This window comes from Sardina pilchardus, chromosome 24, assembly GCF_963854185.1.
Source record: "Sardina pilchardus chromosome 24, fSarPil1.1, whole genome shotgun sequence".
Lineage (NCBI taxonomy): Eukaryota > Metazoa > Chordata > Actinopteri > Clupeiformes > Clupeidae > Sardina > Sardina pilchardus.
Window position 1 is genome coordinate 10,914,495 of NC_085017.1, and position 69,489 is coordinate 10,983,983.

At 40.3% G+C, this 69,489-nt stretch overlaps 2 protein-coding genes and 3 long non-coding RNA genes across 9 annotated transcripts; 3 read left to right on the top strand and 2 right to left on the bottom strand.

Annotated features, from left to right (window-relative positions):
• Positions 1–3,382: 3,382 nt before the first annotated feature.
• On the bottom strand, positions 3,383–7,041 carry LOC134072698 (uncharacterized). Its single transcript, XR_009937193.1, has 3 exons — positions 6,856–7,041; positions 4,301–4,449; positions 3,383–3,672 (listed from the first exon to the last, which is right to left on the bottom strand). It is a non-coding gene; the product is annotated as an uncharacterized LOC134072698 (long non-coding RNA).
• Positions 7,042–10,133: 3,092 nt separating this feature from the next.
• Positions 10,134–12,756, top strand: LOC134072817 (uncharacterized). Its single transcript, XR_009937207.1, has 4 exons — positions 10,134–10,436; positions 11,010–11,254; positions 11,441–11,531; positions 12,219–12,756. It is a non-coding gene; the product is annotated as an uncharacterized LOC134072817 (long non-coding RNA).
• Positions 12,757–49,178: 36,422 nt separating this feature from the next.
• LOC134072795 (class I histocompatibility antigen, F10 alpha chain-like) lies at positions 49,179–55,926 on the top strand. Of its 2 annotated transcripts, none has more exons than XM_062529646.1 (8): positions 49,179–49,326; positions 51,995–52,285; positions 52,379–52,669; positions 52,785–53,066; positions 53,216–53,332; positions 53,632–53,664; positions 54,042–54,113; positions 55,207–55,926. In XM_062529646.1, the coding sequence occupies exons 1-8, from the start codon at positions 49,275–49,277 to the stop codon at positions 55,227–55,229; spliced, it is 1,161 nt and encodes a 386-aa protein (XP_062385630.1). In that variant the 5' UTR covers positions 49,179–49,274; the 3' UTR covers positions 55,230–55,926. The 2 variants fall into 2 exon arrangements, with proteins under 2 accessions (XP_062385630.1, XP_062385628.1); XM_062529644.1 differs by lacking the exon at positions 55,207–55,926 and adding an exon at positions 54,772–55,180.
• A 1,056-nt stretch (positions 55,927–56,982) lies between these two features.
• LOC134072791 (uncharacterized) lies at positions 56,983–60,058 on the bottom strand. 2 transcript variants are annotated; one of them, XR_009937205.1, is made up of 6 exons: positions 59,294–60,058; positions 59,046–59,109; positions 58,696–58,808; positions 58,417–58,486; positions 58,260–58,319; positions 56,983–57,276 (listed from the first exon to the last, which is right to left on the bottom strand). It is a non-coding gene; the product is annotated as an uncharacterized LOC134072791 (long non-coding RNA). The 2 variants fall into 2 exon arrangements; XR_009937204.1 differs by having other exon boundaries at positions 59,046–59,098; positions 59,294–60,055.
• A 2,079-nt stretch (positions 60,059–62,137) lies between these two features.
• LOC134072794 (H-2 class I histocompatibility antigen, Q10 alpha chain-like) lies at positions 62,138–67,758 on the top strand. 3 transcript variants are annotated; one of them, XM_062529641.1, is made up of 7 exons: positions 62,138–62,285; positions 62,646–62,936; positions 63,042–63,341; positions 63,443–63,724; positions 66,234–66,509; positions 66,792–66,919; positions 67,623–67,758. In XM_062529641.1, the coding sequence occupies exons 1-7, from the start codon at positions 62,231–62,233 to the stop codon at positions 67,635–67,637; spliced, it is 1,347 nt and encodes a 448-aa protein (XP_062385625.1). In that variant the 5' UTR covers positions 62,138–62,230; the 3' UTR covers positions 67,638–67,758. The 3 variants fall into 3 exon arrangements, with proteins under 3 accessions (XP_062385625.1, XP_062385626.1, XP_062385627.1); XM_062529642.1 differs by having other exon boundaries at positions 66,264–66,509; XM_062529643.1 differs by having other exon boundaries at positions 66,267–66,509.
• Positions 67,759–69,489: the final 1,731 nt, after the last annotated feature.

A 69,489-nucleotide genomic window follows, 5' to 3' on the forward strand; every position in this document is an offset into this window, starting at 1 on the left:
GTTTCTGTTTGTATTATTTTACAAAGGAATATAATTCACTTCAACAGTGAAAGACTGGGTTACAGTTGGGTTATATCTAACCCAACATTTTTTAGAGTGCATGGCTATAGTTTCTGTGTCATTTGTTTGCTCTCTGACTTTCTGTTTCACATTCTTAGAGTTTCCAATAATGTGGCCAAGGAAGTGAACAGCTGAAAAAGTCCCCGCTCTGTCAGTGGGTTGCTTTGAAAAACCCTAGCATTACCCCATGCTCATTTTCCAAACATGAAACATGCGCCTTGGCTGACAACCAGCGCAGAGCGGCATCTGATTGGCCTGCAGGCGTGATCACGCGGCCCCTGATTGGTCCAGCCAGTGTTCCAATGAGAGCTCCCATTCATCCGCCGCGTGCACACTGCTCCCATTCACTCGCCTTTCCTCTAGTTGGAACGTTTTCCCTCCGTCTCTCTCTTCCTCTTTCTCTCTCTCTCATGCCATATGCTGTACTACATGCCCTTAAAGAGAGAAAAGGAGTGTGCCATAGAAGGGCATTTTGTCACAAAGTATATACTTTCAGTGGAAAGAGTTTGGTTTGGTCTAAGATATACGAGTCTCTCTTTGTGAATTAATTTTCACAATTTGTGTGAATGTGAATGAAGAAATATAGTGATATACTGTATTACAGATTCTCTCCATAAGAATGTACTTATGTGAAGTGACTATAAAAAGAAAATCAATCATCAGACATAATGCTGATATCTTGATTGATAATATGCCTTTAATCTGATGGGAAAGTGGAGCGAGAGAGACAGGAAGTGAGTGGGAGAGAGCGATGGGGTGGGATCAGGAAATGACCGGGGTCGCACTTGAACCCCGATCCCCACGGACACGCGGACTTGAATATGGTACAGGCACTGGAACCAGCTGCGCCACAGCATCTGCCATATTTGTCAAATCTCTTTTGCACCATCTCTCTTACTGTATAATAGATACAGCTATATCTGTGTGCATCATCACAGATAGGCTTCTGCTAATGATTGGCAGTGTTATTTTATGGCTTTCGCTGAGTCTGACCCACTCTGTAAGATACTGGGTGGGGCACAGGTGTATCGTCTAAATCATTAAATTGCACTAACATGACATCACTGTGTCACACCAGTGCCTGACCTTGATCAAATAAGATAACGCTACTCGAAGAGAACCAACTGACAACATGTCAGACTGTTGTGGCTCCAAGGCAACCTGTCTGTCAGGTGTGGGAGATTGCCGACTAATTTCTGGGGTTGAGCAAGTTACCCTGAGGGAGTTGAAGTGTTTTCTCTCTTACCCTGACAAATCTTGACTGATCAGTTGGTAACCATGAGGCAGGCAGTCATTTGTAACAACTAATTTGATACAGGCCTTAGCAATAAGCTTTGACAATAAATAAGTGTTTGTGTATAGCTGGAGTTGAATATTATCAGTGAGAATAGTCATTCTTTATTAATTTATTTGCCACCATCAGCGCTCTCCTTTAACAGAGCTGAGATTTGAGGGATTGGGCTGTCCGCTTTAATTCCACAGGCTGAATTATGTCAAGGGCATCGGCAAATAAAAAAAGAACACTTCAGCTGTATATAGAGGCTATTTAATTGAGGCTATTTATAGAGAACCTCAAGGGAGACTTTTCATGAATAAACAATTTCTTATATTACGTCAAGTCAGGAAAGGTCCCCTGCCCCTGAAGCTCATGCAGGAGCCCTTCAGGGTTCCAAGGGGCCCCGGAGGTCCAGTCTCGTCCTGGATGACTCATCCTGCCGTTTTCCTCTCGTGCGTTTTCTGAGAACGCCGGAACATTCCTCCCCATCCATCCCACGTAAGAGCACGGCCAGCGCCAGCCTCCACTTCTTTTCCCTCTCATATCTGAACATCCTGTCTCCACAGCACCGCCATCTGATAGGCCGTAAGCGAAGCAGCTTGGCGCCCGATTGGCTGGCTGGGCCTGTGCATGAGGTGAGCACTCACTGGATGCATGAACAAGTCTGGCTCACACACACACACTCCTCGGGCTGGTCTGGGACTTGCTGTGACTTACTTGAGAGGAGTGTTTCAGGGTGTTTCTGAGGACAAGTGCTCTCGGCTGCTTTTCCTCCTTCACCATGTGTAGCCCTCAGTAGATGCTAACATTAAGCTAGACTGCCTTCAGAGGTCACACATTGTCCTAATTGATACATACTTTATACAGAATATCTAACCACTTTCAGAAGAGTCTGTAGAAATGGTTAGCCTAGCTCTAACTCTTACTTTAATCCTGAAAATTGTAAGGGCCAGTTTCACTTATGTGGATTAAAACTAATACTAGGCTAAGACTAGATTTAATCCATGTACAGGGAAAACCGCCTTTTAATGTCAAGAAGTGTAAATCTAAAAAAAATGTTTAGAGTCAGGGATCCAGTGTCCAGTGTCCAGGTGTAGTGCTTGGTTAGTCTAGACCCATTTCCCCTCAAGTTGTCCCCTCACCCCACACCATATAACATATAAGTCCGCGTGTCCATGGGGATCTGGGTTCAAGTGCGACCCCCGTCATTTCCTGATCCCACCCCATCGCTCTCTCCCACTCCCTGTTGTGAAACGGAGGTCTGCCTAGATCTTTCTGAGCCATTACAACACCGAGCCCCCCCCCCCCAACCTCCCAGTCTATAGGACTGTGTCTCTGACCCATATCTGACATGAAACTTACTTGGCAACATAGCTGACAGATCATGTCTCATTGCCCTATATAGTGGCTACATATAACCCTGTCATGCAAGCGTGTTTCATAATGCTCAACATGACACTCAGGACAGTGGCCGTTTGCACAGGAAGTGACTTAATTTACATGAGACAGACCATGTGTGAGAGAACGTTGCATAAATGTCTCGGGTTTTGTAAGAATTTAATTTTTCTCACTCATTGCCCCACGTTGCTCTATGATATCAAAGCACCCAGCCTGCGAAAGCACACCATATAGGCAAGGTTATATGTCATCTAAATAAAGTACTCTTGAGGAGACTATTCAGACCAGATATTTTGTGACAAATAAATAAATGATGGCTAAAGCATAAACTATGTACAATGTAAATGGAGCAAAATATGGTAATGGTCTTTTGATGCAGGACACAGTAAATCTAAGAACCTCGAATGGAAATTTCCTGCTGTGTGAGTTGAGAAAAACATGTTTTCTTTCGTATACTCCTGCCTGAAGTCACATGCACGACGCGCAACCACACACAACCACTTCAATCTGGAGTCAATAAACATTTTTTAATGACATTGTAAGACCATGCCCCTCTTATCAAAATCAAAAGGATCTGTTTCCATTGGATGCCCTTATCGTGTGTGTATTGCTTATACGATTGCTTCATGCTTTGTTATTCTCCCACAGTAAAAGGTCACCACCTTCAGTTCACTTGACTCTCCCATGCGCCCAGGAAGAAAGAACCACAACAACCTGAAGCGGTGCACAACGTGCAGGAATGCGCAGCGCGAGCGAGAGAGGAAGGCCAGTGGCCTGGGTGTAGAGCGGGAGCTTTCTGTGTGTCTCCACCCACCTTCTCCTATAGCGCGATCGAGTGGAGTCTTGCACAGGCTGCTGGGTAAACAAGGGCCCTAATACTCCACCTCCTCGCCGGCGTGGTGCTCGAGATCAGAATGTGCCGTACCCTCTCGCTGCTTCTGCAAAAACAGAGGAAGTGTGTAAACACTTCCATTTGACTACCTCCTACTTCTGACCTGCTTACACTGTAACCAGTCCCTGGCCTGTGCAAAACAATTGGCAGTGATTGACAGGTCTGTGTCTACAACCTTGTTAGACCACAGCAGAATACTGTATGTCTGATCTCGGGCATTGTGAAGCCACCCATTTTGTAACAAATGACAGATCAGTGGTGCAAATAATATGGGCATAAGTCATTTCTTAATCAATACACATGCACAACAGGGTCTGTATGAATGCCATTACACTCTGAGCCACCTGACATCAACATTAAGACTTAAGTCATGATGATCCAGGTTTATCTTTACCGCAGGAGTATATGATGAGGCAACTGATACGCCACAGGAATCAACCTTCATTTGGCTTACTGTCACACAACAGGTAAACAAAACAAACCTGCCCCGTCAAACTGCCATGTTCTGAGTGCGCTTTAAAGTGAGCAGTGGCAGGTTCAAACCAATTTGCCTGCAAGCGCTGTGTTGGCAGCAGATATAGCTGATACGTTCTCTCTTCATTCACAATGTGCTATACTGAGTAATGCTCGGGGTATACGGTTAGCGTATAGCGCTCTAGCCTGTAAGTTATGACCTGCTGAGGTGAGCTGGCACTGCCCCCCGTCTCTCGCTCTCTTCCTCTTGCTCTCCTTCACATTCCGGGCACTGACAGGACGTCCCACTGATGGCCTGCTGACAGGACGCTGGCTGAGGCGCAGTATCGGTCCATGGCACCTTTCCATCCTGGAGGAACCCCATGGGAAACGGTGTCAGAGGTTACAGAGGGTGGGAAGCTATATATAATGTCTATACAGTAGAGATAGATAGATAGATAGATAGATAGATAGATAGATACACAGAAGAGATTTTCAGGTTTTAATATCAAACTTTCAATATGAAGTTTTTATGCAACTGAAAGATTCTAGAGATAGGGATAGTGTATTGTGCGAATGCACAGAATTTGCATATCATAGCACTATGATTGCAATAAAATTAAACAATCTGACAACTAGAGTCCACAATCAAGGATTTGAAAATAACATGTCCCACTCTGGCAATCATCTTAGGCCAGGTGAATTAATATTATGCAGGCTAGACTTCACAGAGATCCATGAGGATCAATACAGCCCAAACCAGGAGCAGCAGTCTCGGGGGACTGCAGGAGGAGTATTTTGGGCAACTCATAATAAAGACCATTACGTCACCAAGGTCATCAACACAAACAAGCCCATCTGCCAAGCCCTGGCCTTGGGGTGTCCTCTCTCTCTCTCTGTCTACCCTCACTGGAGCCTGCAGAGCCCAGCTATCTGCTGCAGGGAAGTGCCTACACCTCAGACGTTCCCAAGACTAAATCTCACAAAACACAACTTAAGACAGCTTATGGACTTTAATGTGCCTTTTACTACCACTATCTTTTCTTGTTTCTAATTTGTGTGCTGATTATTATTGTTTCATTATTCACTGTGTTTACTTTGTAAAGCGATCTTTGGGTGTTTTGAAAGGTGCTTAACAAATAAACTGATTATTATTATTATTATTATTATTATTATTATTATTATTAAGACTGGCTTTCACAGTGCTGAGGGTAACACGGTGGATAAGAGACAGTCAAGGATCTTGTGTTGGACTGGAATCAGAACAGTGTTGCAGACAATGAACTGTATATGAGCGGGATTTACTCGATCTTGGCTACTTGTTGAAGCTTCAGTAACCTGTTTACAGCCTGCAGGACTTTCCTTTTTTTCAGGGCCTCATGCAGCTGCATGTTTGCGCTGATTTAAAAACAGACCACTCCTTTGACTCCGATCATATTACTAAGTCTACAAGGAGCAACACACACAATACCGAAACATTGCGAAATCTGAGAGGACATGAGAGGGAGAAAACATCCACCCACTCACACACACACATGCACACTCACACAAAGACACACACAAATACAAACAGAAATACACACAAAAGCATACGCACACACACACACACACACACACTCACTCACTCACACTAACTCACTCATACTCACACACACACACACACACACACACACACACACACACACACACACACACACACACACACACACACACACACACACACACACACACACACACACACACACACACACACACACACACAGGGTCTAAAGCACAACACTGTAATAAAACTGAACAAACTCCCCCAGTTATGGAGAAATATGTAGCGTTTGACTCATAGCCCTTTGTATCTGTCCGTGAGTTTGTAGACAAAAATCTCTGCAGGGTCATAAACAACTGAATAGACACAGAGGATCTCAAACAAACAGCCAGAAAAACAAACTAATTCTCAATTTGTGCCATGGTTTGTCTTACAGAGTATAATACAGAAAACAAAACAGCTTATAGAAAACAAACAGAAAAACAAACGCCATTTCTAATGGAAAACAGACGATGGAATAAACAAATAAAGCCCTTTTACTGTAATGAACTGATACCATCTAGAGTAAGCCTCTCAAAGGCACAGTCGATTTAACAAAAGCACACTGGATATCACATCCCTGTTTGTTGATGAAGGGAAACAGAATTTTGGATTGGTGTAATAGAGCGCCCCTGGGTGTTTACTGAGACAATACAGCTACGCAGGCCCTCGGCTTAAGACTGGGGAGTCGGCAGGAAGTGAAAGCTGTAAAGTGGAACAAACAGAGGATGCACAGTGTGGACTCCTCCCACAGGTCGAGAGCCTCTTTGCGGAGGAAGCTGCGCTGAACACAGAGCGCTCTTCTCAGCCAGCTGTGAGAGAGGAAGCGGTCCGTCTCGTGGGTGTCACGCTGGAAAGTGGTTAGTGCCTAATCAGCATGGAGCGCTTTGAGAATTCTAGCCAGCAGAGGATTTTAGAGGCTAAAAATAAAAATAAATAAGACAAACGGATTGGGGTGGCCAACATTGTTTTGTTTTGTGTTTTTGTTCTCTTGTGGGTTTTCATCGCCCCACTGATAATCAGTGATGGTTTGCGGTTATAACGGTGTGAAGCATGAGGCATACTGGGAGATAATCAGAGTTGACTGTGCCAAAGGCCTCCGCTGTGTCTAGTCAACAAGGCCACATCCAACTAATGTCTGAGACAGCATACCGATTACACCGCCAGTAGTATGGAGCTAATTGCAGGCTCAATTACCTTTCATACATCTTCAATTCAGAAGTCATCAAATGACATGCGTCAATGCCTTGTTGACCTCAGGAAAGTAGTTTTGCAAGAGCAGCAGTGTTTTCAGTAAAGGCACCTCATCCACCTCCTCCTCTTCGTGTTGCCAAATCTAACCACAGTTATGGCATTCTGAGGCTCTTAGTCACTGGGCCCACATCTTCAACTCCTGTCAGACCAATAAGAAAAGACAGATATGAAAACAAACATGTGACACCTACTAATTCCTAACAACGTTCCTGAGATTTCATTCCCCTGGTTTCACACAAATCAAACCTTTTTAAACCATTCAGGTCACTTCTGCTCAAGGCTGGCGTGCTCAAAATGGCTGAGCTGCCCTTTTCCTGCAATGGTGTCTGACTCAGGACAGTCAGTCCATAGCTGTGTCAGTCCATAGCTGTGTAGGGTGCGCTGCCTCCTGCCTCCCTCCCAAAGGTCAGAGCACTGAGAATGCTGACTGAATGAATAGTCCCCACATGCAGTCAGTGCTGTGAAAAGCATATAGGAGTCACAGCCTAAAGGTTTTAAGGGGATTATATATAGAGTTTGCTGTGTCACTCTTCCAGCCTTTATAGCCAGCATGTCCTGAGAGGAAACACTTATGACCACCAAATATGAAATATCTACATATTGTTGCAAATCATATTATTCTGATTGAACTTATGTGGATCTTGAATGCACATGACGAATCACGACTGATTAGCGATTAGCGTTGTGGCAGTGAATGTGACGGCAGGTTGCAGCTGGATAACCAGGAGATTAGCATAGGGCCATACATCTGACAGATGCACTGACTTAGATCTGTTATCAACAAACCCAACTGTTCTGCCTCTTCAGCATTAGCGCCCACGGATTATGAACCAGCAAGTTTCTCTCTCCTCCTCTGCTCTCTCTGTCCATCGCCACCTGTAGTGTCACAAAGCTGTCAGTTGCTCTCCAGCGGATTACGCTCTTCCTCTCTTATTCTCTTTATCCTTGGATGACTGTCTCTCTCTCTCTTTCACTCCCTCTCTCTCACATCCTCTCTCTCTCTCTCTCTCTCTGATCTTTAACCTGGCTGGCGCACCATACTGCATGTGACACTTTGGTCTCACCTAAAAACTTTCCTTAGCTCCATGTGGGCAGAAATCCTCTGTCTGGATCAAACACACACACACACACACACTTTAAATTTCATTTAGATTGACAATTTGGATATATATGCCATGGCAAGATTTGTAACGCAAGATCTGTAGCAAAGAAACTATAACATACATCTTGCATCTTAAAGGTTGTACACACTGCAAAAACTCCTTATCTAAACAAATCTAACCAAGTGTTAATAATCTTATATCAAGAGTTATTATTTTCAGTAAAGAGACTTAGTGCTTTCTTGCAAAATCATTTGACTTAATTTAAGTGCATTTCATCTTACATCTCATCTTCCTAAAAACAAGCAAATTAGTCTGCCAGAACGTTATAAAATTGTCCCAAAAATTCGTCCCTTAAAATAATTCAAAGTCTTCTTCAATGAAGCCAAAATGATCTTTAACAATACCAAATAGATGTTATGATCTTAATATAAGATTACAGTTTTTGCCCGTTGCTTGAACACTATAGACCCATGCTTAGACTAAAGTAACACAACTTGAAGTTTTGTTGCCATATCTCAAACACATGTACCTATACCTTAAACAAAAGTGCTGCTTTGCACTCTAGTTGCAATTCTGTAACACACTTACTCCTTTATGCAACACACTTGGTCCTGCATACTACTCTCTATGTCATACATAGACACTTCGTTCAAAAATGAAATCTCATAGTACCATTTGTTAAACATATGTATCCAAAATACAAAACACATCGGGTAATTGCAACCACTCAAATACACACCTGAACGCACTTACTTGCAAAACTGAACACCAATCAGCCATCTACAAAAAGCCCATTCGTTTAGCCATTGGAAATGGTGATGTGAACGGTATATTTCCCAGTGTTGTGTCATTGTTTCCTTGTGTGTAGAGTTTTGGCACAATGAGTGAAGTTTTTCCAAATGTATTCAAGCAAATATGTTTTATATAAAGTAGACTAGTGTATTCCTCCTGATTTGCAAGTGTATGCATATGATGCAAGTGTGTTTCATTTTGTCACCAGAGTTACATTTTGACAAAGGATTGTTGGGTTTTGATTGCAGAGTTTAGGTACTGATGGAAGAGTTTCAATTTGGCATACATGTGAAAGGTTTATTTCCTAGTGTTGTGTTATGTTCGCTAGTGTGTAGAGTTTTGGTATGGTGAGCGAAGTTTTGCAAAATGTGTTCAAGCAACGGGCAAAAACTGTAATTGATTAGATTGACTTTTTTGCACACACACACACACACACACACACACACACACACAAGAGCTATCCCTCTCTCATCCTCTTCCCTGGCTCTTTATACGTCCGTGTGCTCGTTCTGGCGTGCGGCCGGAAACCTGTGCGGCACGGTGGGTGTGAGCTCAGGCCGCCGGCTGCTCGGAATATGCTGACTTCAGGTAGGCAGGAGCGGCGTGACCCGACTAATTTCCGACACGCTTATCCCTCCCTCCACCCACACACACTCTTTCCAGGCTGTAGTGATTAACCTCCAATGGCCGCCTCAAGAGATTGGGTGCACAGTCACTGACAGGAGAAACGTGATTGGCTGAGTGCAGGTGATGACGTCAGCACACAGGGCGCCCAGTTAGGCGGACACCATAGCCAGGTCGTCACAGCAAATCCATCACAACTCTGTTGTGGTGGAAATGATGTGTGACCTTTAACCTTGGTATTAATCTGACCTTTAACCTTGGCATGTTCGTGCTTATTCTACTCTCTCTCCTTTAACTATAACTATTATCTCTACTTTACTCTGTCCTCCCTTTCTCTGCTATCGTTTCTATTCTGCTCTCGCTATTCCTCTCTACTTTACTTCCTGTATTGTCTCTAATATCTCTATTCTTACTCTATCCTCTTTACTTTACTTCCTCTCTATTGTCTCTACTATCTCTATTCTTACTCTATCCTCTTTACTTTACTTCCTCTCTATTGTCTGTACTATCTCTATTCTTACTCTATCGTCTTTACTTTACATCCTATTGTGTCTACACTGTAAAAAGTTTCTGTGAATTTACAGCCAGATTCCAACATTATTCACCTGTTATTTTGAATAAACATGACTTTCCTGTCATTGGTAAAATGAGTGGGTTAAATCTCACTAAAATACTGTTATTTAACATAGGCTAATGTTTTCCCCGGAACACAGACACTTCCTGTTATCCTACAACCGGACCTGTGTCACACCAGTGTCACACAGACACCACGCCACTTTTGGAGGATCGCTGGCATGTTTGAATAACGTTATTCTGAAAGATAGCATAGCACACAATGTCTATCTTTAAATTCACTGTTGTTTCAAATTGTCGGGTTATATGTTAATTGTCGGGTTCACATCTGACGACATTAGCCTACGTCGTCGGATGTCTCTGGAGTGAAGCCAGTGAAGTCCCCGGAGAACAATGGCTGCCTGTCAACGGTTGTCTGACTTCGGCAAAAAGGTAAGATTGACAATGTAAGATGTAGTTTGTCCGAATAGTTAATAGAGTAACTTAATCATTCCTGTCGTCTATGTCTAAACTTAACGTTTGTGCTGAGGATATACTGGGTTAACGAGGTGTCGGGGCAGCTAGCTGGTAACGTTATCGTTAGCACACTAGCAGCTAGCTAGCAACTTTTAGCATGCCATATCAAAGCTGGCCAAACTCTTTTTTCTGTTAAATGTTGGGATTCGCCGGTCATGATTGAATTAGGAAATATAAGCGTTGGACATGTTTTACTTTTCTGTAAGAGACTGGGTTGATGAAGAAGCTAGCCTACTGTGAAGTTTCTGATAGCACGCTAGCATAACGTCAATGGTTAGCAATCTCGTTTAAAAGTCAACGAACTTTTCTGTTCAAAGTTAGCGTTCGCCCCTACCATCACTACGTTAATTTGAACGTCAAATTTCGAAGGTTGTGTTGCCAATACAGGTGAATATATCCGCTGATCAGGTTTTAGCTTGCCGTTTGCAGGAATGTTTCATTGTTGTTGTTGTTTTTTATGTGTTAACGTCCTTATTTTTTTCCAATAAGGTTATCAAGGAACGTAGTGGTGTACTGGATGGAGCTGCAAAGCCTAGCACTACCTTACACTGACAGACTTTGACTAGATTTGGGAAAGATTCTTGACAAGATTGTAGTCTTTTAACTAATATAATATAATGCCCCTCATTCAAGTTTTAGGCTACTCAAAAGACTACAATCTTTCAAGAATCTTTCCCAAATCTTGTCAAAGTTTGTCAGTGTAAGGTAGGCTTAATCAGGATTTCTGGAGCAAGGTAAGGTCCTAAATTATATGAATATCTACAATTAAAATTTGATATAGTTTTATTTTTCCCAGTCAAAGAATCAAGAATTCCAAGAGGTGAAACAATGCATTTTCTACAGCAGCCAGTAATGTAGACTTGTAGGCTATATTAGAAAATTTTAAACGATTCAATGATCTATAAAACCTTTTCTTGCAGGAAGCTGAAAGAAACATTCCATGACAAATTGATTGATTGGTGCCAGGGACAGGGGTGGCAATTGCCTCTCAAGGCAGACACCACGTTTGAGGTAAGTGTCAAGTACATGTAGCACCACAGTCAAAGGTTTGGAGACGCATAGATTTTTTTTATTCCACTCCATTATAGACAGAATACCAACTGATATCATTTGCATTGCTTTTTTACCCAGGGCAGCAGTTTTCAGATTACATTCTGTGCTTACATAATTGCAAAAGGGTTTTTCAATGTTTTCTCAGTTAGCCTTTTAAAGTGATGTTAGAGTAGTAAACAGAATGTGCTTTTGCAGCATTGGATGAATAGTTGTTAATAGTGGGCCACTTCTTTCTGCAACAGCCGAACACTTTTGCAAGTATGTAAGCACACAATGTAGTCTGAATCTGCTGTCCAGAACTATTTTTTGAGGTGGAGGATGAACGAACAGAAATAAACACTTAACAGTGAAAAATACTATTTTGTGTCTTAAAAGTATGTAAGTTGGCAATAGGACTGTTGTATAAAAGGAATATAGCGTAGCGTATTTTGCAAGGCTGTGGTTACTTATCCGCTATCAAGGCCGCGACCATGAGTGTTAAGAACACACCTCCAAGATGACAACTGCCTTCCTTAGGAAGCTGACATTTTTCCCTGCTTGAATCCTAATATACTCCATCAGTCTTAGTAACTCTCTCTCTCCCCCCCCCCCTCTCTCTCTCTCCCTCTCTCTCTCTCTCTCTCTCGCTCGCTCTCTCTCATGCAGAAAAAAGGCCCAGAAGAGATGTACAATCAGAAAGTACAGTAAAGTGAATGTTACTTGATGGGTTCTTCTTTAGGATTGCATACAGAACCACATAGCACACAATAGCCACAAGCCTAATGCAATGTTTTTGTTTTCTGTAATTATTCTTTTTCTAATAATACATACTGTACGTACACATACATTCTGTACATACACTATATTGCCAAAAGTATTTGGTCACCTGCCTTGACCCCCATATGAACTTCAGTCACATCCTATTCTTAATTCATAGGGTTTGATATGACGCCAGTCCACTCTTTGTACCTATAACAGCTTCAACTCTTCAGGGAAGGCTTTCCACAAGGTTTAGGAGTGTGTTTTTGGGCATTTTTGACCATTCTTTCAGAAGTGCATTTGTGAGGTCACACACTGATGTTGGACAGGCTCTCAGTCTGTGCTCTAATTCATTCGTAAACACACTTCTAAACCTTGTGGAAAGCCTTCCCTGAAGAGTTGAAGATGTTATAGCTGCAAAGGGTGGACCAATGTCATATTAAGCCCTATGGATTAAGAATAGGATGTGACTGAAGTTCATATGGGGGTCAAAGCAGGTGACAAAATACTTTTGGCAATATAGTGTATATGAGCCTAAGCGATGTTTTCTATAATAATAATAATTATTATTATTTTATACACATACATACTGTTCATTCATACATGAGCCTAATGCAATGTTTTTGTTTTTAATTACCTACCTCTGTGCTTTATTCACTGATACTAAAAATATCATTATAGTAAATCTACATTTGCTTTAATCACTATGTACTACTACATTTGCTGTTTGTGATGTGAAATAAAATACTTGTTAAATTTGTTATTCAGTTAAATAACAAATAAACAATTAAACAACAAACAATGATAACTGATGTGGAAAAATGGATTTGTATCTTTGACATGTAATAAAATGAGTTAAATGTTTAATTAGTTATGCTTTGTCTATTATTCTTGGCATATGCTTCAGATATTCGATTTTTTCCCTTAACATTTCTTTACTATTTTCAGCTTTGGCACCGTTGTGCAAGAGCACAATTATGCAAGAGCTGGACCTTTATTTTAGGCTATAATGTCAGGTTGATGTTTCTAAATCCAGCTTTATTGTGAACATAGTCTAATATTGCTAAACCAACTTGTATTCTTCAAGGTTACAATAGTAAAGACACCTTTTAATATGCTGATTTGACAGTAGTCAAATGGCACTTATTTCCTGTAATTTTACAAATTCCGCAAGAAAGTTGTTAAATAACAGGAAGCTCCTGGAAATCTTAACAGTTGTTTCCTGATAATTTACATTAAGTTAATGTTGTTATTTTACAGGAACTTAATGTTATACCAGGCCACCGTTAAATAACAGGAATTGCCTGGAAACCCTGCTGCCAGTTGATTCCTGTTTTTTAACGGGATTTTTTTTTACAGTGTACTCTCTCTAATCTTACTCTATCCTCTCTACTTTACCTCTTCTCTGTTGTCTCTACTCTACTCGCTCTACTCTTACTCTGTCCTCTCTACTTTCTCTACTATTGTCTCTACTTTCTCCTCTCTAGTTGATTGTCTCTGCTGTTACAGTATGTATGCCATGGCATGCAAACTGAGTCATCACTTCACCTCATTCCATTCCACTGTATAGTGAGTGATTGCAACATGCATTTGGCATGAGAGGCATCTTAGAGAGAAGAGGCTGACAGGTAGGCCGCACCACATAGGAAACTGATGATGCACAGAGTGTGTGTTGCAACAATTGTGTGTTCCTCTATCATCAATAGATGTGGCTTCACCACATGTGAAAGCAGTGTACATTCGAGAAAAGAAATAGACTACTGGCCTAAAACTATCTTTACACTCAGCTAATAGAATAGTTGTGCAACTGAAGTCACCTACAAATACCAAGCATTACCATTCCTATTGTTGGCCTGTACAATTTACACTCAGCTACAATAGACATAACTCTACAATCAGAACTGATTTGAAAACAGATTGTTGGCAAACATATAATTGTTTCTGAGACACATGTTGAGTCAATACGAGAACAGCAGTGTATTGTAAGCTCAGGAAAAGCTATCAGAGTTTGGCATGCACAGCAGTATTTGAAAAAAAGATTTGGATGTTAACAACTATAGGCTCTATATAACTATAGGTCTCTTGTGTGAAGACCAGTCCACATTTTAGAGTCTGTATAGTTTCTGGAATCGAGACAGCTGTGGAGTTGATGCAATATGATAAAGAAAGACTAATTGTTGTTGAATAAAAGCATTCATAATATTCTGTTGCTTCCTTCAGATCTCTGTTAGTGTATGCTATTAGGGAAACTGCAGCGCACGCAGCCATAACACATTTCAAAGTTGGTGCAAGACAAAAAAGCGGAAGCACCAAGACGGTTACGTAATGCTCTTCAGAGAGGGAAAGAGGTAAACAAGCCCAAAAACTGTTTCCAGACTTCATATCTCCATCTCCATCTGGAATTTTGCGATGCGCACTGCCACCCTATGGCCAATCACTGCATTACAGCTTGTCTAAAGATTCATCATATCTTTTACACAGGCTTTTGTAAATATTGTCTCACTGAAGAATGTGCTGTGATTTACTCAAAACCTCTCATTGTGTGAGAACATGTTGGAAGTGTACATGAAATGGTATCTACTCCATTACAGGCTTGCACACATGACTAACATAATGGTTTGTCAAACACTTCAGTTCACTGACCCAACATTTTTGTTTTGTGTTGACAATCTGGCATCCATTACAGGAGCGTTCACAACACGACAGTGTGTGAGTCGGACGTTAGGAGAGTCGTCCACAATAGCCTATCTATAGCCATAGGTGACACTTCTCCATTCACAATAACATACACACAGCCTACATTCCCATACCATAGCCTACGTGTTCCTCCACATGCGTTTGCCGTTTGTTTTTGTCACCTTCATTCAACTTTCCCTTGGCGGCACTCAGCTGTTGTGTAACCTGTTTTCTCACTAGAGGCGGAAATGTACCATGCTGCCTGCATTCCGCCTGCTGCAGCACACACACACACACACACACATATATTATGGCACAAACAGTAGAGAGTTAACACTCCATTCACCATCTAAGCGTCTTTATACTGTAGTCAACAGTTATTTTCCACTTGCAGTATGTCACTAGCTACTCATGTGTACATACACACATGCCTGAAGTAGCTTACATGAATCATGTTTAATGTGGGACAGATTTAATATGCCATAGTTATTGCTTATGTGGTAAACATTAAGATTAGTTAAGCAATGTGTAATGCACAACTAAGCTCAGGTTTGACACACCAAGAGTTTTGTCCTCTATAAATAGTGTGAGGTAAGGTACTTTTCTAATACACACTGATATGGTTTGCAGAGTAACTAGTTTCAATTCATTAAGTGTGTTGGTTCCTTGGGTGGGGATGCAGGTTGCAAGTATTTGAGTAACAGTAGAATATCCTCTTTTATTTATTATTTATTTTAATTCCACTCTTTCCATTCTAGAATTCGGCAAGCATAGCTACTTGGGTGGATGCAAGTGCAGCTTGCGATACAAAAGTAGGACTTGTGGGCAAGCTTCTCACGCCGGTATGTCAAAGCTGTGAGTGAACACTGTGGGAACTGTGTGGCGTACCTGCACATCCTGTGGTGAGGAAGATGTAGCTGAAGCAGTTTACGTAAGTTGTTTTGACATTCATGTGTTAAGATGTCAAGCTGGTCTGGCAAACCACTGGAGAAAGCACTCCCTATCAAACATTGAGAAGCATTGCTGGAATGCTCTACACAGTCCTTAACAGGCACATACACACACACATACACACTGAAGGTAAGCAAACATCCCAAGTCTACCAGGTTTTGCAGCTCCTGCAAATTAGATGCAATATCTCATAATCTGGAGCGAACAACCAAGAGCTCATGCACGAGAGAGAGAGAGAGAGAGGGAGAGAGAGAGAGAGAGAGAGAGCATGACTTATAGGCCCTTTCCGAAACGTGTCCCTAAACCCTCCCCCTACACACTTCCACTTTGTTTGCGCGTTCACGTGAGGGTCCGCCACATTGAGGATCATCCGAAACAAAATTTGAGTCGAGTGAAGTGCCTAGGGAGAGGGAGTAACTACATTCAGGTCATAGCCAGGTCACTATCATATCCACCTGTCAGTAGAACAAAGTCAGCATTAGACAAAGCACTAGACGAAACACTGCCCTGGACACAGACGAATGGAGATTTGAGCTGTAATCATGGAATTAACTGACAATGGAATTGTCTTTGGGATACAGTGTTGTCAAAATAGAGTCTGTTGAATTTGAGAGCTATGCATTGGTGTGGTCTAGGCATGGAGGTACGGTATTATATATAACTGGAGAGCGTGACTAAGTCCCGCCCTCCATTCAAATGAATGGCGGAGGCAAGGCTAGTACAGTAAATCCGGCCAATTCATAGTCAATGTCATATTGAACACTGGAGCTCCGATCCAGCGCCAGTCGGCTCTGACCATGCACAAAGTTCCAATGCTGGAAATGACGCGTGGACCTACATTGATTTTTACTGGACATTCTGTAAAAAGAGAGCCATCCTCCAGTTCAGAGGGTGGCGATAATGCACATACCTTACTTGCCGCCTAATGATAATAATAAAAGTTGCTCGGGAACGCACACCTGAGTGGAGTCCCGAACTGAGTAACGATTGGCTGTAGCCGCCAGATAGGTACCTGTCCACCAACATGTACGTGCATGAAAGCTTGTGCCCAACACAGATTTTTCGTGCACAGAGCTGGTTCTAAAATGCTCCAAGCGGCGCCTACTTGAAAATGGCGTATGCCTCCCGAAGCTAATCTACACGGTCTTAACCCCCTGGTTCTAGGTCTTGGCACGCCATCTAGTGGTGATGAGAAACACATGAGCAATTCAACTTCTACAGTATTAGGTCCCAGAAATAAATATTTATTTTGTTTAAAGGGCTATGTGGCATTTCTTTTAAAATAGCATTTCTTATGCAATGTCACCAACAGTTAGACAAATAAAATGTCATTATCCACCAAAGTTAGCACGTTGTATAAAATGTCATCAATTAAAATGTTTCATGTCATACCAAACAGTGTACACCTTTACAGTGTAAACTAGACAAGGTTATTGTAGAGCTGAAGCAACAGCCCCACCCTCCATGCCACTGTGGACTGTGCAATCCTTTTAAACCAGATATGAGACTCCATTTAACCAGTTATCTTGCCAAGAGTTTCAATGATAAAGCTGCTAATCTATTTACTTAATGCAAAAAGTGTATACTTAGTGTAACACCTAATGTATAGAAATCAAATGAAAGGTCTGTACAAGGTTCGATGCTCCCACAAAAGTTATCATGCAATGTTTTGATCGGAGATCTTTGTCAGGCATCAGAAATCTAGACGCCCCTCGCAGCAGCAAATGTAATTTGGCTGGCGGGGCAGTCTAGGCACGATCCATAGAGCTCGACAGTCCCGCCCCTCCTCCGAGAGAGCTGATTGTCCGGATGTAAATTTCTCATTCATTTCTCCCATCCACGTCTGGAAAAAACTGTGTGTAAAGAGTTTTAGACCATGCCTTAGGCTAAACAGCTACAACGTGACTCATACTTATACAACACATCATTTTGAGCAAAAAAACAAATCAGAAAAACGAAAAAAAGGCAAAGGTACAAGACTGTGTACATATCTTAAATTCCGAGTTAAAGAACTCAAATCCTGTGATGTTTTGCAAACGTACACACATTTCCAACATTTGCAGCCTAACGATAGTTTAACATGGTTCCACATTAATCTGAGAAAAGAAGATGATTACTTCCTACCGTTTCCATTGAGTAAATTTAACCTTCAAGATGAGAAAACCGTTCTTTTTCGGAAGACCACACATCGGTTCTGACAGCCCTGCAGCCATTTTAAATTTTGAAGTTCCAGCGAGACGATAGCTGGACAATAGGCGCGGGAAAAGTTGAGACAGTTTGTTTGTGATTGCCATGGCAACGGTGATCTCTACCAATCAAAGGCTCTACTTTCACCAGTTTTACACGTTAGGGTGTTGGGTAGTGTAGTACTCTCTCGTTAAATCGTGAATAAAAATTTTTTCCCCCCAAACAAGGTTGATGCCCCATTAACTTTTGACATCTATATGAGCAGGTATAATCGCTTAGTCACATCGTAGCTGGTTTTAAGTCTACCATGGACGGTTACGATTTTATGGCTTATTCTCCAGTTGTCAATGGAGAAATTGTATTGGATTTTTACTTCCGGACAAGTCTGTGGGCGGGACTGTCGAGCTCTGTCTGTGTTGTTAATTTAGTGACAAATTTCCTTGCCTATTCGTAATGACAGTGAAATTCACCTCTTGTGTTGTTGCAAGGGAGGCCGTCGTGGTTGGAGAATATGATAGTGACGTCAAGTCGGACACCTCGGGGCACAAAACTTCCGCACGAGTCTCCGAGCAAAAAATCCAACCCGACCTAGCGTTCATGTCATTTTTCTGCTATCGGAGGTCAGAAATTTCCGAGGTTCCGAGCTGCATGAACGCAGTAAGTGCCTTCATGCAGCTCGGAACCTCGGAGGACCCGCCTTTAAAAAGTCCCGACCTCCGAAAAAAGTGTGTTCATGAGATCAGTTCGGAAAATAAATACAGGAAATGCAAAATACGTTATTAGAACTGCTTGCTATGGTTGAGCAAGAGGGAAAATGTCTTGGGCGAGTGTTTCTATCTGTTTCTTAATTTAGTGACAAATTACCTTGCCTATTCGTAATGACAGTGAAATTCACCTCTTGTGTTGTTGCAAGGGAGGCCGTCGTGGTTGGAGAATATGATAGTGACGTCAAGTCGGACACCTCGGGGCACAAAACTTCCGCATGAGTCTCCGAGCAAAAAATCCAACCCGACCTAGCGTTCATGTCATTTTTCCGCTATCGGAGGTCAGAAATTTCCGAAGGTCCGATGTGCATGAAGGCACTATGAGAACTGGAAAATCAAGCGGGCCAATCACAGCGTGTATAAAGTCGGTGGGCGGGCTTAACATAACGGTGACTGACATGCAACCAGAAGTTGTGACGGTAACGCATCTTGCTATTTGAAAACAAGAAGATGATTCGTTTAGCGTTATCCTATTGCGTGGAGAGGGAAGGTTACGCATCCTGCTACTTGAAAACAAGAAGATGATTCGTTTAGTGTTATCCTACTGCGGAGAGGGAATTTGAAAGACAACTGTTTATCCCACCCCTCCGATTGAGCCTTGACTACCGTGAGTTCCCAGACCCTACATCTTGATGTGGGTCTGGGTCGTCAGGCTAGTGTGCAACAGTGTGCTGATTGAAATGTCGTCTAATACATTTTATGGAAGCATCGAACAGTGTGCAGATCTTCTTTGATTTTTTATCTTCAAGTGTAGTTTGATTGAGCGCCTGAACATTTTTTTGGATGTGTGCATCCTGGACTCTGCTTTTGTTTTTCGAAAAGTATTTCCACGATTCTCTGCACTGTGACAAATTCAAACTTACCCATAATTTGACTATTACAGTAACTGAGATTATCTTCAGTAAATGATTTTTTTTTTATATGGCTTTTTTATTTGCTTGAAACACTTTCCTGCTTACCGCTAATACACAGAAAATTACTGTATCTGAAATATTTTGGCTGTTTAGCAATGTTTTTGCCTTTGCTTTTGAGTTTGGTCCATCAACAACAGTCAACTATCCAGTGGATACATTCAGTTGTGTTGATGTATCGCCATCTAGTGGCATAGTTATCTGATGAGAAGCTGCTGCTGTCAGAAGTCTACAGTTAGACTGTCCTGTCCTCCATAAGTATAACTGTGAGAAATAAAAGTGATTTAAGACACAATATCTTTAACCCGGCTTGTCAATGGTGGTCAGAGTGGCATCTGTATAAAATCAGGATGGTGCCAGGATCAGACATTTATTTTCTCACCTCTTGTCTTGGGAATGTCAATGGTAAGTTGTGTTAGACGTTGAGAATATCTGCGGCTAAAGATGTCTTTAACCACAATGCTATTTATGTTTATGCTGAAAGTAAGCTGCATCCTCACAAGAAGACCTGAGGACTTGGTTTTGCTGTAAGAGAGGCAGAACTGTTCTTCAGAGATAAACACCTTACCAAAACACTGAGTCCAATCAACAATACTGCTGGGCATTAGATTTAACAGACACATAGCCATCCAAAGTAACAGGATGATACAGATGAACTTTTAAGCACAAATACAAGTCTTCCTTGACCTTTGTTTGTCTCCTTATCCTACATTCCTACATTTTTGGCAACAGGAAATGGTATAAACAAAAACATGTCTACTGTTGGATTGTAATCAATCACAGTTTGGAATGGCATGGTTAAAGGAACAAGGCTGTGTAGCAAGGATTGATACCTGAAGGCAATGTCTGAGGCTCCTCTGTAGAATGAATTTGTCAAGCAATCAGGGCATGCATATATGTTATCCATCTAAAAATGCAAAGATAAATTAAAATAAAAATCAGCATTAGCCTAATTACATCTAAGGTAATTATTACAATTTGCTAGATAAAGATATTTGACAGGGCACTTTTAATCCAGAGCAACCACTGATCATGACATCCAACACGTCTCTCAAGACTGACTTCAGGTTTTACTAGGCCTTTTAATTACTCACCAAAGTCACAACCTGGGACTTCAGAGACTTGTTGTAGTCTGAAGAGGGATTCAGAAGAGAGTTCCTAAAGAGTCGGTTGGTGATGGACATTTGGAAGTAAAAGTAACGAGTGACCACAGACTGTTCAGAGTCCAAGACTTCAGCGCCTGGTGAGTAGTGAAGGGGGAGGATATCAAGAAAACATTATTAACTTGACATTTATTGTCATGATATGATTTTATAAATGTAAAATAGCACATATGTTGACATATAGCATCACTGTCCCCCACCACTGCCCCCCCAGTTCCCTGCTGGCTATAGCCCACCATGTTACAGTAATTTCAGACGTGACCAATGTAAACTATAGTCTCACCTGAGACCTGGAATATTCCAGCACACATCAGGCCAACACACAGGATCAGTCTTACTGGCTGTGCCATTCTCCTCACCTTTAAAAAAGATTTACAATTTACAAGTAAATCAAAAAGCCAGGAAATAATCCTTCTTGCCTAATGCTATATGCAAAGATGTTATAGCCTACTTGTATTTAAACGGGTTTCTGATGAAAGCTAGAGGTGACTTTGCTGTGTTCTATGAGTTTATTAAAAACTGTTGGAGGGGTGTGAAACAAATAAACCCAGATTATATACTATTTACTTAAGGTATGCCTTTATGATTACAAGGAAACTTATCGCTGAACGGTATCTTTTGGGATAATGACATATTCACAGGTTTTATCCGGTACTTTTCCACATACAACCAAGCACCTAGATTATGAATGCAGACTGTTCAGTAGGCTCTACCTGTACATAGAAATGTTTACGCGTTTAAAGACTAAGTTCATTACATTAACCCTTATGTTATCCTCAAACCTTACCGCCATTCCTTATCCTTGGGGTTAATTTGACCCCAGCTAAATAAACCCTCACTCACTCATAACAATAATTCATTACCCAGTTTTATTTGTGGTAGGTACTTGACAAGAGGGTAATAACCACCATCAAAAGCCCTGCAACCCCCAATAATTGCATGTTCTCATACTATTACAATAATAATATCCAATGTGTAAAATATTAATTTCATATTCAAGTCCAAGCAAGCCCCATTCGCTGAGAAATCATTTTCCCATGGGGACAATAAATATATACTCATTTACCTCATGTTTCATAAAAACGGGGTCAAATTGACCCCCAAAACACCAACGTAACAAATATTTGTTTAGCGTCTCCTAAATCAGGTTACAGTCACGACTTGACTGCAAGAAGTAACGTTAGCAAACGCTAGCTAGCTGCTAGGCCTAAATTATATTAGCAAGCCGCATCAGGCTCCATGGCAAACTTTCTATTTTCATTCAAACTCTTAAATGTTTAAAATAACTCTTACAACCAGTGATAAACAGTCACTGGGAAAATGTTGAAAACCCAAGGCGAAGTTATTTGCCGTTTACTAACCTCAGAATCAAGTGAAATGCTTAATCCAAAGATCCTTAAATATTGGCCTTTAACCCTCTCTGCTTAATCTCTTCCTTCATCTGAGGGCGAGCGAAGGTTCGTCACCATAGCAACCGGGCCAGAACGGCCAGAACCTATGCCAGAACCGAGTGCGCTAATGCACTTTATTTCCTGCGTCATGCTGCCATCTAGTGGTCATGGGATATTTTGGAATATACTTTTTGTTAGCCTACTTTGTCATTTGTGATTTGCACCTCTATGGTAAAAAATGAAAATGCAATATGATATTTGCTTTATCGCCCCTATCTTCAGATATAATGTTATGAACTGCACCAAATTTCATTTGTATGATTAACCTGACATCCCCCTGGGAGTATGCCCAGTTTTGTGGAATTTCATTCATGGAGGGCTATAAAATAAATGTATTTATGTGTACATTTAGTGACTGTACACCTATCGGCTGCAGATGGTGCTATTGAGCGAAGGGTTGCACGGACACACGCACAGACACACAGACACACAGACACACACACACACACGCACACACACGCACACACACGCACACACACACATCCACACACACAGACACACACACACATTCTTATACAAAAGCAAACAAACACATGCACGCACTCATTAATATACACATGAGCTGCAAGAGTAGGAGATCGTAAATTGCACAGATAGGAGTTACAGGAAAAGTTTATAAGCGTTTGTGGAGAGAATGTGCAGGACTGAGTGGCGGTCATATTGTGTACCGCTATGCGGTGCATCTAGTTTTGGAATGTATTCTTTCTGCTGAGATAATGGCCTTTTGTCAGTGGGAACTGTGCTGCTGCTGTGCCAACATTTAAGGCCTTTGGTGATCAGAGGCGTAGGCCTACAGTTAGGCCTATAGACATTAAAGGCGTATCCAGTCCACTAAATTAATGGTGCAATTAAATTGAATTGAATTGAATGCCTTTATTGTCATTGTACTTTGCAATACAACGAGATTAGGAGTGCTACTCCACTGGGTGCACACATACAATAAATAATCATTATAAGACATATAAAACACACTATGTAAAACACAATAAAAGAGTAACAGAGCAATGGTCAGATGGTCACAACTATTAAAGTGCAAGAAGTGACACTGTGGCTGGGTTTAGCTATTGTTTGTTTAGGGAGACTATTGCGTTTGGGAAGAAGCTATTTTTAAATCTTGTGGTACTGGATTGTGTGGACCTATAACGCCTACCAGAAGGTAACAGGTAAGGTATAGGTGCAGTCAAACGTTGGGCGCTTGGCACAAAAGGGTTCATATGTTTCTTAATCAGTGGGTGCATTTTGGGCGTAATATCATTTAAACCAATGAGAATGACACCTGTCATTCTAGGACAGGGATTCCGTTTTACCCTGCTAAAGCCTGTGTGCATACATCTGCACTCGCTATCTCTTTCATATTCAAGTTCATTATAGCATAATCATGTTGCTATCGGGTAAAACGGTGTTTTTCTTATTTTCAGATGAATTCCATATCTGCATGCTCCTCTGACTGCCATTTCTCCCATCTCAAGGCAAACTGAGGGAATGATGCACGCACGACCATTCAAAAACATGACTGGTTTTCTTAAGACAGAGCTTAATGCTAATCGGTGAAGTGTCCCTTTAAGAAACACTGATCTACAGTAGCCTACAGTATGCTATTGTTCCAAAAGTGTCTACCACATAATATCCTTATATCTACAACAAGCTAACCCAAAGTTATCTGTTCGAATACGGTTCCCAAATCCTTCTAGGCTATTGGTGTTCTTATCTTTCTTATCTCCCCGATACCTGCTCCCATTCACAATGGTGTTTGAGCACATGTATTCATACTTTGACATGAAAGAGGACTGTACCACACCCACACCCACACACACACACACACAAAACATTTATGTTTAGTTTTCACCAGAAACATTTGACATGAAACACCAGACTGCAGGAGTATAACTCCTATTTCTAAACATGCAGAAAATAGAGTTGCGCCTCAAATGTTTATTTACATTGTATGTATGCAATATTTAGTAGTATTTGATAAAATAGTAAAAGTCTTCAATGTAGCCCCCATCAGCAGTCCAGGTCTTGAAGTGGCTTGACCTGGCAAATCCTGCCTGTTGAAAGCCGGCAGGGCGGAGTTAACCCCTGGACAGATTGACAGGAATCAAACTGGTGGTGGGGAGGAAGGTGGGGACATGTGGGTGGTACCTGAGGCAGCAAAAAATATATGTTAGACAAGTTATATAAAGCGTTTGAAAAGCCAGTCATTGGTCAGGGTCAATGAATGAATGAGTGCGGGGCAATTCACGCTAAAGCTTCCATTTCTATATAGCATTTGCTAGAAAGATTATTTTGTGTGGTTTTGATCTAGGCCTACCTGTACATTTTTTCTGAAGATGAGGAAGATGCATACAAGTCTGATCCTGTGTGTAGTTGGCGTTATGTTTGCAGGCTCATTTCAGGTCTCAGGTGAGTTAATTTCTTTCTTAATGTTTGTTCTTTATGGTGAAACTCAAAAAATGGCAAAAGTTAATTTATCAGTAATTCAACTTAAAAGGTATTATAAGACTCATTACAATCAAAGCAAGATAACCACAAATTCAAAATCTCAGAAAAATAGAATATTGTGAAAAGATTCAATATGGCTCAAAGTGTCTACTCTAATAAGCTAACTCAGCTAATCAGTGAATTAGCCTACAAAGGGTTCCTGAGACTTTAGATGGTCTCTCAGTCCAGTTCAGTATAGTTCAGATAAATGAACTTTTTCCACAATATTAAAATGTTTTGAGTTTCACCATGTATTTGCAGTCAATAGTCTGCTCCAGTTTTTGAGTGTCAAATCAAGGGTAAATGGAGGCAGTGGCAGCGTAGTAGTTGGAGCTGGTCAAGCAGTCATAGGCCTACATAATCAAAACCCCTAAAACTAACCAAATGCCTCCACTTACTAGCACGGGTGTGCTATAATGGTGTTATTAATCTCAGATGGCGAAGCTTTTCTGTTAGATATTTTACACTAAATATCACGAGGATATGAAATGAGAGCAGAATCGTGAATCATCTATACCCTCCCCTTCTCTTTGCTCAGCAGGCATCTCAGCTAACACTCCAAGGGACTATTACATCTATTTGGAGTTCAACAGCCCACCCTTTGAAGACTCACTCCTTAATCCTTCTTCAGACTACTATAAAAGCCTGAATTCTGATTTTGTGCAGTTGGTGAGTAATTTATGGTGCTATGTGCCCATCCTATGACAAAATGAAGTTGCAGTCGGCATGGTGGGCTGTTCACATTCAGTCAGAGTCCTGACGTAAATAAGTCTTTTATGTACAGCGCAGCATGTAAGTAGTACTGATAAGGATGTATTTAGCTAAATACACCTATTGCGGTTATGTAGGGAGTGTCATACCCAAACGCAGGCCAAGGCAAGATCAAGATCTTTACTTGAACAAAACACAACGATACGACTAATGACCGATCAAGGCTGAGAGGAGACAGGGGTTCAAATACACAGGGGTGACAAGTTTAACGGGGCACAGGTGGACAAGGAACAAGGTAGAACAAGAGACAGGTAATCACAAGTAGGGCTGGGCGATATGGACCAAAAGTCATATCCCGATATATTTAGGCTGAATATCGATATACGATATATATCCCAATATTTTTCCCGCGAAGTAGCTGCTAGAACAAAGCACCCTTACAATTTGATTTAAGGCCCCCTTAACATAAGATCAGTTACACAAACACCTCTAAGTATTCTCCTTAACATTTTCCCTCATGTATTTGAGTTTTCTCCTTATTATCTTAAGAAATCCCTCAAACCGTTGCACAAATGTCCAGCAGCCTAAAGGAAAACCCATATTATTATCTAAGTTAATGCTGATAAATGTAGTTAATTAACCACTTTTAACAATTGAAAATAAATAAATCTTCTGCTAATATTACTCTTCAATCAAATAGGCCTATCAGAAGTTATGTCGTTTATTTAGGCCTAGTGGTAACATAGCTTGCTCAAGTCGTCCTTACTGATAGCCTACCATTATGAGCTTTGGTTTGGTTCACCAGGCAACATGTAACAAAAATGTTTTGGTGCACAAATGGTCTTGCTCTTTGGATGACAGCCAGAGGATAATATCTAACTAGCTAGCTAGTATAGTTCAATTCATGTCTCAGGATTTACTTGATGAATGGATAAATGTCACCGAAAATTATCACGGTAAGATTATAGATCATTAAGCTGTAGGCTATTATGTTTGGTGGATTGCTTTCTAATTGCATAACTTATTAGCAAGCTAGTTAGTTGCATATGTTGAACGTACCTGTTGAGTTATTTATCGCTAACATTAGCTACTGATAGGTACATTAGATGTACAGTATAACATCGTGAAATTAACGTCACTGTTCTAAGGTGCGCCGTGTTTGGCTGCGTCACCCGTCAAACTGGTCAAAGTTTATAATCAGATTTGTCGTGTTATTCGCTATACCATTTTATAGACAATATGTGCTCATATCTTGATATTATTTTGGACAGTCAGTCCCGCATTTCACCCTCAGAAAAGCATGCACATATTAGCAAAACGAACAATCTCCGTGGGAACTGGAATTTGTCGTGCCAGAAAATCCCTTTCAATGCAAATGAAAATCTAAATAACTTAACGAATTTCCTTACCTAAGGATACCATTTAAGACATTTTGTGCAACACCCTTAAATAAATTCCTCGCATAAGCCTTATGGTTGATAGCCTACTTAAGGGACACAACTTAGGTGCTGTGTGCAACCCCGCTCTGTGTCAGAAAGAGGAGGGGCGGGCGCGGGGAGCAGCGCATAGAGCTCCGGCCAGCGGCTTGCCTGGAGCAATCAAAGCGCAAATTTGAACTATATCGGTATAAACGATATGGTCTAATTCCATATCTCATTTTTAAAAATATCGATATATCTAAAATATCGATATATCGCCCAGCCCTAATCACAAGGCTGGAAACCAATAACCCCGTGTTCACACTGTCTACATCCGTCGACGGATCTCTGAGGTTGTGTCTGCCTTATGTGTATTTCTCAACTTTCTTGACGGAGGCAATGGAGCTGAAGGAACGGACGGACCTACAATGCATTTCGAGTCCGCCCCATGCAAAGTGATTAGGCACGTTCAAGTTCAACTCCAAATGACCTCTTGCAGCAACGAGAGCTGCCGGTGACAGCAGGGGAGGGGATACAAACGCTGCTATGAAGTTGTACACTCTCTACTTCCCGTAGTCTAGACTTGACCATGTGACGAAACATGAGGCACGGACCTGCATGGACCCTTGTGGATATGAAGAGGCATCTAAACACCTGCACATACGTCAGGGATGTAAAAGCCAATTAGGGCAAAGACCTGACGTCATGAAGGCAGGGTCTAGGCTCCGCAGCGCTCCGCAGTACCTAGAGGGCTGCTGCGCCGCTGCTCAGCAGCCGCCTTGCCACGCCTTGCCACGCCTTGCTCCCGCAATAAGTTGAGGCCATGTGATTCCGACTGCCGAGTCGAAAACACACCCATCTAGACCATCGTGCATCTTGTGCTGCGCAGCCATCATGAACTCGCCTAATGAGATCCGTTGACGGACGTAAAGACAGTGTGAACGCGGGGTAACAGACAAGGATCAGGTGAGGGGCGGAGACTGGCACAGGGAACAGGGACACATGGCAAAACAAACAAAGGAACACATGGCACAAGACACAGAAAGTAACAAAGACATCAAGAAGTCACATGAGGAGCAGACACTAAACAAAAACAAGACAGGACCCTTACAACAGCTATGTTGCTTTGGTCAGAGCTCCTCTCTCAAAACTCTTCACGTGTAACATTACAGTGGAAGATATTCTGGAGAGGAACTATGTGAGAGAGGCTAATGCACTATTCTTTTCCTATTTAGATGGATGACATATACGGCGGCACTGACTCTCCCACAAACCATGTCTATGGTGGAGCCACAGACCTTACCTTCAGGTATCAATTTATCATAATCTATACGTCATTCTTATCGAAACCATGGTTAGTCTAACTTTAAACACGGATACCAGTTCCTCAGCTAGAGTGATTATTGAAACCAAAGATCAGAGGTAACAATGTCCAGATGATATTCATAATGTTGAAATGTGCATGTGATGTGATGCGATGCACTAAATGTATGTTAGATGAAAGTTGATGTGCTACAGTATATGTAAATGATTATGGCTATTATGAGCTCAGAGCCTACGATAGATGTCTCATTTCTAAAGCAGTTCCTCCTCTCTTGCAGCAAATCTGGACAGTCAACGGTTGTTAGAACGACACTCAGATTTAACACACAATCCATAAATCGGATTCTGATCAAATATGTCTTCATTGATGCCTTTGTACAGCCTCCAAATAAGCCTAACATCCAGAAAGTAACAAGTGAGTATTTCTAAGACTATAATCATCTAATATCTAACTCTAACATCTAGATTGTGTTGTGACCGCCACTACCAAGATCATTGAAACCGCTTACTTCTAAACTGTGTTTTGTTCTGACAGTTGAGCCTGTGGACCAGAGTGCAACAGCCTAATCATGGGTTTCCCTGACGACAGCTACAGAGCCAGGCAATCAAACCAGCAGAGTGTGCTGTACACAAACCAAACTAGAGGGCTAATTGTGTGTTTCCAGAGACTACTGGATCCATTGAGTTGTTGTTTAACTGTCATAAATATATGCACAGCCTGATATATTGATTCATTCATTTGTTGATAAATAGCATTTTTTTCCCTGAAATCCTAATTAAATCTATTTTTAACATTGGCAACTATAAAGGCCAACTGTAAGCCCTACTTGTATTGAATGTACATGTCATGTTCAATCTAGCATCATCATGGGTATAAGCTTATAACCAAAACCGCCACATAGGCACTATATCCTCTGGTACTATTAGCCTGGCTAGCGCCACCATTTCTCAATGAGATGTGATCTGGGAACCTAACGTTCATATGCCCAGATCCGTTTATTGGGCACCACGGATGTCTATCAAATGTGTGTGTGCATATGTAGCTCATCATCGTCTTGCTTTCCACCCTGTTCTGTGATTGGTTCCCTATCTGAGGCAGAAATTACGGCGGTACTTTCCAGGCTGCCTTAGCAGCGTGAATCAAATTGCGCGCAAGGCAGCATGGGGACACCCAGGCTATGGTACTATTGACTGGTGCACTGGTATTTCCTAGGTAATGTCTCCTCTGCTCTGTATCTTAAATGTTATTATATCACTGTAAGTTGCTTTGGATAAAAACGTCCTCCAAATAAATAAATATAAATTTACATTTTTAGAACAGGTTACTTCCTGGTCTTTAAATAAGACTTCCCATCTACCCTTGGGAACATGAAAAGAAGGCAGCATTGTAGACATTACTGTTGTGCTTTGGCAGGGTTTCTCCACCACAATAATAAAGTGTTGACAGAAACATTCCCAGGATACGTCCTCATGCCTGTCTCATTGCCTTGTGAGGTCAGAGGTCAACTGGGTCAGGGGTCAAATTAATTTTGTTCTGATGTTAGGGGCAGGGTGGAACACTAAATATTTCCGAGCTACTACGGCAACTAAAATACTTAAGTATTTTATTCCCATCTTCATAATGTCACCTTCCTAAAAATAATGGCAAAAGTAATTTTATTCAGGTTTCTCATAAAACATGAAAAAGTTAACCAAAAATAGCAAGGAGATGATTTAGGCAAAAAAAAGGGGATTATTTTGCTGATACATGCCAAGATGCATGACGTACTGCGATTGTTTTTACACACTTTTACACTCTTGCACTCACCTGTGATACTAAACAATAGGAACTGCTCTGATTGTGGTAGGCCTACATTATAATAAAACAATAGCAGTTCCACCCACCAAGCCATCTCCACCCACCAAGCCTTTGATTTGATTTCCAATTAACTACTTCATATATACCAGTGGCATGCCAGGAAGAGAACTCTCAAAATGATTTATAACACTCTAATGTCTGATTAAGATTATACACACATATTGTTTTATTTGATCTGCATATATGAACCCGTTACAAGAAGTAAGCCTTATCTGTCTCTGAAACACGGATAAATGCAATCTCTTATCCGGGTTAAAAGATTAGTGCCGTCCACCATAGATGGATAGAGACGTTTATTATAGTTTGCTACCATGGATAACACAACAGGATAGCAACAAGACACGCTACAGTACAATGTACAACAACATGACAACAAGACAAGTAGAGTTCTACAGTGACAAGAGTACAGCACAACAATACAGGAAACACACACAAATAAATATATAATGACATCAGTCATAGCTACTGAGAGGGCACAGTTAGCACCACATCACCGCCGATTAGTGTCCAAATTCAATTTTCTTTAGTTCTCTGGTTTGTCTCTAGGTTGGTGTCCCTCAAACACAAAGGTACTTCAATTGGTTTATTAACATATCAACTTAAATAATCTATGGCCACTCCCTCTTGAAATTGTGCAAGCGCAACCCCCTTTCTTACATATAAAAAGTCGCTTGACAATCAACAACTGCATATATTTTTGGCATTATTGTGCCATTTTTTTTCCCTTGAGTTTTATCGCTAAGTCTCTCTGAAGATGATGAAAATGCCACCGCCTGCAAGACTGATCCTGTGTGTTGGTGTAGTGTGTGCTGGGATATTTGCAGTCTCTAGTGAGTTCCCCTAATTTACATTTATAATGTAATTTCTGTGCTTTGAAGTTCATGCGAAGGGCAATAGCCAAAGTTTAAGAGTGCTTTTAAAGACTGCTGATACTCCTATACAGTAGCACTGAAGTGGTAGCATAGTGGGCTATGTCTAAAAAGTTAAAAACTTAACCCCAAGTTGGTCTGGGGACAATGCCTCTTGAAATGTTGCTTTGGCTAGAAGCGTCTGCTATATGAGTAAATGTAAAAGTTCCAATCAAAGCATCTACAGTAGGAGCAGTTTTGAAGTACTCTGATCTTCACTGCCAAGTATAAGGATTAATTACAGTAAAAGTAAAAGTAGATTAATAATCATGAGAAATAATTATGGAATTGTAAATAATGGTAATGTGAACAATCTTCTGGTCCTCAATTGAAAACATATACTGTATCTCTGTAACAATCAACAACCCTTAGCAGAATTCCTTCTCCAGTCCTGCCCTAACCACCCAAGTCATTTTTGTGAGGGCAGGGGTGCACCAGTTTGGTTAAGAAACGGCCATCACAATGTAACACCCGCTGTATGTGATAATGTGACTTCAACGATGTACCATGTACCATTTCATCAGCTGATATACCTGGCTGAGGAGTTGTGTGCTGATCAGACTAATAAGGTGATTGAATGGTTGTGACAAATATGTTACATGAGGTAAGACTTTTCCAGGTCTGGAAGTAGGCTACACAGTGTTTGGGTTTCAGTCACTTTACCTAATCTTGACCTGCCCTGGAACAACTAATTCAGCACAGAAGAGGTCTCATGAATTCATGAGTCTATTATTATCAGGATGTTATCAGCAACTTTTAAGTGAAACACAACAACTCAGAGGGACCTTGGAGGAGCAGTGACAATGTCCCATTTGATCTCAAGGTCAAGGTAGGGATTAGAGTTTTGTTGGTATAGGGAGTGGAATTAATGGTGCTCTCCTCTTATCTGCCTTTTAACTGAGAGAAAGAGAGAGCGAGCGAGAGAGAGCGAGGCACCACTTCGGTCCATGTGCCTGGCCTAGGTCATTTCCTGATCCCACCCCATCGCTCTCTCTCCCACTCACTCCCTGTCACTCTCCACCTTACTGGGAGCAGCTGTGGCCTACTGGTCAGGGCTTCAGGCTTGTAACCAGGGTTGCAAATTTGGTTACCGACCAGTTGGAAAAATGTGGGTGAGGGGAGTGGTTGCTCCCTGTGCGCCACTGTGGCAGGCAGCTCACTGCTCTAGGTTACTTTGTGCTGAGTGTTTCACTAACTCATGGATTTGGATAAATGCAGAGACCAAATTTCCCTCATGGGATCAAGAGAGTATATATACTTTTACTATACTGTCTAATTCAATGCATTAAAAAGATTTGAAGTGTAACTTCACCCCATAACTCCACCCACTTCACATTTCTGAAAAAGGCTTTCAAAATGGGTAGGACGTTCTGAAATTTGGAAGGGAGTGCTGCAGTCAATCAACCATGGTGATTTCGTGTCAATCAGGGAATGAGTGCTACAGACATGGCTTATCACAGGTAGGCTAATCAGGGCAGCAAGTGTTGGGCCGTTTCATTCCTAATTTGTAACGACCCGGTGACGTATAGTGTTGGACGAGAAGTGCAGGACAACGTCAGCATTCCAATAGTATTTTGGACCAACATGCCATGGCATGTTTCAACCTGTAGAAGGCTCGGAGAGCTATATCTCCAATACGAAATCATACGAAATGTTACTTTTGTCGAGAAACACAATGTTTGTCAATATTAACCCTGGTAATAGTGTAGGTCACCACTTATGAATCATTTCAATCAATCAACAGCTCAAAAAACATATTCTAGGGTGCAGTTACACTTTAACATTTCTGGTCACTTTGCCCTGCAGGTGGCGCTGCATTGGACACTCAACAGGTGTCACGTTTCTTTCACTTTGAGATGACTATCTCCAACTCAGCCCTGAATCCCTCTTCAGACAAAAGCCTCAAGTCTGAGGTTAATGATTTGGTGAGTCCTCTCTCAGTAACACCAGTTTCTAGAGTAACTGAGGTTGGTCTTAAAGGTACACTATGCAGGTTCAGGTATTTTTGGCGTCTGTAGAGTTCCCTAGAATCGCAATATATTCATATTTTACTCTGCCGTTGAAAATAGCCTACTTCCCATGGCTTGTTCCCCCTGCACACAATGAAAATGCTTCATTGTGTGCAGAGCTACCCCCAAAGAGCTACATCTACTGACAAGGTGATGTTTGGTGTTTTTTCCTCGGTATGTCTATTCTGTATGGCTATGCTAGGTGAACGATTTGCCTATTACAATTCCATTTACCATAAAATATACTCCTGAAACGTAAGGTGAAAATCTTGCTTTCTAGTGTATCTTTAAGGTGAAATTCTTGCATTAGTGTTCCTTTAAGAAGTGTTGAAGTTGTGGACAGCATGTGTGAAAATGTATTCACTTCAGTTGATTTGGATTAAAAGTGCCCTCTCAAATATGTTCATGTAACCATTAGATTGTGGAGATGAACCACTGATGTGAGAGGCTAATGCTATTTTTGTTGTTGTTGTTGTTGTTTTTAGATGGATAAAGTGTATGGATGCTCTGGGTGCCTCACAAAATCGTTCTATACTGGGGCCACAGATATTACACTGAGGTAGCCAAATGCCTTTACAAAAGTCCAATGTTTGCGGCCGATTTGCAGCAAATGTGTGGGTGATTAATGGGAAACAAATGAGTTCACTAGAAAATATTGCCAGAAGTTAAACAATGTTGGCCGCTAGAGGCAAACTTTCAGAAAAGTTCTGGCAACAGTGAGTTTTGCCAGAACTTTGTCACAAGTGTCAAATGTGTTCGCCAGTGATTTGCCACCACACATAGCAAACTTCCAGGGAATTTCTGGTGATGGACCTAATTTGCATATGATGTTGCCGCAAATTTGCTGCAACACTGCCAAAAGTTAAAAACAGAAACCTCTTTGTAAATATTAGCAAATGTTCGCCTATGTTTGTGAATTAGAACGCACCTCAGGTCCTGTAACTCAACACAGGTAATGACACACCAAAGGTCAAAGGTCAACAACAACACATAAGATTAGTCATACAGATGAAATTGTAAATCTATACCATATTGTAAATTTGCTTTGTAGTATAATGTTTGTTATATATACACATGTACAATATTGTTGACTGCAGTGCCTCTAAAGCAGTGTCTTTTCTCATTCAGCACTGGGGACGCCTCAGTGTTTGTGAAGCTCACACTTGGTTTCAGCATTGACATAGACAGTATTGTGGTTCAAAGTATCTTCAACCACCAATACTCTCAACATCTACCACAATTTCAGGTTGCCATTGAAACGGTCACAGGTGAGAATTTCACAGGAATGATTTTGGTACTGTAATATATGTATGTATAACATGTTCTGACTAACACAGGGAAGATTAAGAGCTGATGTCTAAGGTCTATTTTTGTCTCACAGTTGCACCAATTGTGGAGCAGAACCAAGAAGCCTAGCCATTGGTCTTCCTGACGACAGCAGCTGCCTCTCGTCAGATAATTGACCACTAGAGGGCGCATCAAGGTGTTCATCAACACAACTGAATAAATGTAATATTGTTTGAATATCATTGAGTTGTTTTTGCTTGTTTGTTCCATTGACTGACTGACTAAAAAAATTTGCATTGACAAGTTTTGATCTAAGAGCAGTGTTATTGTGTGTTATTGTGCATAACTAAATAGTGTGCTTTCTTCTAAGAAAAATGTGTCGGCTAACTTGTAAAAGTGTAAACATATGAGAAAAGAAAGCAAACAAGTATTTTAAAAACTATAACAATATGAGAAAAACAAACAATAATGTTTGGTGATGTTTGGTAGCTGCCTGGCTGCTTTAGCTATGGGAACCAGCAACTCAAGCTAAAGGGATGGTTCAGAGAAATGTCACCCTATGGTCCTTCGTACCATGATCTCACTCCCCCCCAGAAACTTTTTTCCCTTGGTGGAACAATAGCCAGCTTAATTCACACCGTCCCGCCGGCGTCAATGGTGAGAGTTATTACAGTGTTATAACCCACAATGTCATACATTTTCTGAAAGATTGGACTCTTGGGAATCCAAAATTGACCATCTTTTTTATGTACAATCTGCTTTACATTGTCAGAACTAAAATTCTACAAGAAACCTCAGAGTGTTACCTTTAATTTGAGACCAAGATTATGCTTCTACACAAAGGGGTTCATGTGCAGTAAGCATTTGATTGTCAGTATGCATTTTGGATTGCCAAAAGTCCTATGGGGAGTTTACATAGGGGATTTTTAAAAACGCATGGGCATATCTTGGCAAATAATGGTCTACAGCACTCAAATTTCATGTTGATCTACTTTTGCACCCAATCTAACAAGACCTGGTGCTGGGGCTCAATTGTATGTCTAGGTTAGTATGACTTAGAGGGCTGATATATGGTCAGTTTAGAGATCTTGCAATCCGCCTGGAAGAAAAAACATTCTAGCCTCTGTGGCCCTGTGTCAGTACATCATAAAAAAAAACACCTTCATTGTCCAGCGATGTAGGGCATTTACAGGGTGAGCAGAGGGATCGTCCCTGGAGCCGGTGGTCGCCATCTTAGTACAGCTAAGGTTTGTTTACATTTTCATTTAACAAACTGAATGTCGCACACTGAAACAAGTTAGTATTAACCAGTGGCGTTTTCTCCCGGGAGCCAAGGGAAGCCAGGCTTCCCCTATCAACACAACTGCATTGTTCTTCCTTGTCATACATTTGAAACTAAACTATTCAGATCGCCACCACATGGCCATACCATGCCATTACAGCCAAGCGAGAAACGTAACTGTTGTTTTGATTGAGTAAAGATAAATCAAATAATAATTTCCAATGACATTTCTACTGATATTACTTGGACAAAAACATATTTGTTAATTGTAAAAAATAAAAATAGAAAAAATCATTAAAATGGTGGATATACATTTTGGATGTTGGAACCAAACTCTTCAGTGGGGAGAACATGTATTTGATACCATGCTAAACTTGCCTAAAAAGAGGAATATAAAATCATCATATGACAATTGATCTTAAAGGGACACTTCACCGATTAGCACTTGTATCTTTAGAAAACCAGTCATGTTTTGGAATGGTCGTGCATCATTCCCTCAGTTTGCCTTGAGATGGGAGAAATACGGATTTAAATGAAACCCATGAATAGGACTTCCTGCTTTCAATGATGTAAAATGATGATTTCTACATCATTGAAAGCAGGAAGTCCAACATTGAAATCCGTATTTCTCCCATCTCAAGGCAAACTGAGGGAATGATGCACAACCATTCAAAAACATGACTGGTTTTCTCAAGATGCAAAGCTTAATGCTAATCGGTGAAGTGCCCCTTTAATGCCTTAATTAAAAGAATGAATAAAAATCAAACCTTTTTAGGACACCAATTTTCTTTGTGATTGATTGAAGAATGTATCGTGAATAAATAAATGTTCTTCCTTAAATGCTAGGAGGAAGGAAGTATTTGACAACATGTTCAATTCCCATAGGAGCAGGAAGATTTTTTATATGTTTTTATTTTTAAAGGCCAGCTATTTCATGGATCCAGGATGTTATGCATTTTGATAAAGTTCCCTTGGCTTTTGGAATTAAAATACCCTTCACCATAGCATTGAGCTCAATGAGCATCAAACAGGCTAATAGGCCTACTGGAAAAAGCACCATGCCCATCTCTAGCTATGGTGAAGGGTATGTGATGATGTAGGGCTAATTTGATTAAAATAATATCAGACCTCCGAACGTTGGGAAGGCCCATTCATGTGAATGGAACTTTCTGCAGCACTCTGAAGAGCAGTGTAATAAGAAAATGAGATAATTTTCACAAATACAGTCCATATTGATATCCTAAAGTTATCTGCAGTCTGTATGCTAATATCACAAACGTATCTACAGTTCAATGATATGGTTATGTAGCCTATCCTTAGAGATATAGTTCTCCTGAACCTCTAACACAAAGGACAAATTGTAATTTTTGTTACTATCTTATCACATCAGTGGTCACGCCACCACACAATAGGGTTTACGAGCAACACCTCCATGGTATAAAATGCCTGACCTGACATTAAGTTTGAGTTTTCACCTGAGACGGGCCATTGCATCTCCCAAGACTGTGGCAGAATAACTCTTCTTAGGGAAGAAAGACCATTTTTGATTTACCGGTCAGTTCATCTGAAGGTGAGGAAGATGGCATATCCAACAAGTCTGATCCTGTGTTTTGGAATCATGTGCACTGCGATATTGCAGGTGTCCGGTGAGTTCCTCTCGTGTTCAACATTTTTGTTATAGCCATTCAATTAATCAATTAAGATCATTCAATTAAGAGTTATATAAATGTACTCCTTATAAAATAATTGTGTAAATAAACATATTGTTATAGGTAGCTAAAAAGAAGTGAGTCCAATGTGTCCAAATTCCTCAATGAGTGTTCCCGTTATAATGCTTATAGGAATAATTGCTGGATAATTGCGTTATTTGATTCGGACAGGCAACACTGTTATACACCTTGCATTATAGTACTACAGTAGATGGAGTTACTGTGTGTGATGTATATGGCTAATTACATGTAATCTACATTGTTTTAATAAATCATGAGATGCATCACTGCATAACGGTTTACATCTTCTCCCTACAGGGGAGTCTACTCTGGCTGATGAAAAGTCTAACTTTTATGTCTGCTTGAATGTCATCAACCGACCCTTCAACAGCTCACTCCTGGACCCAAAGTCAACCTACTCCCAGAGCCTGAAATCTGAAGTTGTGGATTTGGTGAGGGCTACCAAGTAAACCAGTACATAGAGAAATTGAGGTCAATTGCTTTCCAAATATGCAGTTAGTTGTATTGTGTAGACATGACCAGTATATCTTAGCAAACCTGATTCTGTAAATGGTTTGTATTTTATTGCATTGTTTTGTTTCCATTAGGCCATTGATTAAATTGACAATTTTTTTTTATTGCTTATTATTCCATAGTTATTATTATTGTATTGTTGATTGAATGACTGTATTGTTTATTTACTATTCTCCCACTTAGTTATTGTTTATTTTCATTAGCTTTGCTGATATTGATATTGTTTATGTTGCTATTCTCTTTAGTCGACACTATAGTCTGATCGACTGCTAAATCAATTATTGCATTGTTTTTGTTTGTATGTCGCTTTGGATAAAGGCGTCTGCTAAGCAACATAAGCAACATAACCGTAAATGGTCCAGTGTGAGTGTGTTATGCTAATAGTGTGTTTCTCCTCTTTAGATGAATAAAGTTTACGCATGTCCTGAGTGCCCAACACATTCTTTTTATTATGGTGCTCGTTCTATCTGGTGGTGTCCCGATGGTACCTGTTTAGCAGATAGCGATGCTGTTGTGAAAGCACTGAAGGTGGATTTGAATAACAGCCATTGCACGTCTACGTGAGTAACTTTGGACTAAACCATTTGCTGAATACCTTACCGTACTTTTACGTAGCCCTTAGTATGTTTGTCTGATCTAAATGGCATGTTTATTGGTCACAAATAACAATCCAAATTTAAAACATGTTCATTCATCAATTCTTGTAGCTGAATGAGTAGGCCTCACATCAGGACCCAAAGACACCAAAGGTTAAAGGTGCTATGTACTGTAGCATATAGGCTTCGAGTTGTCTTCATCACAGCCATGGGACTTCATTGACTTGCATTGCATTGACTTGATTTGACTTGACTTGACTTGCATTGCATTGCAGTTCAAAGTGATATAACAAAAGAGCTAGATAACTTAGTGGATATTTGGACATCACCATGGCTTAGGTGTTTCTGTCATTTTAAGATGTTTTAAACAAAACAAAAATTCCATGTAGTACTGTACCTTCAACAACACACATGAAGTAGTCATACAGATAACTATATAAATCTGTATACAGTCAATTTGTATTCAGTTATCGTGTCTGACTTCTCTGCTAGTCTATCGGGATCACCCTCTTCTACACTTCCATGACCTTCCTTAAAGGGATAATCCGGAGTGAAATGCACTTTAGATCAATTTTTCGGACTATTGGGAGTACATACGTTGAGTTGCCAAAATCATGTCATTCGGATGCATTTTGAGAAAGTTCGAGTTCACCGTTTTTAGCCAAAACTCGTTAGCCTGTAAGTGACCGGGGCAGGTCCTTTCGCCACGCCTTTTTGTAGTGGCGAAAGGACCTGCACTACCACCTTGACACACACCTCATACTGAATCACAGGGTCTGTCCCTTGCCCCGTCACTGCAAGCACCTCATGCTTATACATCCTCAGTACATTCATGTGGATCCTTGTTTTAGTATCTTTAGTATATTTTACTGTTCTTTTTAGTCATGTGGATTTGTTATTTTATCATCCTGTTTACATTCTAGCGTATGTGCTGTGTTATGCTGCGACGTTGAATTTCCCTTTGGGGATCAATAAACTATCTGTCAGTCTGAAATATTCACCAGTATTGTTGACTGCACATCATGATAAGATGTGTAATCTAGACCATGATTTCTCCTCCCATACAGAAACCCAGGCTCTTCCGTTTCTGTGAACATGCTGCTTCAATTCAAAAAACAATTTGTTAGAGCTGTTGTGACTAAAAATCTCTTCTTGAACAAATACATTCAACTCCCAAAACAACTTCAGGTTGACGTGCGTCATTTCGTGGGTGAGAATAAGATATCATGGCACTTTGTGCATGGTCAGAATTTGTTGTGATGGCCACAGACTGGTGAAACAATCTTATGTTTACGAGGTCCGTTTCCCCCCTCACAGTGAGATACGTGATCCAGCCGAAGACCTCAAAAGTCTAACCACCGATGTCCCCGATGTCAGCAGCAGCTTCTCACCAGATAATCACACCACTAGTGGGCGCTGCTGTCACCGACACGAGTTACTGAACTTACTGATTATTTGGTTGATTTCTTTTTATTCAGTCATTACATTGACAATCATGGATTCAGTGATTGACTGATCAATGAAGTGATTAAAATGCATTGATAAAATTCTTGTTCTGAATGGTGTGCATTTTGTTAAAAATAAAGTGTAGAATGGAAAGTGCATATGAGATTAAAATACTCAGTTTAAAATATACTTTTTTAGCTAGGACAGTTGAACAGTAACAGAAAGAGAGCAAAAGAGAGAGAGAGAGAGAGCGATGGACACAGGTAGGAGTCAAACCTGTGTCGATCCTGGACTCAAATGTGGTGCTGGCACTGTCTGTTGTGCACTGTTAATTAGGACATTCTCTTAAGATAGGATGTTCAGACATGTTTAGAAGAGTGTTATATCTTTTCCCTTACGGAGACCACTACACACTGGTCATTTGTGATGGTGTTAACAGAATATGTCCCAGGCCCTGCCAACATACACAACATACAGCTTCTGTGGCACCCTTCATCCATAACTAAGATTCTGTAGAGTTTATGTAACCTGTGTTGTGTTGAACAGTCCAACTCAGCTCTGTACTTACCAAGGCACGAACAAGCAAACAGCAACACCTTGAATCAGGAGTTGAGTGTGCATTCAATCGAGTTAAAATCACTGACTGCTTGCTCTTTCAATAACACATCTCCTAAATGAACACACCTTAGAGTTAGATAACAGGATACATATAATTCTCATCTCTGTGCGTGCAGTAACTCAGTTTGACATACCCATATTAGCCTAGCTTAGCATAGTTCATTGAGGTGGTCAGAAACTGGCCTATAGCTCCCAAAAGTGGCAAAAGAACTCCAATATTTTCCAGTGATGCTGTCTCTTCATCTTATACATTTACATTACTGTATAGGGTATTTAAGCCTTTTTTGTAATGAAAGCGATTGAGAGCTAAATAAGGTGACCAGATCGATGTCTGAGACCAAAACGGGACGTACTGTAATTCCCAAAATGTGGAAAAAACTATCAATCTGATTGAAATACCTAAACGTTTTATCTTCAAAATAGACTTTTACGGAACAATTTAGTTTGGTCCCCAGGGGCCACTCCACCCCGCGCTAGCTCCCCTGAAACCCCCCAAAAATCAGTTTTTCCGAAACAACTACCTGAACCGTGGCACTGAGGACTTAAGTTTATAGAAATAGCTTATAACCAGACATTTGTGATTTGCACCCCTATGGTAAAAAAATAAAATGAAATATGATATTTGCTTTAATCGCACCTATCTTCAGATGAAATGTTATGAACAGACACACACAGTCTTATACACAAAAGCAAACAAACATATGAACACACTCATTATACACATGAGCTGCAAGAGATACAGTGTATATGCATATAAATTGCACAAACAGGAGTTACAGGAAAAGTTGACAAGCGTCAATTTACTTTTGTGGAGAGAATTTACTTTTGTGGATAATGTCTGTACTTTTGTACAGACATTATAACAATACAGCCCGTGTCAACACACAACCTTCAATACCTCCCTCCAATCAGAAGAAATGTTGATAAAAGCAATCAGTCTGCCTCTACCTCTGCCTGGCATTCAAGTGACGTGAACTAATTCCTTGGAAATTGAGTTGAAGGCTTGGTGGGAGGAGAATGTTTGCGCTAAGCTAGTTGTTGCCAAACTGATTTTATTTTGAACAGTTCAAATGGATCCAATCATCTGAGGGAACTATTATTGGTCAATCTAATCTATCTAATGACACTGTAGAGTCGGTTCTTTGGAATAAGATGGAGCTGCCAGGCCTTTGTGTTGTAATGTAGGCTAATGTAAGCCTACTGCTAGGCTGGTTAACCTTTAGCCTTAAAATATGATAGTGTTGCCATAGTTTTCTTGGGGTCTTTTAGAACACTTAAATGAATAATTTTCACAGACATACAGCCACAGATGATTCAGGCTGCACTACTCAACAAGCTTGTCTATCCTCTGTATTCTGTCTCCTGTTGCTATATAGATCCAAGATGGCGCCGCAGCGTCATCAGAAATCTTCTGCAGGTAACATGCCTCAGAGTTATGGTTATGGTTATGGTTGTTGCTTAGCAGACGCCTTTGTCCAAAGCGACATACAAACAAAAACAATACAACTATGAAATTTAGCAGTTGATCAGACTAGTGTCGACTAGAGAGAATAGTAACATAAACAATAAACAGTATCAATATAACAAAGCTAATGAAAATAAACAATGACTAAATAGGAGAGTAGTAAATAAACAAGTCATTCAATCAACTATATATAATGATGACAATGTAATAATGAGCAATAATAAAAAATAATGTCAAGTTAATCAATGGCCTAATGGAAACAAAACAACACTATAAAATACAAACCATAATCTAAGAGATCTAATAACACTAATAGACTAAGTGCATATTGAATAGATATGCCTTAAGACACCGCTTGAAAGACTCAAACCTGTTACAGTACACCTGAAGTTAGATGTGTACATGGGGAACAGGAATAGACTTTTCCCTAGCCTCACATAAGATACTAAGATAATCAACAAGCACTTCTCCAGAAACACGGCAATGATATTTTACAAATACAGTCCATATTGATATCCTAAAGTAATCTGCAGTCTGTATTCTAATGTCTCAAACGTATCTACGGTTTAACGATAAGGTTATGTATCCCTCAGTGATATAGTTCTCATGAACTGCTCACACAATAGACAAATTGTAATTTTTGTTACTATCTTATCACATCAGTGGTCACGCCACCACACAATAGGGTTTACAAGCAACACCTCTATGATATAAAAAGCCTGACCCTATAAAACATTAAGTTTGAGTTTTCACTTGGGACGGGCCACTGCATCTCCCAAGACTGCGGCAGAATAACTCCTCTATAGGGAAGAAAGATAATTTTTGATTTACCAGTCAGTTCATCTGAAGGTGAGGAAGATGGCACAGCTAACAAGTCTGATCCTGTGTTTTGGACTCATGTGCGCTGCGATATTGCAGGTGTCCGGTGAGTTCCTCTCGTACATGTTCAAAATGGTTGTTATAGCCTTTCGATTCATCTGAAGTCTGAATCAATAGTCTTGTGGTGGTTAGCGAAGTTCCTCCTTCTCGTTAAGTGCTCTGAGTTTCTAGAAAAAGGGTTATAATAAATGTACTGCTTGTAAATTAATTGTAAATAAACATGTTGTTTTATATGAGTGACTGAAAAGAGACTGTGGGTCCAATGTGTCCAAATTCTTCAATGAGTGTCCCCCTTATAATGCAAAGGAATTGGATAATTGTGTTATTTGATTCAGACAGGCAACTCTGTTATTATACAGTAGATACAGTTATTGTGTGATTTACAGTATGGTTAATTACATGTAATTTACTGTACATTTTTTTAACACATCATGAGATGCGTCAGCATAATGGTTTACATCTTCTCCCTACACTCAGCAGGGGAGTCTAGTCTGGCTGATGAAGAGATTGACTTTTATGTATGCTTGAGTGTCACCAACCGACCTTTTAACGACTCACTCCTGGACCCAAAGTCAATCTACTACCAGAGCCTGAAATCTGAAGCTGTGGATTTGGTGAGTGGGGCTACCACGTAAACCAGTACATACAGAAATTGAGGTCAATTGCATTCCAAATATGCAGTTAGTTGCATTGTGTAGACATGACCTCTTAGCAAACCTTAAAGGTAGGCTATGGAATTCGCTTTTTGGAAAATCACTTGAAATCCTATTCCTAACCCACTTACAGCCACTGAGATGGAAGCACTGAAATCATCTCCGGAACGGGCAGGGCTCGAAAAACCCCCGCCAATTACATTCTTGGCCCTCTAGCATAATTTCACAGCTCGTTCGTCAATAGCGTTATATTTTATGTATATACATTTACATGCATATAAATCGCACAAATAGGAGTTACAGGAGAAGTTGACAAGCGTCAAATGTATTTTTGTGGAGACAATGTGCAGAACTGAGCGGCGGTCATATTGTGTACCGCTTTGCGGTGCATCTAGTTTCCCAACTGTTAGCAGTGGCTTATACATTGATTTTGCTAAATTTCTTCAGCTATACGGGTCAATCAATATGGTATTAATATGGTTTTGTTTCTTTCAACTTGCATAAAACACTGTTCTGCGGCTTATACACAATGCGGGAAATTACTGTAATTAGAAACATTCTGGTAAATGGTCCAGTGTGAGTGTGTTATGCTAACAGTGTGTTTCCCCTCTATAGATGAATGAAGTATACGCATGTCCTGAATGCCCAACATATTCTTTTTATGATGGTGCTCGTTCTATCTGGTGGAATCTTAACAATGAATGTTTCGACAATAACGTTTCTGTTGAGAAAGCGCTGAAGGCGGATTTGACTAACAGCCATTTTACATCTATGTGAGTAACTTTGGTCTAAACCATTTGCCAAATACCTTACCATACTTTTTATGTATTAGCCCTTAGCATATTTGTCTGATCTAGTTTTCACTATTGCCACTCTAAATTGAATGTTTATTGTACAAATGACAATCCAACTTTAAAACATGTTCATTCATCAATTCTTGTTGCTCAATGGGTAGGCCTAACGTCAGGAGCCAAAAACACCAAAGGTTAAAGGTGCTATGTAGCATTCTATAGGCTTCAAGTTGTCTTCATCACAGCCATGGGACTTCATTGACTTGCATTGCATTGACTTGACTTGACTTGACTTGACTTGACTTGACTTGACTTGATCTGTCTTGCATTCACTAGCATTGAATTTCAATACAATGCTACACATAGTTCAAAGTGATATTACAAAAGAGCCAGATAACTTGGTGGATATTTGGACATCACCATGGCTTAGGTGTTTCTGACTTTGTCAAAACATTCTGTTGGGAGGCCTATTTCTGTCATTTTAAAATGTCTTAAAGAAAAACACAAAACCTTCAACAGCACACACGACACGAGGTGGTCATACAGATAATGATATACATTTGTGCTATCAATTTGTATTCAGTGATCGTTCGTGTTTGACTTCTCTACAGTCTATCGGCATCTCCACCCTCTTCTACACTTCCATGACCTTCCTTAACAAAGCTGTGTACTGGCTGTTTACACTGTTTACTGGTTACATTAGCCCACATGCACAACCCCTCCTTCCATCCTTACACTGCTGCTATAATTCTTAGATTACTATGTTTACTTTTTTCTTATTTTGTCCATATATTTATAACTGTTTTAGTACTATGCTTACCATTTTATTATCATATTTATTGCTCGCTAGACTTTAACCCTGCACTGTTTGGCACTTATTTGCACTACCACCTTGACACACACCTCATACTGAATCACAGGGTCTGTCCCTTGCCCCGTCACTGCAAGCACCTCATGCTTATACATCCTTAGTACATTCATGTGGATCCTTGTTTTATCTTTAGTATATTTTACTGTTCTTTTTAGTCATGCGCTTCTTATTTTATCATCCTGTTTACACTGTAATGTATGTGGTGTGTTATGTTACATGGGACCTTGAATTTCCTTGGAGATCAATAAACTGTCTGAAATATTCACCAGTATTATTAACTGCACAACATGATGACATGTGTAATCTCTAGATCATGATTTCTCCTTCCATACAGCAACCCAGGCCCTTCCGTTTCTATGAACATGGTGCTTCGATTCAAAACACTATTCATTAATGCAGCAGTGGCTAAATATCTCTTTGTGAACAAGTATAAACAACTTCCAAGACAACTTCAGGTTGACGTGCATCATTTCGTGGGTGAGAATAAGATATCATGGCACTTTATGCATGTTCAGAATTTGTTGTGATGGCCACTGGTGAAACAACCTTATGTTTACGAGCTCCGTTTCCCCCCTCACAGTGAGATATATGCTCCACCGATGTCCCCAATGTCAGCAGCAGCCTCTCACCAGATAATCACTCCACCAGAGAACGCTGCTGTCACCCTAACCGTGGTTTGCGGAACTTACTGATTTTATGGCTGATGTCTTTTTATTCAGTCATTGACAATCATGTATTCAATGATTGACTAAAGTGATTAAAATGCATTGATCAAATTCTTGTTCTGAATGGTGTGCATTTTGTTGAAAAGAAAATGTTGAATGAAAAGTGCATAAGATTAAAATACTCAGTTTGAAATATTTTTAGCTATATTCAGATAGGACAGTTGAAGAGTAACAGACAGAGAAAATGAGAGAGAGAGAGAGAGAGAGAGCAAGGGCCCCTCTCATTTATCTTTTTATCTGTCCTCCATTCATTCCTCGGTCCTCATTCCCACTGATCTAAAAAATGATGGGAGGGCAAGAATGGGATAGTCTATCCATTGTACTTTATAGATCAGTGTGGGAATGAGCTGGAGGACAGAGGAAGGAAGGAAGGGAGAAGATAAAAAGATGATTGAGAATGGAGTCGAACCTGTGTCGGTCCTGGACTCAAATGTGGTGCTGGCACTGTCTGTTGAGCCACTGTTAATTATGACATTCTCTCTGGACAGGATGTTCAGGCATGTTTAGAAGAGTGTTATATATTTTCCCTTATGAAGACCACTACACACTGGTCATTTGTGATGGTGTTAACAGAATATGTCCCAGGCCCTGCCAACATACACAACATACAGCTTCTGCGGCACCCTTCACCCATAACTAAGATTCTATAGAGTTGGTGTAACCTGTGTTGTGTGTCTGCACTTACCAAGGCACGAACAAGCAAACAGCAACACCTTGGATCAAGAGTTGAGTGTATGATCAATTGATATAAAAGCTCTGACTGCTCTCTCAATAGCACAATAGCCCTGGGTGCGAATTCCACCAGTGGTGGGTGGTGATAGTGTAGTGGTTAATTATGAGAGTGTGTGTGTGAGAGAGAGAGAGAAAGAGAGAGAGAGAGAGAGAGAGAGAGTGTGTGTGTGTGTGTGTGGGGGGGGGGGGGGGGGTCCCATAGCATAGCTTATTTTAGATGAACTGGCACAGTGCAGTGAGGGGTGAAATGTAGCCTACACTATTTTTGACCAGTTCTGAACCGTGACACTTATGCGTTTGACTCATTGCCGTGTCATCACATAAGGTGGCTGATAGGCAAAATGACTGCATATTAAGAAAATACATGCAAATTGACAAAACACAAGCAACTTAAAAAAAAAAAAAAAAAGTTTTCATCGCAAATGCAAAATTCAGACAACACAAAGAAATAATTTGCCCCCTATCTTGAAATGCCTGATTTACAGTTTTTTTTCAATTGTTTACACGCAATTTTTAAAACCGGGTTCTTTCTCTCAAAATATAAGCACAGTTATCCAAACGCCACACTCAATTTGCATAATTCCTAGATTGTTTTCAAAATGACACACTTCCGTCAAAACATATACACATAATTGTGAAAATGCTATTAGTTTTCATTCAACAAACTCAATGATCAGACATAGTGATGACACAAGTCTGAACTTCAGGACTGCTTTGAAAAAAACGGATTGGTCTGTGTTCAAAAAGCTGGATGAGTATGCCGACTCAGTGACGGATTATATCAGGTTCTGCATGGACTTGTGTGTGCCTTCCTGGGCTGTCCGAACATTTCCCAATCAGAGGCCCTGGGTTAACAACACTGTGCACTTGAGCCTGATGGAGATGACCGCAGCTAGACCCATGTCAGAAATAAGACCTCAAGGTATGCACTAAGGGAAATAAAAGCGGCAAAAAAAAAAAAATGGAAGAAAGTTGGGGAATGACTTCAGCGACTGTGACCCCCATTGCCTGTGGAAAGGACTGCACACGATCACAGACTATATAACGTCATCACCTCTAATTAAGAACACCCACGCCTCGCTTCCAGAAGAGCTAAATACGTTCTATTCTTGTTTTGAGTTTCGACTCTCACGACTCAATTCTGGTGGACGAAGGTGCATAGTATGGAGATAGCCAGGCTATAGGCTATCTATTGGTTTAGATTAGACTATGTTTCTGGTAATATATTGTGATGTACAGCATTTTCTGTAACAATAACAAGAGTTGACCAGATAAGAGTGCATGGCTTTTCAAAAAAGGGAGACAAGTCAGAATTAGGGAACTACAGCGGTACTGTATATCACTCCTGTTCATAGTCAACAGCCAGACCAATATATACCCCGTCTCTGCTGAATTGCTAAAGCTAAGGAGGCCTGGGCCTGGTTAGTACTTGAACGGAAGACCTCCTCTGAAAACATTGCTCTTTGGAAGTGGTGTTGGTGGGTGATTAGGTGACACTCTTCCCTCTGAAACAGATTCCCACAATCCAGTGCAGGCAGCAGAAAGTGCAAATAACAAAATCAACCACTATACTATAAAACAACAAAAATAACCACTATACTGTACGTAGCATCAGTTGTCAGTCCCTCTGGACAATCCTGTCAAAATATGGATGTCCAGAAAAGTACATCCAACGCGTCAACTGTCCTCTGTCTCCTCTCCACCTTATTGGACATGCACAATTAACTAGTGTCCACAGAATTGATGGCAAGCTGTTTAAACCATTTCAAGGCCTGCCAAGCTCTCTTGCACATCCATCTTGGAGCTGCAGTATGCAAATGACAATGCTGAAAAAAAACATCTCTTGTTGGTCTGACAATGAACATCAAAAGAACAAGGTTTTCCAGCTTCCTATACGCTTCTATACGCTCTAAGCTTACGTCTGTGTCCTGACTTTGAGCCTTTATTGGCTATTGTCTTTTCTAAGTAGCCTATGTGATCAGCTGTGCTTTTGTCCTTGGGGTTTGCCTTTGCCCTCTCTTTTTTTGCATGGCATGATTAGATTTCTTTGTTTTTTTTTCTGAATTTGTATCTCTGAAACTTTTGGATTTGGTTCAATTCTCAGTTTCCCTGATACTGGCAACACTCCAATTATGGCAATAGGATGTAGACACCTATAGCAGGCATTTATGGGTCCTGAAAGCCCACCAGTTGGGACGACAGTAGCACCAAGAACAACAACAGCATGGTAAAGGAAGTAAACATTGATTGCATACACATATTTGTGATCATACTCCCAGGGACCCAACTGCATCTGATTACATATTTGTGACTGTACTCTGTACTCCTCAACAGGTTAAACTTGTTAAACTTGTTGACCGACAGTATATCACATGAAGACTAGCAGCGGAGAAAACAACTCAAGGGGGAGGTTCCTAATATTCCCAGGTAACCTGACCAAAAACCCTCATCTCGCCCGTCCAGTCCCGTCAACGCACTCTTCTCATTCATATGGACGGATCACTCCTCACAGAATTCCGGTTTAATTTCGATACACAAAGTTAACCAGTGGATTACACTGGACCATGTTGGGCTTCGTGGGATTGGCCATCTGTGCCATTCTACCGATATGTTTGGGTAAGATCTGTTTTGCTATTTTAAAAACAAACGCTAACATCAGACCAGTGTGGTAAACTGAAAATGAATCTTAAACAAATGTGTGTCGCAGTTCCCACTCAGAAAAAAAACATATTGAACAATTTTCAAATATGTAGGCCAATCAAAATATATTGTTAAGTGTCAAAAATGTATTTTTGGGGGTATGTTTACATAGCCTATAGTCCCTTTTTAAAAGAAACATTGTGAAAAAATAGGCCCATTTCAAATATTTTTGTTGTGTATGGACATAATGGGCCTACAGAAGGACAAATATACAGAAATGGGCATAGAAAAATTGTAAGTGTCAAAAATATATATTGGAAATGTTTCGATGAACTTATTTCAAATATCTGAAACTGTTTCATTTGATTGATTGTTTCTTTGTTTATTTGTTTTTAAATCAGCCCCGGATCTCACAACACTTTTTAAAATGAAGAGCAAAAAGGCTAACGCAGAATCTATTTAGGCTAGTTTACATTCCGATGGTGCACTAATGAGATGGATCTATTCATCCAACGTAGGCCTAAGTAGCCTAGACTACAAGTAGGATACAGTGGTATACGGAAATAGGCTACCATGTTAACTGGCGGGACGGAAGACTTCGCAGATTTGTCTGTTTAACTTCAGTTTGTGATGCTCCACTTTGTTGCTTAATAAAGGTTAATATAGCCTAACTAGCATTTTCAAGTATCTGTACTTTACGGAGTATTTATTTTCTAACTTTTTTTTACTCCCCTACATTTTCACAGAAATATCTGTACTCTCTACTTCTTTTATTTTCAGAACTCTCTTCAAATGTACTATCGACTTTTATCGATAAATTATCGGGGATTGACTTTGCGACTCTTGTGGTTGTGGTTATCGGATTTGTCAGATATAATAAAATAATAAAATCTATGTAAATTCAATCAATAGCCTAATCAAAATAAAGAAATAGTATAATATTCAAACCATAAGACATAAGAAACGCTTAAAAAATGTGCATGTTGAACAGATAAGCGTTTAGACCCTTCCTTGAAAGAAAAAACTATCACCAACATGGAGTGGCTTAAAGGGTAATGGCAAAACAATGGTTAGTTACAGTACATCGAATTCAGTGCTTTAGATCAAACCAAGATCCTTCATTACTTAACCTTCTCTGGATCAAATCATATTGTTGGGTGTGTTGGAATTCCCGTCCTTGCAGTATGGTATTCCTTTCTACATTCCACAGAAGGAAGAAGTTCACTTTGTCTGAATAACAATTCTATTTCCTTATTGGCATACTTGAGCTTGACGATATTTAGGCATATCAAGTTTCTCACTTAACGGGAACTTCAAGATACACCTTATGATTCTCTATATAATTCTGATTATATCAGCCTATGACGGGATAGAGACAAAGTGCATCAATCAAATTGTTATTCATTACCTCCGCCAAGGAGGTTATGCTTTCATCAGGGTTTGTTTGTCTGTCTATTTGTCTGTCTGTCTGTCTGTCTGTCTGTTAGCAAGATAACTCAAAAAGTAATGGATGGATTTGGGGGGCACTGTGGCGCAGCAGGCTACAGTGCTCATACCATACCCGTCGGGTCCGAGTGCCCACAGCGACCCAGGTTCGAATCCGGCCTGCGGTCATGTCATGATCCCACCCCATCTCTCTCTCCCACTTGTTTCCTGTCTACCTCTTCACTATTCTGTAATAATAAAGGCAAAAAGCCCCAAAAATATACTTAAAAAAAAAAAAAAAAGTAATGGATGGATTTCAATGAAATTGTCAGGGAAGGTCAGAAATGACCCAAGGAAGAAACAATTACATTTTGAGAATGATCCGTATCACCGTCGGGATTCCGTAGACGTTTATGTCTTTCGCTTAGAGGTGTAATGGCACGGTATGGCCACGTGGTGGCGATCTCAATAGTTTAGGTTCAAATGAATGACAACCAAGAAGAACAATGCAGGCGGAGCTCTGCTTTACTAGTTCTCATACATGTTGTTGTGTTTTGTGTTATTATTATGCTGTTTTCTGTTATTTAAAGGGATTTTCCGTCATTTTTGGAAATAAGCTCATTTCCCACCTCCCCTCGAGCAAAACAATTGATATTTACCTTTTTCCCGTTCATCCAGCCATTCTGTGAGTCTGGCAATACAACTTTTAGCTTCAGCCTAGCATAGATCATTGAATCAGATTAGACCAGTAGCATCTCGCCTGCAAGCATCATGTTTAAAAGTGACTAAGATTTCCGGTAAGATTTCCGGTAATTAAAACGTGTCTCTTCTCAAGTTACAAAGTGCAATAAGACCAACTGAAAATGAAACCTGACGTTTTTCTAGGCTGGCGTTATAATCCAGGCAAGTTGCAAACGTACCATGCGCAGTGATATGATGCAGCATCTGAAAATAGTCCCCATAGACAACAAGCAGTAGTAGTGCCTTATATCACTGCGCCCATGGTACGATCCAATTCAATGCTCCATGCTAGGCTGAAGCTAAAAGTTGTCTCGCCAGACTCACAGAATGGCTGGATGAACAGGAAAAAGGTAAATATCAATTGTTTTGCTCAAGGGGAGGTGGAAAATGAGCTTATTTCCAAAAATGGCGGAATATCCCTTTAAAGGCGCCTCTTCACTGTACACTGATGCTCTTCAAATCCATTTCTCCTGAAAAGCTGGACAAGGTGACCCAGAACGCCACTCGCTGTACTATGTGTACACAGCCCTGTCAAAGGCTGTCAATGCACCAGGCATCTTTGAATTCACTGCCATGGGCCTACTGGATGACAGAAAGATTGATTACTATGACAGCAAACACCAAGTCAAGATTCCCCAACAGGACTGGATGAGAGAAAAGCTTCCACCAGACTACTGGGAAAAGGGCACCCAGTCACGTAAAAGCAAAGAGCAATGGTTCAAAGTCAATGTCAACATTCTGATGGAACGCATGAGACAGAATCAATCTGGTGAGTCCCAACACATCCTGACTGCATAGTTATGTCAGCAACAAACACAACTTCATTAGTGCTTATTCTGACCTGTTGTTATCCTTTCCTCAGATATTCATGTCCTCATGTGGAAACATGGATGTGAGATTGACAGAAGTGCAGACGGTGCTGTCAAGTTTGTTCGCGGTGTTGATGCATACAGCTATGATGGCAATGATTTCCTTTCCTTTGATGATGCATCAATGCAGTGGGTTGCCCCAGTTACTGAAGCTGTACCCACAAAACAGAAGTGGGATGGGGTTCCCATCCTGAATCAGTACACCAAGGGCTACCTGGAGAAGGAGTGTGTGGAAAAATTCAGAGAATATGGAGACAAAGAATTAAAACACCAAACAACAGCTTGTGAGTACTGTTAACATAGGATCGAGCACTTTTGTTTAGTCGTATTTTACTAAATGAAATATTAATGTAAATGATTTAAAAGTATTTTTTATTTTTTCATTTCTTGATTCATCAGCTCCACCAAAGGTTCGTCTTTTTGCTAAAGCAGCCGGATCTTCAAATACACTCAAGTTGACCTGCATGGCCACAGGTTTCTACCCCAAAGACATTGACATCACCATTCTGAAAGGAAAGGAAGTTATGAAGAAAGGTGATTTAAGGGATGTCTTGCCCAATGGCGATGGAACCCATCAGATCAAACTGATTGTGGAGACCCAAAGGTCAGACATTGATGATTATACCTGTGAGGTGAACCATATAGGCCTGGAAGAACCAATTATAAAAGTTTGGACCTTGGGTAAGATTACGTTGCTAATTTTAATCCTTACAGTTTTTATTATTGGCTCTGACAGTCCTCATAGTTGTACGGCCAGTATGAGTTTGATCCATTAGTACAATAAGGCTTGAACAGCAATAATGTTAAGTTCTATTTACCCTTTATTACAGATGGAGAAGGAGTGTGTGATGAAACCTCCTCACTCTTGATTGGAGTGCTATTGGGAGTACTGGCAGTGCTGATAATGGGGATCTTGGTGTTCACTGCTTATAGAAGATACATTTTTGGTAGGTTCTTCTCCACATGACTGAAACTGATAGCAGATTAATTGGAGTTATTTGCAAAACAAAGTGGACACTGCACTTTATGTAGTGATTACATTCTCTGTACATTTGTACAATTCTTGCCTCTTTGCCCAATCTCTCACAATCAGAGTGCAATGGTGGTCTCAAATGCAATGGTTTTGGGATCTATTCTGTGTTAAATACACATATCTAAAACATGACTCAGAAAGAAAAATAATTGGCGTAATATATCCAGTGATGGAGTGGTTATTGGAGTCTTTGCTCTTCTTTCCTTTTTGCAGAGACACGGACAACGGCCCAAAAAACAGACCTGGGTAATATCACGTCTACAGTATATTTGGCATTTTGCTATGGTGAAGGACAAAGACAGCATGAATGTGCCAATAGCAGTGGTCACAAAAGACTTGCTTGCACACATTAAAAGGCGGTATTCCCAAGTCATTGTATCTCAATTCCCTGTTCTATAACAATAAACAAGTACGTACTGCATGGCAACTACCAAAATGAGTTGTTTTCAGCACCATTATCAAAATTCAGCAGTGATGAGTCCTGGTGCCAATTAGCTATTAAATAAAACAAGGAAAAAGTTTTTTGGATGTGCAGTATAACACTAATATGCTGTGTGTGCGCTGAACAGTCTGTGTGTATGCTGTGAATATATAGCCATTAGTGAAATCTTTTGAATTTTCAGGCCCTCCACCAGCAGTGGTGCTTGCATCAGTGATGGGCAACAATAACACACCTTTGTTGAGCAATGGACAAGGTAATACGATTTGGTTCTTTAAGTCTTTGCATATCATTACTTTTGGACCAAAAGCAGCCCTGCTTTTGGTTATTTTATGTACAGTATTGCTATGTTACCTCACACTAAGTTATGTTATTACAAAGCAAATGGGTCCACTGGACAGTGATTGCGAGTGGAAACCACACTTTTGCAGGATGGAAGTGGAAAATGTACATTATTTACTTCCAATTAGTCTTTGAGTATCATTATATTAGGTTTTGTTTTTCACTCATTTCTCGCTTTCTCGCTTCCTCGCTTAAATGTTGTTGTAAAAGCTTCCTAGGCTGCTTCAGTGGAAGTTTCATCACGCTTCATAACTCATTGACATTGACAATGACCTACAGTAGAATGATGACCAGGTGGAGTCGGGTACAGATATTTTATGCATACGGATTGGTTCAGGTGACATTAAAGCTCATTCGCACATCTGTTAGGCACAGTTTTTCTCATTTGTATTTCCTGGGTGTAGCCTGTTACCATATAAATCAATGTGGATAAGACTATGTCCATACATATAGGCAGATTGGATCCGATCATTCAGTAAGATTGGATGCTGATCGGATTTGGGGGAAAAAAACGGATTTGGGCTGCAGTCTGAAGGCCTAAGAATATGACAAAGTTGCACGTGTTCTTTCAGATATTTCATCTCAAGCATCATCCAAAGGCATAGAAGAAAACTTTTCTGCAGACTGTAGACATTTTTACAGATTTGATTAGATCTCTGTGGCTGCTGTATTGTATGTACTGTACATTAAAATATTGTTATCGATGAGCCACCTGCTGTAGAAAATGCCCGACTTTGCCGTGTTGTCAGATGTTCTCCTCCTCGGTCTTACAAACACAAAACCTAATCTCCTGACATGTAGTGATGACCATTCTTTAATTCTATGTTGTGCATGCATTGTGTAAGTTATCAGTTGTCCATGTTTTTACTCCACTCATTTATCACGTTAATGTTGCAGAGAAGGAATGCTGATTCTATAAATATGACTTTTTGGTAACATTGCATTGCATACCACACTTTCAGAACTTATGCTATACCAAAGATACCATCTTGCTCTTGTTTTTTCAGGTAGAGGAAGTCCTGAAGGATAAACCAACTGAAAAATGAAACATTAACATGAACGATAAACATTTTTACTTTTCATTTAATGTAGTATATTTATTAAACATATTGAAGCCATCTATTCAAATACTGTAAAGGCTGGATGCAGCTGCATGTGAATATATTTTTCCCCTTGATTTTTATATGGGTTGGCCTGACTATGGACATCAAACAGATCAAGGTCAGTGCCCACCACACCTTTCTGTACCCCCCGCACAATTGACAGTAAATATCTTGAGATATTGTCTCTATTTGGAAAGCCACCAGCCACTCAAGAGCAGACATCTACATTAAGATACACCATCATATCAGCTGTGCCTGTGCTGGTGGGGGTTTTGCAAAGTCTTTGCAAAAGTCTTCAAATCCCCTGTGGGGAAATTTCCAGTAGCTAAATATCAGCTGTTAAATGTCTGCTCGGAACTGAGTATAAAAATAGATGTTAAAAGAAGGATCTCAGTTATTTTGTTGTTCTCTTCTCCCTGATCTTTGAAGACACTCTCCCTTAGGAGTCTGGAGGTGATTCCCTTGTCCATGACCTCTGAGGATTTAATCCCTCAATAGCCTGCTAAGTCCTATAAATAATGGGAAGGCTTTGTTTAGGACTGACTTGTCATGCTCGCCTAGGATGCTTGTGTGTTTGTAACCTGTCCCCGGCGTTGTGAATAAAGCTTTGTACACTACCATACAGTTGGCCTGCCAGCGCGTATTTTTTGCCTCTTTGTGGGTTACTAATACTGTTTTTTTTTTTTTTTTGTACCACAACCCCAACCTACTTCCTGCTAGCATGTGGGACTCTTTCATTGCAGTACTACTCTTCAACCACTAGATGTACCCATTTCTGCCAATTGGACTTCTTCGAGTATTTCATTGTCTTCACTTGTCTCTAATTTAATTGTCTGTATTTACTTTAAGTTTGAGGTATGCATTTCATATCTTGCTTTGTGCTCCTTCAGTTCCACAGTATGCTTCCTACACCTCTGTGAAAGTAACTACAGTAAGCTTGCTCCTGCCTCCTGACTTTGTGCATGTATTTGGTTACTGTCCTTTCTACCGGCTATAACAGAGATATAAATGGGGAATACCAACGATATTTCACAGAGTTCTCCAGTCCTCAAGGTCACCGATTAGGCCTACTATCAGAAATAAAAAGCAGCTCTCCCATGTTCATGTCCAAAGAGTGTAGTGCTGTAGCTGTAGCTAGGGCACCAATAATGTATATTTGACTTGACATGTTGCTCTCAATTTACCCCTGATTTCGCCAACACTGAGTTGTGCTATTCTCCCACATCCAACATATTGAGAAAATGATATTGTTTCAGCTTGATCTTATTAAACTGGGATAGGCTACTCTGAATCTACACCTCAAGTGTCATTAAACTGTGTGTGTGCTTTCTGTACACTGTAAAAAAAAATCTGTTAATTTTACGGTAAAATACTGGCAGCTGTGGTTGCCAAAATTTTACCGTAATAAATACGGTTGAACTTAACCGTTATTTTTACGGTGAAAAACTAGCTGCTCAATTTACGGTAAAATACTGGCAGCTGTGGTAGCCAAAATTTTACCGTAATAAATACGGATGAACACCGCTATTTTTACGGTGAAAAACCAGCAGCTCAATTTTACGGTAAAATACTGGCAGCTGTGGTTGCCAAAATTTTACCGTAATAAATACGGTAATAAATAAAAACACAATTAACATTATTTAGTATAGAAATCCAACAATTTTATTCTTAGAAATTACAGTTTTCTTTGTCCCATCAGTAAACATAAGGTGTTGATAATTACCAGGAATGTGTCCATTCCTACATAGTGATTAGGGCAAAAGTCCAAAGATTTCAACAGTCTTTTGGCATGAAAAAGCCCAGGTGCACAAACCATTGAGATGTCACAAAGGTGTTGCCTTTCTGTGGCTTGCGAAATCAAAAAAGGTGAGTTCTGGACATCAAAAATCCATCCAGGCTAGAAGGAGCTCAGGAGCTACATCAACCCTTTCTGACACCACTGCATGGATCAGGAACACCAGCATAGGGAGAGAGCTGAGAGAACAAAGTCACCATTAAGTCACTACATCTACAATGAGCGAATAAAAGCAATTCATTAATTTATCATGAAGCTCAGTGTAGACCTGCAAACTCAGAAGGTTGAAAATAGCCCTGTTGATAAGGGCCCCGACCCTTCATATCATTTCATGTCACAAAAAGTTTGAAAATTACAATAGTGGTTTATTTAGCCTGAAAGTAGTTTTTGGGTTTTATTGAAGATAAAAATAATTGCGCCTCCACAATGCAATACGGCCAGTTCTGCATGCATAGCATGTCACTCTACTATGATGTGTTCGAGACGCCTGCTTTAAATGAAGACTTCTGAGGGGGGGGGGGGGGTTATGAAAACAATTGTTCCAAATTAAATTTAGAAATAAAGACATAACCACCAACATATAGCACATCTGGTGGGACATGTATCTATAGGACTTCTGTTGTAACAAAGTGTTCAACAAAGGGCAGAAAAAGAAATGTGGCGGTTTCTAATTCAATAGGGAATGGAACTATACCCTCATTCCAGCGTAATAATGAAATAATACAAGAAGTTCAAATTTGAAGATCAAGAACTCGAAGTCACTGAATGAATGAGAGAATAGTTCCATGCCATAAGGATTAGAAAATCACAAATTAATTTTCTGTCGGTTTTTGTACACTTTGTTACTATAGAAGAGTCATGTTTTAAATAGGAAAAATACCATAATTCTATGGACACTTTTAAGCAACGATACAGCAGGCTCAACAGAACAACTACAAATATCCAACTTCCTCCATCCCACGGACTGTCCATAATTTTTCAATGTATTTCAAATAAATGGCTTTTGAAACAATGTCACATTAAGTCGCATTCAGCATGGCCAGAGCATGCAAAAAAAAAGGTTTCAGTGGGTGGGGGTAACAAAAAAGGTTGAGGAAAAGGGAGAGGCTGAACATTTTAAATACATACTACATATCCAGTCAACGCAACAGCAAAATCTTACCATTTCTATATGATGTCTCTGCAAACTTGAAGGTTGATCAACTGAGGAAATGGGGTTGAACTGCAGCATAAGGATGAGACAATGTTAATACGCACCAAAAATCCCTTTAACAGTATTATTGCCTGTAAAATGTAAAATGCATTCTGTTGACTCTTACCGGCATGATGGACCAACAAGCCTACTGTGTGTCCTACTGCACCTCCTTCAGATGTGAGCAGGTTGTTTTGCTGGAAGAGGGGATTAATAGGGGACATTAGGGCTGATAGAGAATGGGAATGTGACGTGGCGGACGTATTCGAGGTTGCGCCGCGGTGGCGTCTGGGATACATACTGAGGCCACTTGTACGCTGCTGCCAATGCTGTATCATTGTAAACATTGTAAAACATTGCTAACTCGCTGTTTCTAACACTGTTTTTCACACATCATGGGACGAACCTGTTGTGTTGTTGGATGTAACGTCCGTGCCCACGATCGTCAGGTCACCTAATGGAGGAAAATGCCCTTTTTGTCCCAGAATGCACTGCGCCGCTGACTTCCGTTCCCATTCTCTAAAGAGGGAGACAGTAGGTAATAGAGGTAAAATGTAAACAATATGACAGAGCAAGTTGATATCACTAGAGAGGAAGGAACAAAAAGAGCACAGAATGTATTTGGAAAACTGCTGCCCTGAGTAAAAAAGCAATGCAAATGATATCAGTTGGTATTCTGTCTTTAATAGAGTGGAATGAAAATTTCTATGCGTCTCCAAACCTTTGACTGTGGTGCTACATGTACTTGATACTTACCTCAGACATGGCACCAATCAATCAATTTGTCATGGAATGTTTCTTTAAGCTTCCTGCAAGAAAACTTTTATAGATCATTTTAAAATGTTTAAGATGTTATAATACCTGGCTATAGCCTACACCTCTACATTACTGGTTGCTGTCGAAAATGCATTGTTTCACCTCTTAGAATTATTGATAATTTGACTGGAAAATAGAAAAATATATCAAATTTTAATTGTAGATATTCATATAATTTAGGACCTTACCTTGCTCCAGAAATCCTGATTAAGGTTACCTTATGCTGACAGACTTTGACAAGATTTGGGAAAGATTCTTAGATAGTAGTCTTTTGAGTAAAGCTTGAATGGGGCATTAATTAAAAGACTTTCAAGAATCTTTCCCAAATCTTGTCAAAGTCTGTCAGTGTAAGGTAGGCGTTAGAAGAGTCCATACAGCTTCATCCAGTACACCACTTCCTTCCTTGATAACTTTATGGGGGGAAAAATAAGGACGTTAACACATTAAAAGCAACAACAGCAATGAAACATTCGTGCAAATGGCAAGCTAAAACCTGACACGCGGTTGTTATATTCACCCGTATTGTCAAAACGAACGTCAACGTTTGAAGTTCAAATGAACGTAGTGAGGGTGGGGGCGAATGCTAACTTCCAACAGAAAAGTTCGTTGGCTGTTAAACACACGAGACACGAGATTGACGGTGCTAACCATTAGCAGCTAACGTTATGCTAGCGTGCTAGCAGAAACTTTACAGTCGGCTAGCTTCGTCAACCCATTCTCTCACAGAAAAGTAAAACATGACCAACGCTTATATTCACTAATTCAATCATGACGGGCGAATCCCAACATTTAACAGAAAAGGAGTTTGGTCAGCTTTGACATGGTGTGCTAAACGTTGCTAGCTAGTTCGCTAACGTTACCAGCTAGAACCAGGCTACATCTGCTAGTTCTGACGTTAGTAACGTTAATGCGGGAATCCCCCGACCCTCAGCACAAACGTTAAGTTTAAACATGGACGACAGGAATGTTTTTTTTAAAGTTACAAATGCTGGGCAATTCTTCTGACAAACTGCATCTTACATTGTCTCTTACCTTGGCTTTCGACAAAGTCAGACCGCCGTTCACAGGCAGCCATTGTTCTCCGGCGACTTCATTCCAGAGAGACGTAGGACGACGTAATGACGTCAAATGCGAACTCGAAAGGCGCAAGTTGATGCCGTCTCTGGATACTAAAGCCGCCTTCACATTGGCACAGTAGATACGGCTGCGAAACGGCCGGAAGTCATTCATTTCCTATGGAGATTCGCAGACCGTATGCGAATGGGTCCGAACCAAGGGGGCAGGCATATTCCGGGAAGTAGAAACACGAAATGAGCTGGTGATCAACACTCTGCTAACTCCCTTGGACGGCCATAGATTTCAGATTTTTTTGCGATCCCATAACTTAATGTAACATGTGCCCTTTGTCTCCCTTATAGCTTCTGTGTATTCTATATAGGGTATCGAAGGCAAAATTAATTCATTTCTTCCCCGTATATTACGTTGGTTTCCCGTAAAGAAGTATTTTAGCATGTCTGTTGTAGGGAAGCTAACGTTCGCCCGTAATGTTTGGATAAGAAGCTGAGTGAGCCTGCACGAAAACCATGACGGAGAGTCATTCGCAAGATCGGTGAAAATGCGTGTAGCCTACGGTAGCCTACTGTTTGATATGGTAAAGCATTACCTAGAGGCAAGTACACATAATAATAATATTAAAAAACGAACGTTAACAATTTCAGAGGTTTTCGATCTATCAGACGAGTTACAGCATGCTAACGTCATAAAATGAGTTTGAGTCTGCGCAGTACGATGAACAGGAAACAAATTTTTGTGTCAGCCCCCTCTCATTGAGAACGACGGAGTCTGTTTGTCCATTTCTTTTAGGTCTATGGTCCGAACAGTGCGGTGCGAAAAAAATCGGGTCCGTTGGTCATCCGCATGCGTTAAAAAAATTGAACTCGTACGACAGCAACGGACGGTTCCTATCCGAAGGAAGTTAGCGTTGCTATGGTACTGATAAACAAATTGAATATCTATCTTTTATAATGTCATATTACATGCTTTTAAACGATAAAGTTTAAAACAAAAGTCATCGAAAAGGAACGTGTATGATCCATAGTGGTGCACAAGCCCATCTTGTTAAAAATAAAATGAACGGTTGATGTAAAATAAATAATTGTTTCCAAACGAAGTTTTTTGTCATGTCACTGTCTTACATGGTCTCTCAACACTATTAGGGCAGTTAGACAATTAATTTAGAAATAAAATAGCACTATTGTACATTTTACTCCCAAACTCGAAAAGCCTCCGACACTTCCAACGGTCAAGTCCGACGTCCGACGGGGGAGCACTGCGAATTACGGAGTGCCAATGTGAAGGCGGCTTAACTATTTTTTACAGTCACTAACCCTAACATGATACCCATGTAGTGCCAGATAATGTCTAATGACGGTAGTGCCCATATAAACTCTGGACTAACAGAATGATGGACACTGACAAGTGTCAACTAAAATAATAATTTAAATACAATTTAAATATTAAAAAATAATAATCCTCAATAGACTCCACAGTGACACATAAAAATATACTCCTTGCACATGTGTATTTTATCTGGGTTAACCATGTAGGCCCCAACATCACAACCCACCCTTTAAAAAAAATATATGTATATATACAGTATATGTGGCCCTTATACGGCATCATAGTATTTTCTACAGCAAAATACCGTAATATATATAGTTTTGCCAGGTATATTCATAATTTACGGTGTTTCCATGTATATTCAAAATTAACGGTGTTTCCATGTTGTAAAAAATGTTTTCAACCTTTTCTGAGTTTACGGTTCTTGACTGTTGCAATTTTACAGTTTTTCACCGTGAAATCTACGGATATTTTTTACAGTGTATTAACCCATATTCTGGTGAATCTGGGGATTTTAGCTTCATCTAAAAAGCAGATTTACTGCTGTTGCAGAATGCAGACCTGATGGGCCAAGAAAGAGAAGTAATAGCTTAACCTACTGTAACAATTCTGACGAAAGCAGTTGGCAAACACTACCAACGGATGCCCGGGCTTACTGAGTTCCAACTGAAGTCTAACTTGTTTGATGTGCAAAATTAACTAACCTGCATGGATTAGCCTGTATCATGAAGGGTTTTGTGGAATTATTGACGGTCTGCGCCATTCTACCGATAAGTCTGGGTAAGATCTACTGTTATTTAGAAAATAATCGCTATTGTGAGCCCAGTGGTGTAAACTGAAATGAAGCTAAAACAATTGTGTCCATACACTGCAAAAAAGGCCCTTCTAGAAATAATCCTAATATTCCTAAATCTATAGTTAAATTATCTTGTATTGAGCAAATTATCTTGTATTTTAGCATTTCTTTCTTTATTAAAATATTTTTTAATCAACATACTTCAATCAATCCACTCACTGCGTCAATGAATATGAATTCAATGAATGCTGTGTTATGTGCTATTATTATGCTGTTTTCCATTATTTAAAGACCTTTCCTCACTGTACACACTGATGTTCTTCTAATCTATTTTTCCTGAAAAGCTGGACGAGGTGACCCAGAGCGGCACTCGCTGTACTACGTGTACACAGCCCTGTCAAAGGCTGTCAATGCACCAGGCATCTTTGAATTCAATGCCATGGGCCTACTGGACAACAGAAAAATTGATTACTATGACAGCAAACACCAAGCCAAGATTCCTCAACAGGACTGGATGAAAGAAAAGCTTCCAGCGGACTACTGGGAAAAGGGCACCCAGTCACGTAGAAGCAAAGAGCAATGGTTCAAAGTCAATGTGAACATTCTGATGGAACGCATGAGGCAGAATCAATCTGGTCAGTCCCAACCCTATGGTCCCAACACATCCTGACTGCATAGTTGTCAGCAACAAACACAACGTCATTAGTGCTTATACTGACCTGTTGTTATCCTTTCCTCAGATATTCATGTCCTTATGTGGAAACATGGATGTGAGGTTGACAAAATGGCAGACGGTTCTTTCAGGTTTGTTCGCGGTGTTGATGCATACAGCTATGATGGCAATGATTTCCTTTCCTTTGATGATGCATCAATGCAGTGGGTTGCCCCTGTTCCTGAAGCTGTACCCACAAAACAGAAGTGGGATGGGGTTCCCATCCTGAATCAGTACACCAAGGGCTACTTGGAGAAGGAGTGTGTGGACTGGCTGGAAAAGTTCACAGAATATGGGTACAAAGAATTGAAACAACAAGCAACAGCTTGTGAGTACTGTTAAAATAGGATCGAACACTTTTGTTTAGTGATATTTTACTAAATTAAACTTAAGTAAAATGTATAAATATGTTTTATGTTTTCTCATCAGCTCCACCAAAGGTTCATTTTTTTGCTAAAGCAACCAGATCTTCAAATACACTCCAGTTGACTTGCATGGCCACAGGTTTCTACCCCAAAGAAATTGACATCACCATTCTGAAAGGGAAGGAGGTTATAATGAAAGGTGATTTAAGGGATGTCTTACCCAATGGCGATGGAACCCATCAGATCAAACTGATTGTGGAGGCCCAAAGGTCAGACATTGATGATTATAGCTGTGAGATGTACTACATGGGCCTGGAAGAACCAATTATGAAAGTTTGGACCTTGGGTAAGATTGCATTGTTTGATTTAATACTTAATGTTTTGCATTGCTTGCATCAATAGCCCTTTTGATATGTTTGCCATTCTTGTATATATTTAACAAACATATTGTAGCCGTCTATTCAAATATAAGCTGGATGCAGCTGCATAATGTGAATATATATTTTTGGGGGCCTAGCAGCGAAGGCACCCATTGAGTTACTATTTATTCCTATTGTTATTATTATTATTATTATTGAGGGCCTAGCAGCAAAGCTGCAAAGGCAACCATTGAGTTACTAGCTTTTCCAATTATTATCAATCTGTCATTGGAGTCTATGGCATTGGCAGCCCATAGAACACATGGCTAAAAAGTGCTGACATTTGGCAGAAAGTTTCGGGACACCCCGCTGACCACTCACGCTCATTTACGGATCTCTAAAGCCAGCCGTCTAGCGCCACCAACGGGTCAAAATTTGTATTTTTATGCAGCTCTATACCCCTGTCAAGAGTGCCTATAGCATGACTTGCTTTCGCACATCTGAATTTTTGCTCATGCATGTTTGCGTGTCCATGTTCTTCGAATGGGTGGAATTAGGGCCAGTGTTGGAGGAAAGAGTGTAGTACTATTTGAGTTGTGTATTTTCAAAATCTGCTGGCCATTTTGCGAATCCCATATATGGAGGTAAATCAGGTGCAAAAGTCTTGTGTACTCGTGAAAATGAGTTGTGCACTTGTGTCATAGAATTTGAAGTTGCAGAATTTCACTTCACAGATGAAAAGTTCCCTACTCCCATGATTCTTACAGTAAAGGAACAGTACGTAGGATTTTGGCCAAGATTGGTACTGCAATCACTTTCAAAATACTAGAGTAATGTATCCCCTCCCCCTCCCCACTGAGTCGAAGTTGCCAACCCGGATGCCGAAACACCACTGACTTCATGATTAGTAGATAGGTAGAGGGTGGCGCATCAGGCCAAAACACACAATATGTAAACATCAACATCAGTTGAGGGCTGCAACTTCACTTTTTAAATGGCAATATCCTGGCCGGACTACTGTTGTCAGTGATATAAGTACCTATTTGAAATGAGCATGATTTCTTGATGTCTAGTGATATCAGGGCCATTTTATGATTCATTGAAATGAATGTCTTACATACGGTTCCTTTAAATTGAGAAGTTGTGTAAGTGGTCTCAATCTTAAAATAAGGAAAATAATCTTGTTCCTTTGCTGGGATAATTTTAGGATAAGATAAGATTTTAGGGATGGTGATTTTTTACTAAATTAAACTTAAAGCTCCATTGTGTAGTTTTGGGTAGATTCTTAGCAAAAACACATGTTTTCCTCCAAATATGTTTGCTCATTCATGAGTAATTACTGCCATCAATAAATCAAAGTATTCTCGTGAGCGTAGAATAATCTGCCATTCAGAATACATACGCGCGATATGGCTGCTTCATGACGATAGCCATGTTTCGGCCTCCATCTGTAGAATACGCTGGCCAAGGAGGGACATGCCTGCAATTCTAGTTCTGCCTTTCGCGTTTGTCGGTCAGTAGCCTAACCGAACGACAGAGTTGTGCCCGTGGCTGCAGGAAACCTCGTTGAATCACCTGATGATCTCTGACTTTGTATGGAGATAGAAGACCATAGCGTTACCTTGAACTAGCTTATCTTGTGCAGTAATGTCGAATAAGCACTGATATCAAAACTTGCACATACTCAAAGCTTGTGACACAGCCAAAACAAAAACGAAACCAACTACCGCCAGCGAACTACCATGTCAGCACTAACCGAGCATGGTAAACAAAACCGAATATTTCTAGAGCTAAAAGTCCTGGTAAGAACCAAACCAAATTTTGTTCAAATCTACACACCTATGGCCACTGCAAAATGTAAGGTCACAGCCGTCATTCAACCCAAAATAAGTCAAATTACCATTCCAAAGATTCTGAAGCTGATTAGTTAAGGCAAGTTAAGCTAAAAAAAACTGGAATAGTTCACCTTTAATACTTGATAAGGTCATGTATTCATGATATCTTGTGTCAGCGGACATTTCTGAAGCAGCTGCCGTAGCTGGTGAATCGTGAATCTGTTGCAATATTACCATTTCACCGCTAGATGGAAGAATTTCCCCAAAAAGATTAACCCAAGTGTAGCTAAAGAGGAACTATGCAAGTTTGACGATTTCTTAGCTGTTTTCTCGTTTTACGCTTTCAGGTTTCTCTGCAGAGCTTTCCCTATAGCTTTAGCGTGTATATTTTACAACACTCCTCAATCGGTCAGTCTGCCTTTTCATGAGCATAATCGCGAGGCTAGAGACTTTCTGTTTGTCACTGCCACTGGCCCAGTGGCACAAACTTGCAAGCGTGTTTTTTTTTTTTTTGCTCACAGGCGCTAGGGGAAAGCGAGACAGCCATCACTCCTAACGGATTAAGTCAAATATTCTAATCACAAATCAAGCTAAAATAACTTGCATAGTTCACCTTTAAGTAAAATGTATAAACATGTGTTACTTTTTCTTGATTCATCAGCTCCATCAAAGGTTAATCTTTTTGCTAAAGCAGCCAGATGTTCAAATACACTCCAGTTGACTTGCATGGCCACAGGTTTCTACCCCAAAGAAATTGACATCACCATTCTGAAAGGAAAAAAAGTTGTAAAGAAAGGTGATTTAAGGGATGTCTTGCCCAATGGCGATGGAACCCATCAGATCAAACTGATTGTGGAGGCCCAAAGGTCATATAATTATACCTGTGAGGTGAACCACATGGGACTGGAAGAACCAATTACGAAAGTTTGGACCTTGGGTAAGATTACATTGTTTGATTTAATCCTTACTGGTTTTTTTTTTATTGCGTCAATAGCCCTTTTTATGTTTGGCTTTCTACCATACATAAACAAAATTAATTGCATTTTATGTTCAGATTTCTGCCAACAAGCGGTATCAGTAGTGGATTATTTCATGGAAGGAAATGCTATAAATGTCTTGGCTCTGACAGTCTTCATAGTTGTATGGCCAGAATAGGTTTGACCTGTTAGTACAGGCTTGGGGAGCAATAACACAAGTACATTTTCACCCGTGGTTACAGATGGAGAATCATGTCCTCCTGACTCTAGTTCATCCATGAGTAGAGTGTTGCCATTGCTGATTATGGTTATGCTCATGCAATCATACTGGGGATCTTATTTTTCATTGTTTTTAAACAATGTGTTATTGGTAAGTTAATTACATACACACGCACAAACAATACACATGCACGCACATACACACACACACAGGCACAAACACTCACACACTCACTCACGCACATGTCGCACAGGCACACACATTTTCACTCGCACAGACACATACAGTAAACACACACACACCTACACACAAACACCCCTACAGTACATGCATGCACGCACATACACACACACACACACACACACACACACAAACAGAAACACATGCAGGCACAAATAAACACACACACATAGAAGCACACATACACACAGACAAGAGTAGGAGATGGAGAAAAATTAAACAAGACAAGTATGATTTATTTTATGTGTAGAGAATGTGCTGGACTGGGCGGCGGTCATATTTTGTACCAATGTGGTACATCTAATTCTGTGTTGTATATGCACTGTGTGAGGTATCAGTTGACTATGACGTACTGAAGATGGAGAGGCGCTGTAGGGATGGATTTGGGCTCGTGTAATTAAAACGGTCATGAATCTGTGACTGCTTGAGTACATACTGTAATGGAGATACAATTTGGTTCTAATACAGTATGTATTGTATACCTACTACAAAAATTAAAATTATTGGCAATGTGCAAACACATCAAAAATAGCTGCTCATTAAACAGTATTATAATCTAATGAAACTTTTTTCTGTTTTCCCACATGAACCACAATAACCGTCACCCTGACAGGAGATGCCCCAGTAAGAAACTTAAGATGAAGATCAAGCATGCTCCTTACAAGCTATGAGCCAAACTGTTTTGTTGGAAAAAAAAATTCTGTCCCTGAGGTTTGAATAACTTTTAAAATGTAATGTAACGTGAAATTTCACAATAAAGTTATAATTTACTTAAACAAATATTTTAATTTGCCCCCTATCTTGAAATGCCTGATTTACAGTTTTTTTTTCAATTGTTTACACACAATTTTTAAAACCGGGTTCTTTCTCTCAAAATATAAGCACAGTTATCCAAACGCCACACTCAATTTGCATAATTCCTAGATTGTTTTCGAAATGACACACTTCCGTCAAAACATATACACATATTTGTGAAAATGCTATTAGTTTTCATTCAACAAACTCAATGATCAGACACTATGATGACACAAGTCTGAACTTCAGGACTGCTTTGAAAAAAAACGGATTGGTCTGCGTTCAAAAACTCCTCTGCAGAGCTGGATGAGTATGCCGACTCGGTGACGGATTATATCAGGTTCTGCATGGACTTGTGTGTGCCTTCCTGGCCTGTCCGAACATTTCCCAATCAGAGGCCCTGGGTTAACAACACTGTGCACTTGAGCCTGATGGAGATGACCACAGCTAGACCCATGTCAGAAATAAGACCTCAAGGTATGCACTAAGGGAAATAAAAGCGGCAAAAAAACAATATGGAAGAAAGTTGGGGAATGACTTCAGCGACTGTGACCCCCATTGCCTGTGGAAAGGACTGCACACGATCACAGACTATAAAACGTCATCACCTCTAATTAAGAACACCCAAGCCTCGCTTCCAGAAGAGCTAAATACGTTCTATTCTCGTTTTGAGTTTCGACTCTCACGACTCAATTCTGGTGGACGAAGGTGCTTAGTATGGTGATAGCCAGGCTATAGGCTATCTAGTAGATTAGACTATGTTTCTGGTAATATATTGTGATGTACAGCATTTTCTGTAACAATAACAAGAGTTGACCAGATACTGTAAGAGTGCATGGCTTTTCAAAAAAGGGAGACAAGTCAGAATTGGGGAACTACAGCGGTACTGTATATCACTCCTGTTCATAGTCAACAGCCAGACCAATATATACCCCGTCTCTGCTGAATTGCTAAAGCTAAGGAGGCCTGGTTAGTACTTGAAGGGAAGACCTCCTCTGAAAACATTGCTCTTTGGAAGTGGTGTTGGTGGGTGATTAGGTGACACTCTTCCCTCTGAAACAGATTCCCATAACCCATTGCAGGCAGCAGAAAGTGCAAATAACAAAATCAACCACTATACTGTAAAACAACAAAAATAACCACTATACTGTATGTGGCATCAGTTGTCAGTCCCTCTGGACAATCCTGTCAAAATATGGATGTCCAGAAAAGTACATCCAACGCGTCAACTGTCCTCTGTCTCCTCTCCACCTTATTGGACACAATTAACTACCAGTGTCCACAGAATTGATGGTAAGCTGTTTAACCTAAACCATTTCAAGGCCTGCCAAGCTCTCTTACACATCCATCTTGGAGCTGCAGTATGCAAATGACAATGCTGAAAAAAAACATCTCTTGTTGGCCTGACAATGAACATCAAAAGAACAAGGTTCTCCAGCTTCCTATACGCTTCTATACGCTCTAAGCTTACGTCTGTGTCCTGACTTTGAGCCTTTATTGGCTATTGTCTTTTCTAACTAGCCTATGTGATCAGCTGTGCTTTTGTCCTTGGGGTTTGCCTTTCCCATCTCTTTTTTTGCATGGCATGATTAGATTCCTTTGTTTTTTTTCTGAATTTGTATCTCTGAAACTTTTGGATTTGGTTCAATTCTCAGTTTCCCTGATACTGGCAACACTCCAATTAT

Bases quoted from the DNA above. Each gene is read 5' to 3' on its own strand.
- LOC134072794 (XM_062529641.1), top strand. From the start codon at position 62,231: ATGAAGGGTTTTGTGGAATTATTGACGGTCTGCGCCATTCTACCGATA. The intron at 62,937-63,041 runs GTCAGTCCCAAC...TCCTTTCCTCAG, and splicing joins CATGAGGCAGAATCAATCTG to ATATTCATGTCCTTATGTGG. The intron at 66,510-66,791 runs GTAAGATTACAT...CCGTGGTTACAG, and splicing joins TACGAAAGTTTGGACCTTGG to ATGGAGAATCATGTCCTCCT.
- LOC134072795 (XM_062529644.1), top strand. From the start codon at position 49,275: ATGTTGGGCTTCGTGGGATTGGCCATCTGTGCCATTCTACCGATATGT. The intron at 52,670-52,784 runs GTGAGTACTGTT...TTGATTCATCAG, and splicing joins AAAACACCAAACAACAGCTT to CTCCACCAAAGGTTCGTCTT. The intron at 53,665-54,041 runs GTAATATCACGT...TTGAATTTTCAG, and splicing joins GGCCCAAAAAACAGACCTGG to GCCCTCCACCAGCAGTGGTG.